General features: G+C 45.7%; 5 protein-coding genes and 1 pseudogene across 8 annotated transcripts; all 6 read left to right on the top strand.

The window, feature by feature from the left end:
- Positions 1-19017: 19017 nt before the first annotated feature.
- On the top strand, positions 19018-29359 carry LOC136461698 (transcription initiation factor TFIID subunit 4b-like; annotated as a pseudogene).
- Positions 29360-31257: 1898 nt separating this feature from the next.
- Positions 31258-33549, top strand: LOC136461699 (probable staphylococcal-like nuclease CAN1). Its single transcript, XM_066460997.1, has 7 exons — positions 31258-31542; positions 31795-31884; positions 31968-32155; positions 32252-32311; positions 32396-32555; positions 33003-33071; positions 33206-33549. Exons 1-7 carry the CDS (start codon positions 31390-31392, stop codon positions 33305-33307), a joined length of 822 nt encoding a protein of 273 aa, XP_066317094.1. The 5' UTR covers positions 31258-31389; the 3' UTR covers positions 33308-33549.
- Positions 33550-34023: 474 nt separating this feature from the next.
- On the top strand, positions 34024-36653 carry LOC136457679 (uncharacterized). Of its 2 annotated transcripts, XM_066457701.1 has the most exons (6): positions 34024-34150; positions 34508-34711; positions 35060-35144; positions 35319-35373; positions 35911-36049; positions 36126-36653. In XM_066457701.1, the coding sequence occupies exons 2-6, from the start codon at positions 34526-34528 to the stop codon at positions 36228-36230; spliced, it is 570 nt and encodes a 189-aa protein (XP_066313798.1). In that variant the 5' UTR covers positions 34024-34150; positions 34508-34525; the 3' UTR covers positions 36231-36653. The 2 variants fall into 2 exon arrangements, with proteins under 2 accessions (XP_066313798.1, XP_066313797.1); XM_066457700.1 differs by lacking the exon at positions 34024-34150 and having other exon boundaries at positions 34180-34711; positions 36126-36648.
- Positions 36654-40420: 3767 nt separating this feature from the next.
- LOC136461697 (transcription initiation factor TFIID subunit 4b-like) lies at positions 40421-49158 on the top strand. The gene is made up of 12 exons (XM_066460996.1): positions 40421-40634; positions 40935-41030; positions 41206-41883; positions 44507-44613; positions 44707-44794; positions 46946-47081; positions 47164-47219; positions 47285-47341; positions 47420-47563; positions 48168-48233; positions 48302-48560; positions 48679-49158. The coding sequence occupies exons 1-12, from the start codon at positions 40557-40559 to the stop codon at positions 48837-48839; spliced, it is 1926 nt and encodes a 641-aa protein (XP_066317093.1). The 5' UTR covers positions 40421-40556; the 3' UTR covers positions 48840-49158.
- Positions 49159-51058: 1900 nt separating this feature from the next.
- LOC136457678 (probable staphylococcal-like nuclease CAN1) lies at positions 51059-53350 on the top strand. The gene is made up of 7 exons (XM_066457699.1): positions 51059-51343; positions 51596-51685; positions 51769-51956; positions 52053-52112; positions 52197-52356; positions 52804-52872; positions 53007-53350. Exons 1-7 carry the CDS (start codon positions 51191-51193, stop codon positions 53106-53108), a joined length of 822 nt encoding a protein of 273 aa, XP_066313796.1. The 5' UTR covers positions 51059-51190; the 3' UTR covers positions 53109-53350.
- A 474-nt stretch (positions 53351-53824) lies between these two features.
- LOC136457677 (uncharacterized) lies at positions 53825-56665 on the top strand. Of its 3 annotated transcripts, none has more exons than XM_066457697.1 (6): positions 53825-53951; positions 54309-54512; positions 54861-54945; positions 55120-55174; positions 55713-55851; positions 55928-56665. In XM_066457697.1, exons 2-6 carry the CDS (start codon positions 54327-54329, stop codon positions 56030-56032), a joined length of 570 nt encoding a protein of 189 aa, XP_066313794.1. In that variant the 5' UTR covers positions 53825-53951; positions 54309-54326; the 3' UTR covers positions 56033-56665. The 3 variants fall into 3 exon arrangements, with proteins under 3 accessions (XP_066313794.1, XP_066313793.1, XP_066313792.1); XM_066457696.1 differs by having other exon boundaries at positions 53919-53951; positions 54290-54512; XM_066457695.1 differs by lacking the exon at positions 53825-53951 and having other exon boundaries at positions 53981-54512; positions 55928-56663.
- The last annotated feature ends 13430 nt before the right edge of the window (positions 56666-70095 follow it).

Here is a 70095-nt window from a genome sequence, read left to right as displayed (position 1 = left end):
TTAGAAGACAAGATTCTTTCTATTATAAATGACTTCGAAAGATATAAAATTACACATCTTACAAGACCCAACGAACTTGGAACTATGACAGGCAAGTAGCAAAAAGGAACCTAGAAACAACTAGGCTCTGGAACGACTACGTGTTCTAAATCGCTACTCGGTAGAACAAACCGCACTCGGCTACATTGTTTTCTTCAAAGGATAGACGTAGTGCACCCAAGGCAGAAATCAGCTGAACGGCAGGACAATATGGAGCAGAGAAGGCCAACAGGCATCTGTTTACCCAAGTCCAATGTGATGCTGGATATGGTGTTGATCTGCACTGGACAATCTCGTGACAAGCGGCGAGGATCAACCCAGAACTGCTAGATGAAGGAATGAAGCCCACATCACAAGACTTCCTCCAACTACTATCATGTACATCCTGGTACATTGCTGCTGTAGGATTAGTCTACCTCTGATCCCTATCACAAGACTTCCTCCAGCTACGACAAGACATACGAGAACTACAAAATGCGCCCGAGGGCTGCTCTACCTCACAAACTACCATATTCATGACTATAGAGACTTTAGAATAAGCAACAAAATGCTCAATGAATCAAAACAGCAATCTAGGAGGGTATTTATAGACTAAAGGAGCGGTGCACATAGATCAGGAGCACCAACAAAACAAGCCTAACAAAGGACACAGTGAAAAGATAGAATTCAATGAAAGAGGACTCAGGCGTGAAGGAACAGTACTCGATAACAAGCATATTCGGGAGAATATACCAACACAGTACAACCTATGAATAAAAGGCATTTACACTCAACCACCACCATATAACTATATCTAACAACAGCAGACTACTAGAGAATACGCTAAGACCCTGCATCCAAGTTTTTCCTGAACAAAACAACCCGGATATATGCTCAAGGGCTGCAATAGGAAAGGTATACAGTTCTTTCGAACAACTCAGATTCAAGACCCTCCAACTTTTTGTTCCAAATAGCAAGAGGCTCGGGGGCTACACTCAGTGAGTGCACTTTTTCCTTCAAAAAAGTGCACATAACTCAGAAGACTTCTTCAAGACAGACGACTTTAAGGCCACAAGATAAGAAGAATCCAGACATAGCTATATCCGAGCTCTTTTCGACAAAAAGAACCCGGACATAGCTAAATCCGAGCTCTTTTCAACAAAGAAACCGGGTATATGCTCGGGAGCCTTTTGACGAAGAATCAGGGAGATTTCAAGAAAAGACCCTCAAGCTCCTTATGCCAAACAGCAAGAGGCTCGGGGGCTACATCCAAATGGGGGTACTTTTTTCTTCAAAAAGGTAAACACCACGCGAAGAACTCATGAAGCGCTGCACGGTTTCGCTCAAGAAAGCACTCGGACGATGCTTGTTCCTGCTCGACAAGACTTGAAGGAACAAGATGAGGCTTCTAGAACTCAACCATGAAGTGCTCGAGGGCTTGTTGGTGCGGGACCCATGGGATACCCTGCAAGGAAGGGAGAAGAACTAGCCTAACTAGGATTCTTCCCCTGTAATCTTAGTAGTAGTATTATTATGTAATCCTACTAGGAACTCTCATTGTAAACCGACTAGGACTCTGGCCTCCTGACTATATAAAGGAGGGCAGGGCTCCTTGGATCAAGAGTTTAGAGAACAATTGTACAACACAACACTTTACGATCAATCCAACGCAAAGGCTAACGCCAACTGGACGTAGGGCTATTACTCGATCTACGATTGAGGGCCCGAACTAGGATAAATTGACTATCTCTTGCGTTAACCGTTGAGTTCCGCATACGCTGAAGCCTGAATGAACTACCTCGGGGACCCCCGTGGCAGGCTATCGGTGGTCAAACATCGACACTCAGTTAGTTGATTTAGTGAGATATATATGTAGATAGATAGAAACATAGATATATTGGTAAATAGATATAGTTAGATATCTTATTAGATATATAGTTATATTTGTAGTTAACTACATATAATCTAGCTATTTAGTGAGTACACTATAAATATATACGTAGTTATTATCTTGATTACTTAGTTTGTAGTTAGAAAGTACTTGTTAGGTACTATCTATCGTCTAATTTGGACTAAAAGACATATGTTTTGTTACATTTTTGAAATAGATGGACAACCTAGTGACCATATATCATGGAGGCATGGTTGAAAGCGATCGCTATAGATATGTTGAGTTTCTTGACATGCAAAACATGCATGTGCTATTCAATGATAGGCCTTCATTTAGTGAGATGGTTGCAAGGGCTCGGGAGGAGCTACATTGCTTTGGAGATGATGACATTGCAATTAATGGTGTACTGCACCTAGGTTGTTGTTGACACAAAATGTGACGTACTGTGCCTCACACACAGCAAGCCGAAAAGCGTGGCTTCAATTGGGTTTCCGGGTGTTTCATGATCCGGAAGCGTGCCAGTCAGTTTGACCTGAAAACTAACAAGGGATAAAACAATTAAATGTCAAACCGGAACATGTCGGGTAATACCGGACAGTTCCACATGTACGGCCCTGAAGCCACTTACAACGACATACGGCTATAGAGAGCTGTCTGCCAACAAATTCATAAACCATTCAGCTAATCGTAAGGTAAATGCACGTAAAGACCTAATTGCCGAATGCATGTGCATGGGAAGACACGTTTGAACAAGTGAAATTAATTATGAGTTAATGCATAACCAAGCTCGGCAATCCAACCGAATAGGGATCCATGAAGAAGGAACGTACAAATAAAAGCGATTAAACTAAACTAAAACCTGCATCTGCCGCACGATACCTAGTTTCGTTAAAGCTTAAACGTGATTAACATGCATGAACCCGCAACATGTGACAATCTAGATTAAGACAATTCGGCCACTATGAGCATGTTATCTATTTTGCAAGGGTAATATAAGAATAGACAATGATCGTTGAAGCACGAGTAAAACCACAAGAGAAAGAAGTCCGAACAATATCAATCTAGATTGGGCAGAAGTGTGTTACAAATATATAAGAGGTTTAAAACATGCAACACTGGATAACTTAATGAATCTATTTAGATTTGCCATATCTAATATAGAGCCGATAACTATCTCGCCTTCACTAAGCATATGAGTAAACGCCTGTCGCACGGTATCTACTCATAAACGAAGCATAAGCAAAGACTTCTTGATTGTCAAGCAAAGATCCGCCGCACGACCATTGAAAACAAACAAGACTGCTTGCACCATGTCTAAATCCACCGCATGATACTAAACATGATAACAAGGTTGTCGGAACTTACAGAGGTCGACGGATCGATGATTCCTCTCGAAGAACTCGACGACACGACAAGAGGACTCGAAAGTTGGCACGGGGCCGGTTGTATTGATTTGGTTGTGAACCCTTCTTACAATGGTCGAGGGTCAACATTTATACCCTAGACAAAATGTGAGTCCTAAAGGACTACGATTTACAAAGGAACTTCTAAACAAACTTGGAAACTTACGATTCCTTACCCTAAACTTATAGATTCCTTTATTAATACAACTCTCATCTTTCCGATCGGTCTTGCCTACCATCTTCTGTTTTCCCGAATGGAGTTACCGCCTTCCAGAATAACCGACCGCACAAGCATTTAGCCGACCGCTTGCGTTGTTTGCCGAACACCCTTCTTCCTGCATGTGGGTCTACCTGTCATCTTCCAGAATCGACCAAAATCCAGTGTTAACACATGCCCCCTCAATTTCGGGATAAAAGTTGTTTTATTCTGAAATTGACCACAAGCTCTTTCATCCTCCTAGGTCATCACCGTTCAAAACCGCAGCCGCTGCCCAAAAATTCAAGCTTTCAGCGCAACCTTGGACCTCCTTCCAATCTTCAATGGCGACCCAGGACGAAATTCCAGAGGTAAACTTCATTTATATTCGGCAACTTTCATCTCATCCTTCCGCTCCTCTTTTGATTTACTCCCCTCTGATTTCAATCATCTTCTAAAGGAGTACAAGAGCCAGATTTTGATCCCTTATGCTGCCAACCCCGACTCCTATTTCCTCGACCCAATGGGAAATCCTGACCCTTCTGAAGTCATTGAGAAGGAAACCCAAAGAATTCCTTTCAAGTCTGGGATTACCTCACCAAACCGATGGCCAAACACATTCAAGAATTGGCCATTTCCTCCAATCACCGGATGGCGTAACTGGTACAGGAGAATGTTGGAGAAGAGCAGCAGCCACTGGGAAAGTCAGGACATCAGTTATTGTTTGGAGTTATCTTTAGCAGAAACACCCAGGAATGATTCCCTTCTGATAGCAGCTTCTCACTTTTGGTCTGACGCCACCAATGCCTTTATCTTTGGTCATGGTATTATGACCATCACTCTAGCCGACGTATTCATGATGACTGGTTTGAATGTGTCATTGCCAGTATATCCTTATAAGTACAAGAGCAAGAGTAATCAAAGAGCCGTCAGTTCTGGATGTGGATGGATCAAACATATCCAGAACTATATGAATGCATCTGGCACCGTTTCTGACAAAGAGTTGAAAGCCTTCATGAATATGTGGCTATGCAGATTCATCTTCTGTGGAAAATCCAATGAACCAACCCTGAATCACATGGTAATGGCTGAAGACTTAGCTGCAGGCACCCAGATCCCATTAGGCAAATATCTTTTAGGATCTGCTTATCATATGATGCATCAGATCACCCTTCAGATGCGCCACGGTGGAGAAATTTCTTGTGTAAATGGTCCCTGGTGGCTAATTCAAATGTGGCTCCAATAAATCATGGAGATATTCAAGCGACGTTCGACTTAACTCAGGCCTGGCCCAGTCCAGTAACGGCCCAGCCGAAAGGGAACAAACCTACTCCGCCGTTCGGGATTCTCGCCCCACAACCCCGTGGAATTCGCCACGATCTTTCGCTTCGGCTTATAAATAGACCTTTCCATTGGCCTTCATCACTATCTTTGCCTCAGCGTTCTCACATCCGTCTCTTCCACTTCCTTCATTCGATTCAATCCAGAAGGAAACCCTAACCTCTACCAAAGCAAATGACGAACAGTGGCAACCGTGGCAAGCGTCCTGCCGACGGAGAGGCTGAAGGAAGCAGAGCGTCGCGCTGCCAGCGTCGTGGGTATGATTCGGTTCTTTGCCCCCTTTGCAATCTCCTCGTTCATCTATTAATTCCGATTTCCCCTTCCTCATTCATCAGGATAAGAGTCATCAGCTCCAGCCAATACCATCTCCTTCCTCCAGTGTCGGCAACTCAACCGGGAACTCCATTATCCGGCTCCTCCGGATCTTCCAGCTCCTCAAGCTCTTACCATTCCAACCCTTGGGGTTCGGCAGAGCCAGCAGATGCACACCATCCATACTCTCACGAGGAGGCGCTCAAGTTTCGCCAGGAGAGGGACGAAGCCCGGGAGGAGCTAGGCGACGTATCCAAGAAGTTCGGCATCGATCAAGCCGAATGGGAGGATCAGCGGAAACAATTCTGCGACGCCATCACCGGTTTGATATCCTCACTTAGTTTCATCATCCTGACTTCCTTTGCTTGCCGACCCATTTCTTCTTTCATGCCCAGCTCTTTCCGTGGAGAATGACCGCTTGAAGATGGCGGCGAACAAGATTGCCGACAAGGTGAATGCTCAGGGGGAGACATCCGAGGCACGCCTTGATGCTGTGGACGGCCGCATTGATCAGGCCGTCATCCAAGGTGTGCACCTCGGCGCTTCCCTCGGGCTGGCGGCAATGACCTCCCAAACCAACGAGGACTACTCCTCCCAGCCAGTTGGCTTCGTTGGAGGACGCCCGGACGAAGTCGACGACATCGATGAGCGTCTGGAGGCCTACGACGATCATGCTGCTGCCCTTGCCGAAATCACAAACCCCCAATCCGTCCTCAACAAGTTATTTGAGGAGTAGTTTGTATTAGGATGAACTTTATAAACAACCTCGTCTTTTGGAATAATATTTACTTCTTTGATTCTTTTCGGTAAAATTCCACTTGCGACTGTCAGAAAAAATGCTGAAAACAACCCAGTTTCAGACAAACATTTTTTGTGCTAGAGGCGATGCAAACTGCATCGGCTATTTTGTGCTAAAGGCGATATGAATGATATCGGCTATTCTCAGTCTTGTATCTGATTTTTAGGCTAAAGGTAATTTTTTCCTTGTCGTTTTTCTGATCTACATTCACGAACCAACCTCAACACTGGGATAGTATTTCTTAATAAATCTTCCATTGATAGCTCTGGTAAACTCTTCCCCAAATAAAGTCTTCAATATGTATGCATTGCTAGGTACACACTCTACTATTCGGAAAGGACCTTCCCAATTTGGAGACCATTTGCCGAATGCTCTATCCTTTGTTCCAACCGGCAATACAGTTTTCCACACCAAATCTCCTTTTGCGAATTGCTTCAGCCTAACCCTTTTGTTATAATACTTGGCAACGCGTAATTTATTTTTCTCAATATTTTCTAATGCCTTAAGACGAATCAAATGTAAATCTTCCAATTCATCCATCATCAGATTCTTATAGTTTTCTTCTGCTAATTCTTTCTGTAAAATAACTCGCCTTGATCCTGACCGCAGTTCCCATGGTAACACAGCATGATGTCCATAAACCAGTTCATAGGGAGACGTTTGAGTGGACCCATGACAAGCCATTCGGTAAGCCCACAATGCTTCATTAAGAACCAAGTGCCATTTCCTTGGTTTTTCATCAATCTTCTTCTGGATAATTTTAATCATAATCTTATTTGATGCTTCTGCCTGATCATTAGCTTGTGCATAATAGGGAGAAGAATTATACAACTTAATCCCCATACTTTTGGCAAAGTCACAGAATTCTGAAGAAGTAAATTGAGTTCCTTGATCAGTTGTCATAGTCTGAGGAATCCCAAATCTGTAAACTATATGTTCCTTAACAAAACTGACCATATTCTCTGACGTTACCTTCTTCAAAGGGATAGCTTCAACCCACTTGGTAAAATAATCCGTGGCCAAGAGTACAAATTTGTGTCCCTTACTAGAAGGAGGATTGATCTGACCAATTAAATCTATACCCCATCCTCTGAACGGCCAAGGCTTGATTATAGGATTCATAGCAGACGCTGGAACCTTTTGAATATTGCCGAATTTCTGACAATTGTGACACCCTTTATAATATTCAAAACAATCTTCCAACATAGTTGGCCAAAAATAACCAGTTCTCCTAATTATCCACTTCATCCGATAAGCTGACTGATGTGCACCACACAATCCTTCGTGAACCTCATACATCACTTTCTTGGCTTCTTCTTGACTTAAGCATTTGAGCAATACTCCATCGATGGACTTGTAATATAACTGATCATCAAGAAACATAAATTTGAGAGCTTTGTACCTGAGTTTTCGGGAAACCTTTTGAGATGGATTTTTCAGATAATTGGTAACTTCGTATCTCCAATCACCATCTACTTGATCAGTATTTAAAACATCTTCTTCTATAGCAAAAATCTCCCGATTCTCTCGATATCCAGAAGCAGCTTGAGCTAACTTATTTGCTTCTTCATTGCACTCTCTAGGGACATGATGCAAGGTTACTACCAGAAAATTCTTCAAAAGTTCTCTACATTCCTCATAATATTCTCTTAACACATTGTTCTTGCATTCATACTGACCATTCAATTGATTAATCACCAACTCAGAATCCCCAAAGATTTCGACAGCAGCAGCCTTTACTTCTATAAGAAACCGAAGCCCTCTAATCAATGCTTCATACTCTGCCTGATTATTAGTAAAATGAAATTCAATAGGAACCACGTATTCAAAAGTCTTTCCTTGTGGGGAAATCAAGAGAATACCAGCACCACCACCTTTGTTACAAGATGATCCATCGAAGAACAAAGCCCAAGGCACAATGCTTACCACTTCAACAGAAAGATCCCGATGTTGGGTAATAAAATCGGTAATAATTTGACCCTTTACCGCCTTTGCCGATTCATATCTTAAATTAAATTCCGACAACGCTAAAATCCATTTGCCAATTCTTCCATTCAAAATCGGCATTGATAACATATGCTTGATTACATCAAAACTAGAAACCACCACGCATTCGGAATTCAACAAATAGTGCCGAGATTTGGTACATGAGTAATATACACATAAGCAAAGTTTTTCTGCAGCCGAATACCTTGTTTCCGGGTCTAACAACTTTCGGCTAAGATAAGCTATGACTCTTTCTTTTCCTTCAAACTCTTGCATAAGGGCCGATCCTATCGTTAGGCTATCGGCCGCCACATACAACTTAAAAGGCTTGTCAAGTTGTGGAGGTACCAGCACAGGTGGTGCTTTCATATATTGTTTGATCTCATCAAAAGCCTTTTGTTGTATGTCACCCCATACAAATTTTTGATCTTTCTTGAGCTTCAATAAAGGGGAAAAGGGTAAAACTCTTTCTGAAAGATTGGATATGAATCTTCTTACAAAGTTGATTTTGCCTAACAATGATTGCAATTCTGTGAGATTAGTTGGCGGCACAACTTTGTCTATTGCTTCCATGCTCTTCTTACCAACTTCAATTCCTCCTTTATGAACTAAAAATCCCAAAAACTCACCAGCCGAAACTCCAAAGGCACATTTGTTTGGATTCATCTTCAAGCCATGCTTTCTTGTGCACTCCAGAGTCTTTCTTAAATCGGCTAAATGTCTTTTATGATTTCTAGACTTGACTACTACATCATCGATGTAGATTTCTACAATCTTGCCGATCAGCTCGTGAAAAATATAATTCATAGCTCTTTGATAAGTTGCACCGGCATTCTTTAACCCAAACGTCATGACTATCCACTCGAACAAACCAATATGACCAGGACATCTGAAAGCTGTTTTCGAAATATCTTCTATTGCCATAAAAATTTGGTTATAGCCAGCATTACCATCCATAAAACTAATGACCTCATAACCTGCTGCTGCATCTACCAGCAAATCGGCAACTGGCATTGGGTAACCATCCATGGGAGTTGCCTTATTAAGATTTCTGAAATCTATACAAACTCTCATTTTTCCATTTTTCTTGTATACCGGTACTATATTTGAAATCCACTCTGCATACTTGCATGGCCGAATGAAGTTTGCTTCTATTAATCTTTCAACTTCCTTCTTTACATCGGCTAATACCTCCTCTTTGTATATCTTCCGTGGAGGTTGTTTGTAAGGACGAAATCCAGGTTTAATGGGTAATCGATGCTCAACAATGGAACGATCCAATCCAGGCATTTCCGTATAATCCCAAGCAAAACAATCTTTAAACTCTTTCAACAGGTTTATCAACTTTGATTTATATTCTGGGTCTAACTCTGCACTAATATACATCGGTCTTGGCTTAGAATCATCACCAACATCAATTTCTTCCAATTTATCAGCCGACATAAAACCACGTCCCAACTTTCCTTTGTTGCCATCGACAGGATTTCCCATTAAAAATTACTATGAGAGCCGACTGCTTGGATCGGCTGTTGGTCCTCGCTGAAAACATTCACAGGACCTTCTTTCCACACTTTTCCGGAGAAACAATCAACGCCTTCATATTCCCAATAGGTAGACTCTGTAGCAGCAACACTTACCGAATCATCAGCATGTACAATTTCAACATCATCTCCAATCCATTGAATGAGAATTTGATGCATGGTTGAAAGAATGCAGCAATTAGCATGGATCCAATCTCTGCCCAAGAGTAGACTATATGCCCCCTTGCCATCAATGACAAAAAAGGTAGTAATCAGAGTTTTCGATCCAATGGTCAACTCGACATGGATAGCACCTCGGGTATCGGAAGGATTGCCAGCAAAGTCTCTGAGCACCATGTCAGTTTTCAACAATTCTTCATTAGTCATCCCAAGTTTCCTGAAGGTAGTATAAGGCATGATATTGATAGCAGCCCCTCCATCGACAAACATCTTAGTTAAAGGCTTGCCATTGACATATCCCTTTAAATAGAGTGGTCTCAAGTGACAATTCTTGATTGGTTTATCAAAAACAGCCTGCTGTGTTAATACAAGCTGAGCCATCAAATCCTGACATTCACTTTCATCAAAATCGGAGTACACCTCTTCTTGGACATCTTGGCTTTCGGGAGCTATAAACTCTGATGGGAGGAAGAAAGCCATGCAAGCATTAGCCAAAGGACCACATCCATCAGGCTTCTTTTTAGGACGCCATATTTGCTTTGTTTCGGCAACTTTCAATTCCAGCTCCCTATTCCTCAACCGTTGCACTCTTCTTTTCTGACTTTTCCTCAGGCCTGGAGGACACCACTGTCCTTTTTGCCATACGTATTTATAGAAGTCAGCTTCCTCATCATGCACTCTATTATGAATCCAACCCGAACCTGCAACTCTTTTCCTTTGCTGATTCTCAAAGCCACCTATCTTTAAGCGCCGATCATCTTCAGGAACCTTTGTTCCAAGTCTTTCATAGACGGGACAGCGGTTGACTCGAGATTGCCTATACTCGGAGTACTGAACACTACATTCCGGACAATTATTTCTTGCAGGCAACCTCAAACCTTCATTCCAACAATGCCTAAAGAACGAACAACCCCAATGAGACTGCTCCTGTTCTGTCATGTATTTTTCTTGCTCCCTTCGGTATACTTCTTCCTCATACCTCCGGCGTTCTCCCATAAACCATTGCTTCTTACAGTATTCCTTCTCTTGTTCCCTCTGCCACTTGTTTAGCAAAATACGTGATGTAATTCTGGGTTCAGAAGTTTGACCTTTTTCGGTTCGACTATTCTGAAACCGAATTCGTTGCTGTAGCTCTTTACTGGTGACTTGCCGATCCGGGTCAACAGCACCACTCTCCTTTGCTCTATCAGAAGTCAACACCTTCACCTTGCCTTTACCCTTGAGATCATTGGCAGAGACCATATTCACAGAGAAAGAAATCATATTTTGTGGAAAAGGCTGATCATCAATTTTCATCTTACCATCAAACCTCAAATGTCCCTCTTGGATAGCTTTCTGGATTCGTATTCTGAATACTCGGCAATCATTAATAGAATGAGAATTAGTGTTATGGAAACCACAATACTTTTTGTCTTTCACTCCTTCAGGACGTAGCATAGGATGTCCTTCTGGCAGCTTGATGCGCCCTTCCTTTATCAACAATGCAAAAAGTCTATCTGCCTTAGTAACATCAAAATCATAGGTCCCCTTTTGTTGCTTCAACCAGCGTTGACTAACTTGAGTGGGTTCCTTTGCCCAATTTAACTCAGCTGCAGCTATCTCATCTTCATCAATATACTCAGTCGCTTCATCCAGAAAACCTTGATACACCTCATTAGTGGCATTGTTCTTCTGAAAGCGATTATCTCTCCTAAATCCTTGGGCTTGGTTACTCATAGCTGCTAAACGCTGTGCAAGTTGGCCAAGATCATCAAACTCCAAACCGAACAACTTCTCCCTGATATTCGGCAACATTCCTGCTATAGCTATTCCAGGTAGTTGATCATCTGGTAAATTTAAAGAATAACACATATTCTTGGTCTCCCTAAATCTACGAAGATATTCCAATGGTGTCTCATTTGTTCTCATCCTCAGACTCATGAGATCAACTAACTTCTTCTCATTAGTACCCGTATAGAAATATGAATGAAACTTCTGTTCTAGTTCTGCCCACGTACCAATGGAATGAGCTGGTAGAGACGTGAACCATGTGAAAGCTGGTCCTATAAGAGACAAAGGAAAATATCGAATTCTCTAAGCTTCATCTGAAGCAGCTTCTCCAAGCTGCATTAAGTATCGACTGACATGCTCTATGGTACTAGTATCATCTTGACCAGAAAACTTAGTTAAATCTGTCGGAGGCTTCACCCTTGGAGGTAACGCCACTCTGTTGTACCATTCTGGATAAGGAGACTTGTATAAATAGGATTGATTCTTTGGCTTCAAGCCGAACTGATTTTGCATCATATCGGCCATCCTGTGCATCAAAACATCAATGCCTGGATCCTGATTTCCTTGTACTTGCACTCCAGAAGGCAATCCTGAAACACTTCTATACCCTGGATTTGGCATAGCATTGATAGCACTGTAATCAGTAAATTCTTGATACCCATCACCATACATATTCTTTTGCAATCTGTTTGATATTGGAGAAACTCTATAAGCCGAAGGTGGCACTTCCCCTGTGGTACCAAATGTCACCTGGCCATAGGTGGGATGTGATTGCTTTTCAGTATGAGTCAATCCACCTATATTTGAAGGCGACGCTACTTCTTTTCCAACAGGCCTCTCTTGATGCTTTGGAACATTGAAAAGCGTCGGCCCATTGAGTGGTCCAACATTTTCTTCGAAGTATTTATCAACCATTGGACCAAAAGTACTGATCATGATTGCCCGAAAGGTATTCAGAAAAGTTGTGTGATGGTTTGTCATGGTTTCTCCCATGGCTTTATAGATCAGGGCTGCCATCTTCTGAGCATCTTCCTCTTCAGTGTAATCAGTTTGATGCGGAAGAAGAACCCTTGGCATTGACTGCTTTTGAAACACTTTATTGCTCTTGTTTTTGGAAAAAGACATCAAACACTTCCGTTGGTATTGCTCACATGCTTGTAGCACTAAATCCTTGTAATTATCTGGCAATTCTGCCATGCTTACGTCCAGAACATGATCATTGTTGATCTCAGATGCCATCTTGAACTAGCAAACTGTCCCACCGGGCGTGCCAAAAAGTGTGTTGACACAAAATATGATGTACTGTGCCTCACACACAGCAAGCCGAAAAGCGTGGCTTCAATTGGGTTCCTGGGTGTTTCGTGATCCGGAAGCGTGCCAGTCAGTTTGACCTGAAAACTAACAAGGGATAAAACAATTAAATGTCAAACCGGAACATGTCGGGTAATACCGGACAGTTCCACATGTACGGCCCTGAAGCCACTTACAACGACATACGGCTATAGAGAGCTGTCTGCCAACAAATTCATAAACCATTCAGCTAATCGTAAGGTAAATGCACGTAAAGACCTAATTGCCGAATGCATGTGCATGGGAAGACACGTTTGAACAAGTGAAATTAATTATGAGTTAATGCATAACCAAGCTCGGCAATCCAACCGAATTGGGATCCATGAAGAAGGAACGTACAAATAAAAGCGATTAAACTAAACTAAAACCTGCATCTGTCGCACGATACCTAGTTTCGTTAAAGCTTAAACATGATTAACATGCATGAACCCGCAACATGTGACAATCTAGATTAAGACAATTCGGCCACTATGAGCATGTTATCTATTTTGCAAGGGTAATATAAGAATAGACAATGATCGTTGAAGCACGAGTAAAACCACAAGAGAAAGAAGTCCGAACAATATCAATCTAGATTGGGTAGAAGTGTGTTACAAATATATAAGAGGTTTAAAACATGCAACACTGGATAACTTAATGAATCTATTTAGATTTGCCATATCTAATATAGAGCCGATAACTATCTCGCCTTCACTAAGCATATGAGTAAACGCCTGCCGCACGGTATCTACTCATAAACGAAGCATAAGCAAAGACTTCTTGATTGTCAAGCAAAGATCCGCCGCACGACCATTGAAAACAAACAAGACTGCTTGCACCATGTCTAAATCCACCGCATGATACTAAACATGATAACAAGGTTGTCGGAACTTACAGAGGTCGACGGATCGATGATTCCTCTCGAAGAACTCAACGACACGACAAGAGGACTCGAAAGTTAGCACGGGGCCGGTTGTATTGATTTGGTTGTGAACCCTTCTTACAATGGTCGAGGGTCAACATTTATACCCTAGACAAAATGTGAGTCCTAAAGGACTACGATTTACAAAGGAACTTCTAAACAAACTTGGAAACTTACGATTCCTTACCCTAAACTTATAGATTCCTTTATTAATACAACTCTCATCTTTCCGATCGGTCTTGCCTGCCATCTTCTGTTTTCCCGAATGGAGTTACCGCCTTCCAGAATAACCGACCGTACAAGCATTTAGCCGACCGCTTGCGTTGTTTGCCGAACACCCTTCTTCCCGCATGTGGGTCTACCTGTCATCTTCCAGAATCGACCAAAATCCAGTGTTAACAGTTGTCCTCCGAACATCTTTAGGCGAATGATCTTAATTGGTTGTGCGGATCAGTGGGAGAACTATGTGAGATCGGCTATGAAGAGCCAGCTGCAATGTTTGGATATGGTTATGCGTCGGGTGTTAGTTGATCCAATCCCTCATGGGTTTACCCCAGCAATGGATCATCCGGCACACATCGACCCTCCCGTTCCGGAACCTTACCTGCATGTGCAGATTGCGCCTACGGTTCCTGATGCTAAATCTGCCCCCAATGCGGTATTTGGAGATGGTTGTCATACTCATGTTTTTGTGACAGATCCTCCTTATGAGATCCCTTTGACATAGAATCATCCGAGTAAGTGTCTTAATCGCATGGTTTTTGGGAGCTTATCCCGTTCCTTACATCTATTTCTTTCATTCTTTCCTTATTTCTATAATGACGTTGCAGGAGACATTCCTAAGAATATGGATGTGCCCCATGTTGCTGCATAAGTGCACTTTAGAGATGGATTTTGTGGCTCCAATAGTGTTAAAATTATGAATGATTCGGAGCCATATGAGATGGCTAGGGCTCTTGATTCTGATGATGATCGTCCTGTTGGAGAGCTGACGGAGAGTGATGTTGAGATGATGAGGCGTATTTTTCCTGACCGTCGTGATCCTAGAGTTCATGAGTTTAGTGATCTTGCTCATTCTGATCTGGCGTTTGCAGAAGGACGTGATGATGAGCTCCTAGAAGCTCCTAAGGCGGGTCCTAACATGGTAATTGAGGAGGGGAGGGTGTTCAATGACCTCCCTGCTTTGAAGAGGTGGTTGCAGGCTTTTGCAGTGATATGAAAGAGGCCTTATAGGGTATTGCATTCTATAAGGAAAATGGACCCTTGGCCCATTTACTTTGGATTTTGGTGTTTGATGACCAAAACAACCAAATTAGACTAATGAATTTGCAAGTGTTTGTTTTGTAGTCTAATAGGGTGCAAGACGTGACTTGGACGAAGGCAACATGATGATCCAATGATCAACACCTTAAGAAAGACCTTAGGAGCACAAGAAAAGACCCAAGATATCAAGCAAAGTCCAAGCATGAAGATAGGAACCAAGCCATACGCAAGATCATGAAGAAACGAGCTTGTAGAGGTGACCGAATGCTAGAAGCGCGACTGGATGCTGGACCGGTGGCTTGGTAGACAGGCGACCGGACACGAGGACCGGAAGCTAGCGGCAACCGACCGGACGCAGAAACGTAGCGTCCGATCGAGTACAGAGAGGTTCTAGGCGCGCGAAACTGTGACCGGACGTGTCCGGTGGTAGGCGACCGGACGCTGGCAGCGTCCGATCGGTAGTTCACGGCTGCAACGATCGGTATGACCGGACGTGTCTGGTCAGGACGATTTAGCGTCCGGTCAGTAGTAGATAAATACAACCCCCAACCGGCCATTTGAGGTGTGTGGAGTTGAGAAAACATACCAAGGGTGTTGATATACCATTTTAGTGATCTCCACTTGTATAGTACTTAGTGTTTTATTAGGTGATTAGCATAAGTGCTTTGCGAAGTGCTTAGGTTGATTAGACCACTGCTTATGCGCTTGCACTAGGTGTTTGCCTAGTGTTTAGTGAGGTTTATACACCTCTTGCCACCCCGTGCTTGCGAGCATAAGTGTTGTACATCGGAGGGGATTGAAGTCTTGCGAGATCACACCAACCGCGTTTGTGGTGTGACCGCCACCGTGTACTAGAGGGAACAAGGCCCACGGCATTTCGGCCGAAAGCTTGATAGTGAAGACGGCGATGAGCATCCGGGAGAGGCTTGCCGAAAGGCACGTCGGAGACCCACTTGCACGTGGGGAAGGCTCGAGGCTATCCACGGAGTTACCTGACCGGGAGCTTGGCCCTTGCGAGGGATTCCTTGCGAGGGGCTGCAACGAGGACTAGAGGAAAGCTTGCACGCTTCTCGATACCTCGGTAAAAATACCGAAGTCGTCGATGGGAGTTTGCATATCTCTACCTTGCTCTTTAAGCTTCCGCATTTACATTGATCATATTATTATCATTTGTGGTAGAGATAGCAACACACTAGCAAAACCATAGTTGCACATCTAGATAGATTATCTTTTGCTAGAGGTTGAAAAAGAGGCCATAGTTTAGTGTTAGATTTTTTAAGTTGCCTAATTCACCCCCCTCTTAGGCGTCACGGTCCCTTCACATTCATATATGGAGCGCCATTACACAGTTGTGTGTGACAAGGAACGCTGCCCATGGAGGGTTTGTGTAAGGAAGCAACAGGTGACCAAAAATGGAAGATCACAAAAGTTGTTGGGCCACACAATTGTGCTGACCATGAGCTGACACTGAGGCATCAGCAGTTGACATCTACCCTCATTGCCAAGTGGTTGATGGGAATTTTGCAGGGAGAACCCAACATGAAGGTGAGAACAATTATTAGGACCATTGAGGCGTTGTATGGAGGATATATGATAACTTATGGTAAAGCGTGGAGGGCTAAGCAGCGAGCGTGGAAGATGATATATGGGGACTGGGAGGATGGGTATGAGCAGCTGCCAGTTCTTTTCAATGCAATCAAAGTGGTGAATCCAGGCATGCATTATGAGTACATCACAAAACCTAATGCATGAAAGGATGGGAAGCAAATATTTTTCCGTGCCTTCTGATGCTTCCCTCAGTGTGTTGAGGCCTTTAGGCACTGTCGTCCCGTCTTCTCCATTGATGGTACGTTCTTGATTGGTAAATACTAGAGTACACTTCTTATAGCCATATCCTATGACACGAACAATAAGTTGATTCCTTTGGCATTTGCTTTGGTTGAGAAGGAGAACAATGACAGTTGGGGATGGTTCTTGATGCTAGTCCGGATATACGTGGTTGGGCCTAGCAGGAAGGTTGGTATCATATCTGATAGGCATCAGGGCATACTTAATGCCGTGCGAGGGCAGTTAGAGGGGTATGCACCTTTGCACCATTGTTGGTGTACTCGACACCTTGCCGAGAATCTACTATGGAAGGACGGTGTCAAGAAAAACTTTGATCTATTCTAGGAGGCTGCTCGATAGCTTGAGGACAAGTACTTTAGAGAAAAGTTGGAGCAGGTCAGAACCACATCAAATGCAGAAGGTAGACAATGGCTCATAGGTTTGATGAGGGATTTGGAGAAATGGACGAGAGCTCATGATGTCGATGGCTGGAGGTATGAGTTTCAGTGCAACAACATGGCAGAGTCATTCAATAAGTTGCTATTGGGGATACGTGGTATGCCCGTGAATGCAATTATTCAATTCACCTTCTATAAGCTTGTTGTCTAGTTCAATGATAGACACGCCCATGCATTGCAGTTGAGGAGTGATGGAGAGATATGGGCTTCGAAACCAAAGGCACACCTAGAGAAGGCAAGAGAAAGGGCTGGCATACATGAGATTGCATGCTTTGCACTGACTTCATGCTTGTTTGGACATACAAACTCCAACGTATTCTTAGGGTTTATCACAGCTCGATCTCCGCAATCGCACAGAGCAGGTTCCTCGAGTCGTCTAACTACGGCTAGGTGCTTCTCCTTAGCCGTTATTGTCGGAGGGTTAGGGGGGTGGAACCCTCCGCTTGAAGTGCTCACGTGGATGTCTCCCTCTAAACCAATCGTCGAAAAAAGGTACCTAGGATCAAACTTGTCTGCACCATCGATTTACTGAAAGAAAAAGCACCTCTTATGGTCCTACACAACGAGATTCCAACAAAATATTAGTTCCATACTTAAACAAATAAAGAAAAAGGATAGTACAAACAATTTCTTACATTAAACCGACTACATGTGTAGAAGTAACGCGTGGCTATGTCTGGATGTTTCGATTGAAAAACATGGGCTAGAAAACCACAGTCACAGTTAGGGATAGGAAGGTCAGAAGGGACGGGGGCATCTTTGCTAGACGCGTCGGGGTATAATTCTCGAGGACGACTCCGTTTTCGCCAAAACTCCTCCCGAAACATTTCTTGCATCTAACAAAATGGATGTAATTTAATAAACATAAATAAAAACATCACAAAAAATATCAATGAGAACCATAACTACAATACAACCAATTTCGTTCTAAGAACCAAAAGCAGTTAACATTATACCCTAAACCTAGGGTTTCTCATTTCATTCACAATAATGAACCCATAACATAACTACATGTGGCTTGGTTTGCTAGCTTTTTCCACGCCTTGGAATCAACCTACGGTTGTATAATACATATATCGAGGGATACAATGAAACCCTAAGTGATGACGATTCTTAGGTTCAAAAATCCGACTAATATGTACCGAATCGATTCGAAAAAAACAAGGAGGTGAGCGAGTATACCTTGCTCTCGAAGATCTAGGGATCAAATCAAGGTTTTCAAGGTCCAATATGTCGATTCGTGAGGTAGGATGAAGTGGGGAGAGAAAAACCCGAGAGGGAGGAGAAATAAGAGAAAGAACGCTCGGGGAAGAAGGGTGGGCTGGATTAAATGCAGGTGGCTCGGCGCTAGTCACTCTGACGCCGAGCCCCCTGGCAGGCCATTTTCCCGTGCCCAGGAGCTCGGCGCCGAGCCAAGGCTCCATTTCCGGAATTCTTTCCGTCAAGGGTCTATTTGCGAGAAACTTTCGAAAAAATGGTCAAATAGTAAAAAATTCGGGTTGGTCGAGCGTGCGGCGGGCGAGCCCAACCGAGCAGTGTGCGAGTCGTTTAGGGCCACAGCCCACAGCGAATTTGTGACTTGTGAGCGAGTTTGTCGTGACCATCCCAAGCTTTCAGACCGTTCTCTCTAGGCGGGCCTAAAGGGTAGTCTAGGTAGGCCTAAGACTACCCTGAAATTTGGCCCAAATTCTTTTTAGTACTCATCATTTTCAATACTTATAGCCCATAAAAAATCTAGCCCAACAAAGAACGGAATGAAGGCCACTGGCCACATTTAGCTCTTCTCCTCCCGGCTGCTGCCCATCCCCACGCGAGCGACCGACCGGCCGACCCCGAGCCCCCGAGGCCGCGACGCAACACGCAAGACGCCGCCTCCGACTTCGAGCGCGAGCGCTGCCGCCCCGAGCGCGGAGGCCGAGCCGCTGGAGAGGCACCCAGCCGGCCGCCGGACTCTGCCCCGCGCCCCCGCCTGGGCCTGGCGCTGATCACCGAGCCGGGCTGCGCGCGTGGCCGCGTGGCCGAGGTGCCGACTGCCGAGCAGCCGAGCAAGCTGCACGCCGCCGGGGCTGCGCGCGTGGACTGCGTGGCCGAGGTGTCGACTGCCGATCATCCGAGCAAGCTGCACGCCGCCGGCCGCCGGCTGCGCCAAGCTGCAGAGCAGCGCGCCAGCGCCCCTGGACCGGTGAGTGTGCTTCTGAAGTTCTGAGCTCTCCCAAATCTCATACCGCCGACGTGGCGACACCCTACGCAAGCTAACCAGGCCTTCATCAGCCCTCTTCTCCAGGCCTTCGTCGCGTCCTTCGCCGGCGACGAGCACCCATCAGGTATGCTCACCCTTCATTGCTGTGCGACATAGGGGACCGAACCCTAACTTAAGCTATTTGGCTATCTGTATTCGGATCTGATCTAATTACAAGTGTATACATGCTTTACTGGGTTCGCCCTTGAACCGTTGCTCACCTTAGATTGGGCCAGGCCCCGGCAAGTTGCCCTTGACAACTTAGACGATGCCAGCAGTCTAGCTGGTAAGGAGAGCTCACACGACTTGCTTAGCTAGTTGAGTTGGACACAATTATCTAGTCTGGGCTGACTGTTGATGATTAGGTGATGACTACGCTGTGTTGTCCCGGAATCATAGCCTCATACAGAATAATAATGATTAGGATGACACATAGCAGAACAATTCATGGCAAGTATACGTCTAACGAGTCATTTGTACAATGCATATGGAACGAATGATCCTTGTCTTTCATTTTGTTGCTGGGATCCCTTTCCTCTTTCTTATAGATGTGCCTGTTGAATGTTGATAATGATGTCTTGCTAAATTATTTTTTAGTAAACAAGAGAACAAGAGGGGCTGGGGCCCCTTCTGGAAATAATCAATAGAACGAACAGTGGCAACCAAGTATAAAGTCTTGCTAAATTTTGCATCCCCCCCCCCCCGCGGGTATCTCTCGATCCCAAATTTGTATTTCATTGCAGCTTCCTGTTCATAAAAATCCTGCTACTCATAGCTTTTCAACAATGTGATGTCACCACTTGTTTTTGGTGATAATAAATAATCTCCGTGACCAGGTACTTTGCGCCAGGAAAGCAGTGCTATGTCAAAAGCTCCAGATGATCAGTTGCAAGCAACAGAGCAGGAAGGAAGTGTCCATTCAAGTCAACAAGCAGGGCAACAACATGTGAATACAGCAGATCAGTTCTCCAAAACAGAAATAACTGAAGGTTCAAAAAATGAACAACCTGTCCAAGTAGAGCAACAGAATTCCCACCTACAACAAGCACGTCCAGAAATTCAACTACAACAGGCTGAAACCAATAGCTTCCAGTTAGCTGAAAAAGAAACAGGGTGTTTTGGTCAACAGAGTTTTGCAGGCACCAAGGTGGATGTTACCCAGCCTTCAGTAGTTCAGCAGAATGTAAAGCAAACTGTTGGTCAACAAGCATCATCTGATGCCCAGGATACAAGGAAAGGACCATCGATACCATTTAATATGTTAATTCCAATCCTACAGGCACATCTTGACAGAGACAAAGATATGCAGCTTCAAGCTGTATGGGCAAAACTTAGGGTGCGTTTGTATCCCTCTGTTATCGTGCTCCAAACATAATAGACACTTTTGCTTCATCATTACCAATGAAAAGTGCATGACAAATAAACTAATTCAAGGCCTGCATTTCCTTAACTACATATGTCACCAAAACAAAGTGAGTGCATGACAATTTAGGAAAGACCTTGTTTCTACTAGTTTGTTCGTATTGAAGAAAGTAGATAACAAAAACAACAAAGGCTCAAAGAACACACTTAGCACCAGTGTTTGCACCAGCGTTGCTGAATGAACTAACTCAGTTATATCGTCCTTTGTTTGTAGCGTAATGAAGTCCACAAAGATGATTTCTTAAGAGTTATCAGGAATATTGTTGGGGATCAAATGCTCAAGCAGGCAGCTCATAAAGTTTTTGTACAGGTGAATGAATTGCATTAACTTCATTGCTTCCGTTTCTTTCCTTGACAAAAAACTACTTCGTCACACTTTTGTTTTGATGGGTACTCGTCACACTTGATGGGCCCACTCTTAAATCGAATGTTTAGTGAATGATTCAATTTCATATGTTTATTCTTTTGTTTGAACAATTTTTGCAGATGCAAGCACAGGCGCAAAGAAATAGCCAGGCAAATCCAAGTCAGCAGTCTTTATTCTCTCAAGTTTCTTCACAGCCGATGCCTTCCAGTGGTTCAGCACAGTTACATGATCAGAAACTTCGGCCACCTGGACCACCCAACCAAGGTCACAAAAACCAGGTGTCATCTTCACCTCAGGCTTTTGCACCACCATCAGGCACTCAAGCGCAGAATAGTGTACACTATCTTGCTCATGATAACCCGAACCAAAACCCTGACGCAAAGGGTACAAATGCTGTACCAAATCAACCACCTAGAATGAACACAGCAGTTCCATTGCAAGCAAAGAACAAACAACATCAACCAACACAGTTGCAGCAGGCCTCACAGCAAATATATGGAGCAAGTAATCCCGGTGCCCAGGCTTACCCTCGGTCAATCACTGGTTCTCTTAGATCACCGAGTCCTGTTCCAGAATCACAGCCATCCATGCATGCTCCTGGAATGGCTCCTGCAAAAATCGTCCCTCCTCCTACTCATCCAATGATGCAGCACAATGCAGTTGCATGGCAAATGCATCAAAACAAGGAATTGAAAACTAATGCTCCCCCTCCAAATGCTAATGTGAAGCAAAATTCTGAATCTGTTGGCAAAGCACGCGTAGCTGGCACAGCAAGTTCTTCTGCTAAAGGAAAGCAGGTGAATCCACCTAATATATCATTTGATCTGTCTCTGAAATGACACATGTTAATACATATAAATGTCACATGTGGTTCAGTTGATTCAAGTATCTTTGAATAATGTGAGACATCAATTACTTTTCATTTATGCAGTTTGTATTATTTATATACTCTATTTTTTTCTCTCGCTAGCATTTTATTTTCATTTAATTTCATATTAAACAGAATAGACAGAGTTAAAATGCATTTTTGCAGAGACTAGATTTTTTGTTGTTTGAATAGAAGATTGGCCATTGACTCACGTAGGATGCTCAGCACTTTGATGGCATTAGCATCTTTGGCACAATCAAGTTTTTGGAGCATTTAAATTTGGAAAATATGACCAATTGTAGTATCAGTTAGGTTTTGTTCTTATTCTGAATTTCAGAGAATGTTTTGTTCTTAAAGTCCCATCAAAGTACATGACCCTCATCAAGGACATGTACAACAATGTTGTGACTAGTGTTCGAACAAACGATGGTAACACAGATTACTTCCCGATTAAAATTGGACTTCATCAAGGGTTAGCCTTAAGCCCGTATCTCTTTGCCTTGGTAATGGATGAGGTTACCAGGAACATTGTTCGTTGATGATGTAGTGTTAGTGGACGAAAGTCAGGCGGGAGTAAATAGAAAACTAGAGTTATGCCGGCAGACCCTTGAGTCTAAAGGTTTTAGATTGAGCAGAACTAAAACCGAATACATAGATGCGACTTTGGCGGAAGTTGTACAGGAGGAGGGAGATGTGAGTTTGGAAGGTCAAGTAGTGCCTAAGAAGGATACCTTTCGGATATCTGGGATCGATGCTACAGAGGGATAGAGATATTGATGCGGACGTTAGCCATAGAATTAGAGCAGGGTGGATCAAGTGGCGACAAGCTTCTAGTATTCTCTGTGACAAGAGGGTACCACAAAAGCTAAAAAGCAAGTTCTATAGAACGGCGATTAGACCGGCTATGTTGTATGGAGCAGAATGTTGGCCTACAAAGATTCGACATGTTCAACAACTGAGTGTTGCAGAAATGCGTATGTTGCGATGGATTTGCGGTCACACAAGAATGAACCGAGTTCGGAACGATGATATACGTGATCGCCTAGAGGTAGCACCAATTGAAGAAAAGCTTGTCCAACATCGGTTGAGGTGTTTTGGCCATGTCCAAAGGAAACCTCCAGAGGCACCAGTGCATTATGGAGTCCTAAGCCAAGCTAATAATATGAGGAGAGGTAGAGGAAGACTGAAATTGACATGGGGGGGAGGCAATAAAAAGATATTTGAAAGCTTGGGATATACCTAGAGATCTATGTTTGAATATGAGTACTTGGAAAGCAGCTATTGAAGTGCCTGAACCGTGACTTGGGGCTCTTGGTGGGTTTCAACTCTAGCCTACCCCTAACTTGCTTGGGGCTGAAAGGCTATGTTGTTGTTGTTGTTGTTGTTATCAGAGAATTATTAACCACAAAGCACTTCTTTTTCAGTCATTTACCAACATTTATTCACCATATAATTTGACAATGTTGACTGGTTGGGCATATAGAAGATTGGTCATGACTCACCTAGGATGCTTAGCACTTTGATTGCATTAGCATCTTTGGTATAATCAAGTTTTGGAACAATATGACCAATTGCAGTGTCAGTTAGGTTTTGTTCTTATTCTGAATTTCAGAGAATTGTTAATCACAATCCACCTCTTTTCAGTCTTTTACCAACATTTAAGCACCATATAATTTGACAATGTTGAGTGGTTGGGCATATATTGCACAGGGTCTGGTTGTTGCATGCAGGGTAGTTCAGGATTGTAATGTGGAATGTTGGGTTCTGAGGGTAGCCTCTTCGTGTTTGGTGAGCTGTCAGATAATAGGGGTGCCCAGAGGATGCTTTACTGTAGAAGGCACATAACAAGATGTGATCAGCGATTTATGAATCATGTTTAACCATGTGTGTTGTGATGGGTGAGCTGAGATGCAGGGAAAGTGGTGCTGATTAGGCAGAACTGGTTTGTTGGGAGGGTGGTGGCATTGAGAATGTAGTAGGAGTGGAGAGAATTTTAGGTCACTCAGATTTGTAATTAGTACATGATGTGGTTTTAATGGATTTAGGGAAGAAGCTTCTAGACAGTAAAATGTGCATGTTGCCTTCTAAACAGATTACAGATCTAATGTCAATTTGTGTTGGCCAAATTTCAGGATAACCTAGTAATTAGTACGATAACCTAGTAACTAGTAAGCCAAAACCACAGTTCTGAGGGCATTTACTTTTGCATTAGTTACAAATGAGATGCTTAATCCTTCATATTAGCAAATGAGCTTATGGAGAGTCGCTTTGCATATAGTTAATATATATAATATTCAAACCTTAAGTTCTGTTGTCAGATAAACTCTCAATTATGAGTTCCATTTGCGTTGTTACAGTCTTCACCCAGACAAGGTGAAGTCCAAATGCATTTTTATTTTCTGAATGACAAACCTTACATAATTTAGAAATGAAATAGTAGTAGGATTCTTTCCCTGTCTGACTACCTTTGTTTCCTTTTTTATATACATATATTTTTGCATTTCTTTCATGCTTAATTTAGACTATGCAATTATTTTAGGCCTGTGCGCATGCCATTCAGACTCATACATTACCTCGTCTTTCTGTCTTGCCAGGGAACTCCTAACTCTACACCCAATGCTAGTGGAGGTGCAAAGAGTAGCAAGAAATCGGGTGGGCAGAAGAAATCATTGGAAGCAGCAGGCTCTACGCAACCTTCAAGGTTTTTAATTAAGTGAAGTCTAAATGTACTAAACTGCTATGGAATATTTACATTTTTTGGATAGCCCTAAGCATATTTCTCTTTTGTCATCAGCAAAAAGCAGAAGACATCTGGAGCCTTCCAGGAACAAAGCATCGATCAACTTAATGATGTCACAGCCGTTAGTGGTGTTAATATCAGGGTATGTACATCTCTGGTTGATGTTTTGCCAATTTTCATGTAGAAATAACCCTCCTGATGGACATTGGCCTCTATTGTAAATTCATGGCTGCACTGGTCACATCTGCTATATAACTGTGCAGCTGATGTGATATCAGATATAGTTGCTAAAATTTGATTTCAAAATTCTATACCAAGCTGATAAGCAATACAACATCTCTAGTGTCTACGATAGGGATGGATTGAATTTTAAATTTTGCATCAGGGTACTTCTACATTTTATAGCATCAGTGCACATGTTCTGCTGAATTTTCTGTTGCTTATGCTATGTCGGTTGGACCACAAGGATGTTCCAAAAGAATGTTTAAAATTCTGGCATACACCGTTTATGCTTAAAATTTCACAATTCCTGCCATTGTTATCAAGGCGTCGCTTAAGCGCCAAGGCGCTGCACGCACAACGCCACAGCAGACGACTCGCCTTAGATTCCACACCAGTGAGCCAGAGAGCGGGCGCGCTGGAGACTCCACACCAGTGAGCGGGAGGGGAGCCAGAAGCTGCAGGTCGCCCGCACCGACGCGTTCTCCCATTCCGACGGGAGAAGTTGCCAACCGCCCGCCATCGAGCCGTGCAGCCGCAGCAAGGAGCGGCCGCCTGCGGGCCGGGGCCGTCTTCCCCCAATCAGCGCTGGCCTGCAGCATCCCGCCTCTGTTCCTCTTCCTCCATCGGTGTGCAGCGTCCAAAGCAGGAAGGTGAGGGAAGCAAGGGGCGGAGACGGAACGAGAGAGAGGGAAGGAGGGAGGGAGGTGGAAGTCAGACCAGAGTGTTGCAGCGGCGGAGTGGCTCAGGAGAGAGATGAAGAGTTGAAGACACGCTAGGGCAACAAGGGTGAGGGGCACATGGGCTGCTTGGTGCACGTGGGCTGGGCCAGACCACTTCTTACTCCCTACTATCTTTTTCTTTTTTCCTTTCCTTTTTCTTTATCATCTATATACTGCTCTGAGCTGCTGTTTTAAATTTTTCTTTAGTTGGTAAGGCGTCGCCTTGCCCTCGCTTAAGCGTAAGGCGGTAGTTGGTCGCCACGCTTCGCTTTACCGCCTTCTACGTAACACGGATACGTGAGGTTGGCCACGTATCCCGTATCGGATACGTATCCGATACGGATACGCAGTGGATACGCGGCGGATACGTATCCGTGAAGTATCGGCAAAAAAATAAATAAAACAAAACTCCGATACGTGGACTGATACGTATCCAAGCCGTTTGGGCGTTTGGTGATACGGCCGCCCACCCACCACTGACTTGCGATATGCTATGGCCTATCCCACACGCACTGGGTGGGATGCTCGCCGGCCACGCGCTGCGCCACACCCCGCACCGCACCAACGCCGGCGAGGTCCGTGCTGCATTCGCGCCGGGCGTGCTGCCCGCCGGCCACGCGCTGCGCCGCACCCCGCGCTGGGCGAGCTCCGCGCCGACGAGATCCGCGTGCTGCATTCGCGCCGGGCGGGCTGCCCGCTGGCCACGCGCGTGGGGTGGAGTGGGGCGCAGCCATGGTCGCTCTGCGTCGAGAGGGACCTTGGTCACCGGCGCGGGAGGAGGAAGGCATGGCACTGGTGGAGGAGCTGCGAGGAGCAGGCCAGCAGGAGCGCAGTCACGCAGACAGCTGAGTGAAGGGGCACCGTGTGGGGAAGAATGTTGGGGAGAGAAACAAGACTAAAAAATCTAATCTTGGGCCCAGCTAAGCACATCCAGTGAAGACGTGCTGGACGTTTACATGCCAAAAATACCCCTCCAACCGCCAGCATAGGTAGAAGTAGCAACTAGAAGCTGTGAAATGATTGGAGTAGTCTCCAGAGAGCATCCATACATACCGATCGGCTGCAAATAATTTTAATGTCCTTTATTATTTTTTATAAAAAATAATAAAACGTATCCACGTATCGGGTTTTCTCAAAAAATGGCGTATCCGCGTATCCGTATCCCTCCGATACCGATACACGTATCCGTATCCGTGCTGCATAGACCGCCTTAATAACCATGATTCATGCATCATCTCCTGCACTCTATAGCATCTGGCCTGTCAGCCCAGTGTATCATGTGTCTATAGGAGTCAGACTTGTGTGCTTTTTTGGTCCACTGTTTGCATTTTGCTGATACGTTCTTACTTGACAGGAAGAGGAAGAACAATTACTGTCTGCCCCTATGGAAGAGAGCCTTGCCTCACAAGAAGCACGAAGAATTGCACAGGAAGAAGAAGAAAATCTTTTCCTAAGGAAGGGTCCACTCCTGAAGAAACTAGCAGAAATCGGTTAGTTTCTTTGAACTTGTTGCCAAAACTACAAATCCTACAACTTTAGTGGCAACAATAACAGAACATGTGTTTTTGACAGCTCGGAAATGCGATCTGAAGAATATTAGTGGTGATGTGGAACACTGTTTATCAATGGTGAGTTATCCTTATGATTTTCATTGAGAGTCCTGCAGTATCCATAACTTATAACTTTGCCATAGTGTGTGGAGGAGCGTTTGCGAAGACTCATAAGTACTCTCATACGAGTCTCAAAACAGGTTTGCTCTTTTCTTCAGACCAGCCAATGATGTCATAGTTCACTACTTTGTGATTCTAACCATTCTTATTTTTGTTAGAGAATCGATACTGAAAAGACCGGGCATCGACTAGTTATTACTTCAGATGTTGGTCGTCAAATTTTACAGATGAACCAGAAAGCTAAGGAAGAATGGGATAAAAAACAAGCAGAAGAAGCTGACAAGAACAAGAAACAAACTGAGGTGTTTCATAATCTCCATTTGATTCGAGTATTGCAATTTTGCTATAAATTTGAATATATAGTAGTTTTTTAGTTTATATACTTGCTTTGTGTAATTATGAACTGCTGGAATTTAAACTGTTACACAGAGAAGCATGCACATTCATTTATCAATGCCATTTGTATTTCAAGTTTTCCCATATCATGGTGCAAGCGGTAGTCTTACCGCCTGTGACCGGAAGGTCCCGGGTTCGAGTCGCGGTCTCCTCGCATTGCACAAGCGAGGGTAAGGCTTGCCACTGACACCCTTCCCTAGACCCCGCACAGAGCGGGAGCTCTCTGCACTGGGTATGCCCTTAAGGATTAATGTTTCTAGTGTCTCTAGATTTGGTTTCAGCTTTGCTATCTTTTTTTATGATATGTACTTAACAAGATTGTTGAGCTCTAGCCTAACCCTACTTGTGTAGGACTAAAAGGCTTCGCGATGGTTGTTGTTAACAAGATTGATTGAAAATAAATCTGCACTGACTACACTACTCTCCATTGCGTATTTCTTGTGATCATGCCATCATGGTGAACTTATGTTGCAGTTGGCCAATTTGATTAACTAAGTCCTTCCTTGTAGGCTGATGGCAGTGGTGCTACAGAATTGGAAAAAGAAAAAGAGGAAAGTCGCCCAAAGAACGTCAAGGTAACTTTTCTGCATTGATTTCTGAGTGTGATGTATCTCCATTTCCTGACATCCTTAACCTCTCACAGCCCAACAAGGAAGAAGATGATAAAATGAGAACGAATGCTGCGAATGTTGCTGCTCGGCAAGCAGTTGGAGGAAGCTGATATGCTCTCAAAGTGGCAGTTGATGGCTGAGCAAGCCAGGCAGAAGCGAGAAGGCCTTGATGTGTCTGCTGCTTCACAGCCAGGCAGAGGACCAGGTTCCAGGCCATTATCCAAATTTGGAAAAGGTCCTGGCGAACACCAGGAAGGTTCAAAGAGGAGCCATTCGGTGGCATTCGGAACTGGTAAAGCAGCAACAATATCACTAGCATGACCTCATCAAATTTTTTTGGTGTATTAAATCCACATCTCATATTTGCATAATGTTTTAACTAACGATATGTATGGTAATGTTCATTTCAGGAGGCATGAATAGACCAGGCAGGACACCCTATGCTGGTCCACAACGAATGATCTCCGTGAAGGATGTCATCTGTGCCCTTGAGAGGGAGCCTCAGATGACAAAATCACGGCTCATCTACCGGCTGCACGAGCGGTTGCCTGTAGATTCTACCGTAGATTAGACCATAATAGTCATATACTAAGGGCCCGTTCGTTTGCAGTTATTCCTGTCCGGAATGATTCTCGGTGAAGTCCGGTGTATACAAATGAAATAAGCGATCCTAGCCGGAATGGTTCCCGGACGTGAATCCCCGGGAACCGAACAGGCCCTAAGTGTGGTGCTGGTGCATGCCCAATTGCCCTTGCATGATATTTGACAGCAAAGAAGCATACCCGCCACTCCTTCCATTTGGTGTGGTTTGGAGTGGCACTGTATATTGGTGAAAAATCTGTATCACAAAGGCGGCGAATTGCCAGCAAAAAAAAGTCTCTCTGTACAAATTGCAGTGTAAGGGGGTTGTTTTTGGCATTTGTCTATTCTGCAACCACGGTTTGTTGGCTGGCTGGTTGCCATGCGCGTCTTTGTGCTCTGTCTGCGTGCCCTCTCAAAGTCTTTTGTAAGCACGGATTCTGACAGTGGACATGCGATTACGCGCGGTCAGTTATTTAGAGATAATGTTCTTGCTTGCAATTGCATCTAGACGTGGTAATGGGTGCATATGTATCCACCTAAATTCATGTGTAGAGTAGACTAAGCTAATTTTTTTTTTTGGAACAAGTTAAATTTAGTTTAAGATCTATCTCAATGCACTTTAGTACACATAAATTAAGAAAAATACGAGTACATTCAAACGAGCCTTTAGATGTGATAATAGATTAGGATCCAAATCTCTATAGAGAAACCCAATTAAAATTCAACGGAAGAAATCCTTAGTCGAATCCTGCCTCAATGCAAAATGACTGATTGTCAATACAATTGCTCATGTTGGCCCTATTACTATAATTACAAAACTATTACTATAGCTACATGTCTAAACCAATTCAATATGATACAATAATAATAACAAAACTGTCATTATCGCTACATGTTGGCCCTATGTCAAAAGTTGAGTTCTAGAGTTAAAAACCACGCATCTATATTTAAAAAAAAATAGCAAAATTGGCTAAAATGTATTAGAGATGACTCGTTATGATGCGACTAGATGTACATGTAGGCTCCACGTCAAAAGTTGAACCCTGGAATTAAAAAACTTCATATTCACACCTTAAAATTTAGCGAAGCTGATTAGATTTATTGGAGATGACTTGATATGATTGCTTCCTACTTTGTGCAAATTGATGTGACTACGTATATATGTGTTCATCACGTCAAAAGTCGGACCTTAGAATTACACATTTACACCTTAATGTATCAAAATTGATTGAAATTTGTCAAAGATGACTCAATGTAACCATTAGCTACTCTGTAGCTCTGAGCAGATTGGTGTGACTAAATCTCATTGTCAGCTACGAGTAGCTTCTCTGGTCTTCAAACCTTATATGGCGAGAGTGTTTTTTTTTTTGTCTTTTCAGTACAATTTTCAAGTTCAGAGGACAATGGACAACCCAAAGAAAAAGCGGATTGATTTGGTATTTGATGTACTATTTATATTCTTGTAAAGGGCATTTTGTGTCGTCGTAGTATACTGTATCGTACGGATATGTTTGGCTAATAATAATTAAAAAAAGAGAGGCTTTTATCAGTGTGCCATTATAAAAGTTGGTAATTACCCACAAGCCATTAAAAAAGTTGAGTTTTCACATGTGCCACTGCTCTGAACTATTTGCCCTCCACACCACTCCCGTCAAATTTGACTCTAACGGTGTCAAACTGTGGGTGTGAAAAGTCAAAAATCCCCTCATGTCTAAATATGCAATTAATTTTTTTAGCATCTTAACGATCTCAAATAAAAAACTTAAAACTAGAAAGTTGTAGATCTCGTCGAGATCTATAATATTTATATAAAAACTATCTTCATTTGATTCCATACAAAAAAAAATGTGACTTTTCTAAGACATATTAATCATATCAAATCATATTTTTTTTTTACAAAAATAATGAATATAATTTTTATACAAAAATTATAGATATTGTCGAGATCTACAACCTTCTAGTTTTGAGTTTTTTCATTTGAGGTCATTAAGATACTCAAAAAAACTAATTACATATTCAGACTTTAGGGTATTTTCGACTTTTCACACTCACGGTTCGACACCGTTACAGCCAAATCTGACGGAAGTGGCGTAAAGGGTTCATAGCAGTGGCACATGTGAGAACTCAATTTCTTTAATGATTTATGAATAATTACTAACTTTTATAAGCCTTAAAAAAAACATGTAGTGCCGGCTGGCCGGCAGCCTATTCGAGTCCGACCCGGGCCCGAAGATTGGCGAACCCGGCCGCCGAGCTCCTGCCGCACGGCGTTAGCTCTGCCTGGCCTGGCCGCTTGAGCGCGCCGCGCGGTTGCCAGGTGCCGCGAAAGTCCGGCGTCATGAGCGCTCCCGGGTGTCGCCAAGAGAGGAGGGGGTCGTTCCACGGCCGTGCCGGCGTCTCCGAGAAGCGCACGCCGCCGTCGCTGGTGCTTGTCTGCTGCATCGGCGCCATTGCCCTCCTTGCGGGCGCTAGCCGCACCCTAGCCTCAAAGGTATTGGTTCAGGGATTCCTTTCTCTCTTTCGTCTCCTCGTAGAGGATCCCCACCACTTGTGTTTGTGTCCTGGACTGCTCTTAGTTCATTTGGTGAAGAGTGAAACAAGATTCCTTCATAAATCTGTTCTGCAAGGTTGCTAGCACAGTAGATCCATCATCTGTAGAAATGCTGTCAATATTTTGTGTTTCCGTTAGTTGCTTTAATTGGTGCTCGCCTTATATTGGTTATTACTGGTATTGCCATTGCAGGAGCTCTGTCTTGGCTCTTTTTGGTGCATTCGCTTGACACCTATTGGCCGCAACCTTCAAGGGGTTAAGTATGAGTTGCGCACTCTTCCTGTAAGATGTTTCCCTCCCTTTGTATATCCATTGACATATTGGTAAAAGCGAAGTGCTGACAAATGCACACGCTAGTTTTTTAGGTGGATGCTAAGGCTGTAACTGACGGCGACACGATTACTGTGTATGTTAACATGGCTCACCATCCAGAGTCTAGCAATGTGCCCCAGGAAGTGCGTGAAGCGGGCATTGAGCGAAGCAAGGCTCTGGAGGCAAATAATTACCAAAAAGCTGGTGATTTACTGAAGATCATACTTGATGCAGGATATAGGTCCTTGAAAAATAGAGAACAATTCACAACAACCAAGTAGCCATCCTTCTCTTATGTGAGTTCTGATACTTTTGAGTTTTTTATTCCTGGGTGTAGACAGGTTCGTGGCATCGGTGGGGAACAAATTCTTGCAAAGAAGTACAGGATAAGGCTAAGGTTTGCCCACACTTGTTCTTTATCAATGATCACAGGCTTCTTTCTATTTGGAGTGTAGTTGTGATATAATAAAATGCAGTGCAGGGGGGTTGATGCACCAGAGAGCTTAATGCCATATGGCAAAGAGGCCAAAGAGGAGCTGGTGAGGCTGGTGCAGGGGAAAAGCTTGAAGATTTCCATATATGACACTGACTGGTACGGTCGCTTAGTTGGAGATGTTGACTGTGATGGGGTTTTCGTGCAGGTAAGAAACTACACTGACGTGCTTTTAGAGTTTCTTCTAGAAAGTAGTAGTGGCAACTCTTCTTGAAATCTAGCAGTGGTAACCTATCAAATCAGTGGATGATCTGTTGCTCCCTATGCTCTTTGAATTTTCTTGAAGGCACCTACTCTTGTAATTTTATAATGCATAGCTTAAACACTGCACCTGCATTGTCCCGGTTCTCTTATATATACTAAAGGAAATGAAACATACTGTTTGACAATGAGTGCTGTTTGATTGTGAAAGGTGTGGGATTTCTCCTTAGGAAAAAGTGTAGACATATGCGCTGGAACCAATCAATAGTAAAGATGGTAAATTATGCAAGAAAATGTTGCATCGCCTCAGCTGAAGATCACTTGTTCTGGCTTTAATGCTCAGCAAAACTGAGGACATTGAAATGAATTATTGTTATTATTTATTTTGCATTAGGAACACATGCTGAGGAAAGGACTTGCATGGCACTATAGTACTTATGATCATCGGATGGAGCTCAGCAAGGTAACTAGTACTCTCTTGTACCACTCTACTCAATATGGCAGAATGGACTGCTCCATTCCACTTGACTGACAAGAGCATGCTTTGGTCATTTTATTTCCAAAAATTCGAGGTTCCTGATAGATGTAAATTTTCAGTGGGAGAATCAGGCAAAGACAAGGCGAACAGGCTTGTGGGCATCGTCGAACCCTGAGAAACCATGGGAATGGAGAAAGAAAAAGCGCACTGGGACAGTATGAAGCAGTAATGGATTTTTATTTCATGCTGCGACCAGGTGTTTGTTGATTTACCGTTCAGAACTGTTGCCCAGAGGACCAAAAGTCCAAAAACACTGGTTCCATTGTTGTAGAGTGTGCTATTTGTGTACTTGCAAGTTGTAACATCGTTGTAAAGTAGAGCATACTCCGTAGTTAATTGATTGATGTAATCTCTAAATGGAAATGGTTGTACTAGGACTTGATTGATTGAGTCTTTTTGGCAAATAAAATTGATTGTTGTAATGAATCTCATGTTTTTAAATAGTTTGTGTTGAATGAACTGAAGACCTGTAGCCCTGCATCAAATTCGTAAGTTTAGAAGAACTGCAAAAATAATATAGAACTAGGCAAATAGATGAGAAGGCAACTAAGGCCCCGTTCGGCTTACCCCATATTCGGTTTGTTCGGCTTGTTTTTTCAGCCGGAACAGTATTTTTGTCTCACAACAATTCAGCCAGAACAGTGTTTTTCAGCCAGTTTCAGCTAAGATTCAGACCAGCGAACGGGACCTAAAGTTTAAACATTTGTCCTCTCTATCTTATACTACAGTAGTTTTCAAAACAGTCTAAAGATGTGGAAAAAAAAACTTCAATGCTGTAAATTTCAGTCTGCGAGGGTGTTGTGGCAAATAGCATACACATGGAATGGCTCTGGGTCTAAAGCTAATCGACGGTCCAGACGAATAGAAAGTACAAGCCTTGGAGACATCGCGTCCGTCAGTTACTTCTCTTCCTCCAAACCACCTATGTCGCCACCGGTTTGCCCTTGCTCTGTCCCTGTGCCGCCATTGCGAGTCCGCATCCTCCTAGGGGATTTCACTCCCAGGTACGCGTACTCCATGCGCACGCATTCCTATTCCGATTCCTGTACATTTCGTGGACTGGGAGGCTATTTGGTTGGACCGATTTGGAAAAGCTGAACTGGTACATAGCGGATGTCGTTTTTTCTCACCAGTTTGCTGACGGTAACGTTAGAAGCGAATCTGTATGGAGGATAGGATTTCTCGCCTTACTACTTCGTCAACAGCACAGCTAGCGATTCTTTTTTTTTCTTAGACGACGTTGTCTTCTTATAGGGAGATGAGGAGGGCATACAAAATTCATAAGAAGTGTCTTTTGATAGATTCACCCATTATCGTCCTTTTAGAAACTGACCATGTGAAGGCTGATGTGAGCTGTACAGGAAGCTTAGAGTCTTCTGATGGGCTCATACATGGGGCAGCAAGAACATGGGATATCTGATGGCTTGTACACTTACAAGCATCACCACGAGGGAGGAGCTGATATCCATGTCATCTTTGTCAAGAAGAGCAAAGTCAGGGTTCTGCTGTCATACATCGGCACAATGTTTCTTCTTGTGACTGTTTGCTGCGCCCTGTTGTCGAAGGTATTTTTCTTGAAACAGCACTCAAAACTGACTGTCGGTTTTCACTTTCAGTTTCGTCTTTTCCAGAGCTGGGCATGTTAATTACAAAAGGCGCAATTCAATTGAAACAATTCAGTTGTGCGGATATGCTGATTGCCATATAGCATCCTTTTCATGAGCTACTTATACTAGTAATATAGATTCAAGTTTGAACTAGTGAAGCGATATGTTAGGTTTCTGAAGAATAGCCTAGTGATGCTTTATTTGTTTTGCTTCCCTTTTGGTTTGTAAAAACCTAAGATATGTTGAGTACAGCCAGATTGATCATAAGCGCTATTTTAACTGGATGGTGTTGCTTAAATGTTGCAGGATAGTTTATGTCTTGGTTCCCTTTGGAGCATTTCATTTGCCAGTATAATTGCAAAATGCTTGCGATGTGACCCTGTGAAGAAAGGTGGGTGCTAAGGTTATTTTTCTCTGTGCTCTGAGTGCTTTGTAGTTAAATTTTCAGTGTTGCAGAGAGAAAAACAAAGATCCACATTTCTTGGTATCCATGTTGAAAATGAGTACAGGAAAGTGAGACTGTGTGCTCCTTATTAGATATCTAGTTTGATTTTTAATTGTGCAGAGTCATTGGTGATCATGCCGACTTTTGGGGTTCAATTAGAGCAACACTTTTGGAGGTATGGGAGAACCAGTCTGGAATTTCTATTCATGCTTTCAGTATTTACTGCTCTTCAAATATTATTCCCAGAGAACAGACAATTATAAACAGATAGGAGGAAGCAAAGGCTTCACAAGGCTAAAGGAAATAAGTGTTTTCTTTGTCATTTTTAATATTTTAACACAAAGTGAAACAGATACATGCTTCTTGTCAGTACTTGTCTTTGACAGGAACACTGGATTGAGCCATCTTTTCTAGAGGTGTGAATTGCAGGCAATCCCTAAGGGTCTCCATGGAGCCTCTTTAGTTTAATTTATAGTACAAGTTTTCCAAAAATATTCACGCTTTGGAAAACTAGTACTAATAATTGAACTGAAGAGGGATGGTGGAGAGTGGAGACCCTTAGGGGCACCCATTTGCACCCCTCTTTTCATTTTGCTTTAGCTGGAAATAATTAGAGGAGACTTCCAGCATTTCTGTTTTTAGATGGCTTATGAGCTACAGAACATGTAGGCTTGATCCTTTCATTTTCTTAACATCAAGTTCTGTTTCACAGTGGAAGAGTTCATCGCAAATTTGTGCCCATTGGCAAGATTCTAAAACCAGTGCTGAATGAGCATGTGACCCCTGTCTCTTGCTACTGGAGCTTGGCCTTGCTTCTACGTGAAGAATATGAGCTCATGCTTGTTTTCAAGGTAAATGCTGCCTGCTTTTAGTATGTCCTTAAGTGTACCGTAAGGCATCAACGGTCTGAAAGAGCTTGTTTTGCAGAACTTGAATCCACCAGTCAAGATGTTGGTTCCTATCTGGAAAGCATTATGTGCATTCGTAGACTCCAATACTCTGAGCGATTCTGCATTGCCTCAATCCACATGAACATGCTAAACAAGTTGGTGGCGGTGTGCAGCCCTGATGATACATGGAGCATATGATTCGCTGAAGACTTTGCTGACTGACAACAGAATGTTTAGTTTCGATACAAATGAATGATGACAGGTACAGAATGTTACTGACACCGGGGATTTTACTTTGGCCTCAGGAATCCAGTGATACAGTTGTAACTTGGCCATTGTGTAACTATGTTCTGTCCTCTGAACATTCAGAGGGCAGGTCCTACTCATGGGTAGATTGTAAGATCATTGGCTAGCACTCCTGGGGACATCAATAAACTTGGTCGTCTGCATTGCAAGCATCAGATCCGCTCTGCTAATTATCTTTTTCCTTGACCAAGATGTGAAATTAAATTAGGAGGTCATTAACCTCACGCAGATGCGGACAAACCACACGACCGCATGTGCACTGCAAGTGTGCAATAACATAACAGACAATTTCTCCTTCTGGTATCTGGTGACAGCTACTTGAGCGCAACACTTCTAAGATAATCTACTGCTACTTTGTGTGAACACGTAAGAGAAGGCGGCGTCGAAAGGCCCCCTGCTGTGATACTGTAGCCGCTGCAGGTGTAGGTGCAGGCACCGCACGGCTCACCTGCAGCACTGTAGCCATATGCAGAGACCGGCGCAGAGTCAGCCCTGCTGTGTTATCTAGTTACTGTTGCAGTATGTGCGCTGTACTATAACTAGATGAATAGAGTTGTATAAATAGACTACCATGACAACTCAGTAAAGAGAGTTCAGATTTGCCATCTCCCAGACAGGGCTTCGGCCAACACTGGTGTCTTGTACTGTGTGTGTATACTCTGTTCTCCCTTATTCTTCAAGCTCTAGCCATAGTGCGTGGGGACGGACAACGCTTGTTCGTGGTCGGAACGGCTAGTGGGTGCTCGGCAACACTAGAGGGTGCTCGGCAAGACTGGTGAGTGGTTCACTCACCTGAGCCGGTGATCCTGTGGGCCAACAAGTGGTATTGGAGCCGTACAAGCGCCGTCGCCAGACTAACCGCCGGCGATGACGAGCGGTTCGGAGATGGACGACAGCAGTGGGACTGCTGTGACTGTCCAGCCACGACCGGAGGTCGTTGTTTGCACGGTGCGGGAGGTTAGCGGCACCAATTGGCCGACGCTGACTCGCACCAACTATGAAGAGTGGTCGGTGACCATGAAGGTCAAGCTCAGAGCCCGACGACTCTGGAATGCTGTTGACGAGGGCACCGACAATGAAGAAGATGACATGTCAACGTTGGAGGCTATCCTCGCTGCTGTAACGGCGGAGTACAGGGAACCGTTGGGGGCGAAGAGCTCGGCTAAGGAGGCGTGGGAGGCTATTGCGGTGATGCGCGTCGATTTCGACCGCGCAAAGAAGGCGACGGCTCAGCTTTTAAAGCAGGAGTAACGCCAACCTCAAGTTCAAGAATGGTGAAACGGTGGAGGACTTCTCCCTCCGCCTGCAGACGCTCATCAGCAAGCTAAAGAGCCACGGCGTCACCATCGACGAAGAAGAGGCGGTCTCCAAGTACCTCCACTCCGTGCCGGCAAAATACATCCAGATCGCTCTCTCCATAGAGACGATGCTGGACTTGTCCACCTTCACCATTGAGGATGTGATAGGCCGTCTGCGGGCGGTGGACGAGCGCCAGGAGTAGACGACAGCAACGAAGGACAACGGGAAACTCCTGCTGACGGAAGAGGAGTGGGCTGCTCGGAGAAACTCTGAGAAGGCAGCCTCCTCCAGCCGCGGTGGCGATGGCAACCGCCACGGTAAGGCTTCTTCGGAGAAGAAGAAGCAGGTCGACCCCAACGCCTATCGGCGCTGTGGGAAGATGGGTCATTGGGCACGGGAGTGCTCAAATCACAAACAGAGAAGAAAGCTAAGGCTCATCTGGCACAAGCTGATGATGAGGATGAGGCCACTATCCTGATGGCGACTGTTCTATGTACTACACGACATCGAGGCCGAGGAGAGGGAAGAGGCGACGACGGTGAAAGGCCCTGAAGACCGTCAACCTTGATGAACCACGCGTCTAAGTCTACCTCGGACGTTGGGGGCGTCGACCAGCAGCGGCGGTGGTATCTGGACTCTGGTGCCAGTAACCACATGATGGGCTCCAAGGCATCCTTCTCCGAGCTCGACAACGATGTTACCGGTACGGTGAAAGTTTGGTGACGGCTCAAGGGTGGCAATCCAAGAGCGCGCACCATCATCTTCTGGTGTTAGAACAGGGAGCACCGCACGCTAATGGATGTATATTACATCCCTCAGCTGCGTTCTAGCATCATCAGCATTGATCAGCTGGATGAGCGCGATAGCGAGGTACTGATCAAGGATGGAGTCCTTAGTGATCAGGGACCGGAAGCAAGTGACTTCTCACGAAGGTAAAGAGGTCCTTGAACCAGTTGTACCTGCTCGACCTGAAGGTGGAGGAGAGTAGTCGGTGTGCGTGGCGGCAAGGCACTCGAGGAACCGTTAGATGTGGCATGCCTGATTCAGACACCTCAGCTTGATGCGCTTGGTCGGCTAGAGAAAAGATGGTCTAAAGGGCTACCCCACATCAAGCACAGAGGCGAGCTGTGTGATAGCTGTCTGGCCAAGAAGCAGCGGAGGCTACATTCCCAAAGGCGGCCAAGTATCACGCGAAGGACGCTCTCGAGCCTCGTCCACGATGACTCTGCGGGAATCACGCCTGCTACAAACGGTGGTCGACGATACTTTCTCCTGCTCGTGATGATTGCAGTCGTTATATGTGGCTGGCAACTCCTGACGAGCAAGGACGAAGCGGCGACCAACAATCAAGAAGTTCAAGATGCGCGCGGAAGACAAGAGCGACAAGAAGCTCACGGTTGAGGACTGATCGCAGCGGCGAATTCACTTCGGTGGAGTTCGCTGGCGTACTGCGCGGATCAGGGTGTGGGACGACACCACACCGCGCCGTACTCGCACAACAGAATAGCATGGTGGAGAGGCGGAACCAGACGGTGGTCGGTATGGCCCGATCCATGATGAAGGCCAAAGGCATGTCGACAAGGTTCTGGGGTGAGGCGGTGACCACGGCGGTGTTCATCCTCAACCGCTCTCCGACCAAGGCCCTGGCGGGCAAGATCCGTTCGAAGCTTGGTATGGGCGCAAGTCGAGCGTGTCCTTCCTCCGGACATTCGGCTGCATCGGCCACGCTAGGAAGACGAAGCCGAACCTCACCAAGCTGGAGGACAGGAGCACACCCATGGTGTTTCTAGGCTACGCGGAGGATACCAAGGTACTGGCTCTATGACCCACGCGGAGACAAGGTGCTTGTCTCGCGCCGTCGTGGTGAGAAGGCGGCTTGGGACTGAGCAGTCTGAGCATGGGGGAAACTGGCAGCTTCACCAACACCTTCGTCGTCGAGCATCTGGTCATCCACGGTGGTGGAGATGCTAGGGAAGAGGTGTTGAGCACTCCGGGAGGGGTGCTAAGCACTCTAGTGGTAGAGCCAAGCACTCCTGGAGCAGTGCCGAGCACTTCGGGAGGGATGTCGAGCACTCCGAGGAGTGCCGAGCACTTCTAGAGGGATGCTGAGCATGCCAGGAGTGGTACCAGAGGTTCTAGTGGTGGTGACCACTATAGGACAGATATTGAGCACTCCCGTGGTGGAGCCAAGACATCTTGTAGTGGTGTCGACTACTCCAGGACTGAGGCTGAGCACTCCTACAGTATGGCCGAACATTGTAGGAGTAATGACGAGTTGTCCAGAATAGTGCCGAACACTGACCAAGGTGCCGAGCACTCAAGGTGTTATGAGCACTCCGGTGGACACAGGGAACTCCATCGACGCCGATCGAGTTTGCCTCACCTCCAAGTGACACCACTGAGTTCGTGGACGCCTACCATGAAGGTGAGGAGGTGCGGTTCCATAGGCTAATGACATCGTCGGCGACACAGGGCCCTCAGGCCTGATGGTAGGCTGCTCAATGACGCAGAGCTGCTACTCGTCAATGCTGAGCAAGCAGGGCAACAACATGTGAATACAGCAGATCAGTTCTCCAAAACAGAAATAACTGAAGGTTCAAAAAATGAACAACCTGTCCAAGTAGAGCAACAGAATTCCCACCTACAACAAGCACGTCCAGAAATTCAACTACAACAGGCTGAAACCAATAGCTTCCAGTTAGCTGAAAAAGAAACAGGGTGTTTTGGTCAACAGAGTTTTGCAGGCACCAAGGTGGATGTTACCCAGCCTTCAGTAGTTCAGCAGAATGTAAAGCAAACTGTTGGTCAACAAGCATCATCTGATGCCCAGGATACAAGGAAAGGACCATCGATACCATTTAATATGTTAATTCCAATCCTACAGGCACATCTTGACAGAGACAAAGATATGCAGCTTCAAGCTGTATGGGCAAAACTTAGGGTGCGTTTGTATCCCTCTGTTATCGTGCTCCAAACATAATAGACACTTTTGCTTCATCATTACCAATGAAAAGTGCATGACAAATAAACTAATTCAAGGCCTGCATTTCCTTAACTACATATGTCACCAAAACAAAGTGAGTGCATGACAATTTAGGAAAGACCTTGTTTCTACTAGTTTGTTCGTATTGAAGAAAGTAGATAACAAAAACAACAAAGGCTCAAAGAACACACTTAGCACCAGTGTTTGCACCAGCGTTGCTGAATGAACTAACTCAGTTATATCGTCCTTTGTTTGTAGCGTAATGAAGTCCACAAAGATGATTTCTTAAGAGTTATCAGGAATATTGTTGGGGATCAAATGCTCAAGCAGGCAGCTCATAAAGTTTTTGTACAGGTGAATGAATTGCATTAACTTCATTGCTTCCGTTTCTTTCCTTGACAAAAAACTACTCGTCACACTTTTGTTTTGATGGGTACTCGTCACACTTGATGGGCCCACTCTTAAATCGAATGTTTAGTGAATGATTCAATTTCATATGTTTATTCTTTTGTTTGAACAATTTTTGCAGATGCAAGCACAGGCGCAAAGAAATAGCCAGGCAAATCCAAGTCAGCAGTCTTTATTCTCTCAAGTTTCTTCACAGCCGATGCCTTCCAGTGGTTCAGCACAGTTACATGATCAGAAACTTCGGCCACCTGGACCACCCAACCAAGGTCACAAAAACCAGGTGTCATCTTCACCTCAGGCTTTTGCACCACCATCAGGCACTCAAGCGCAGAATAGTGTACACTATCTTGCTCATGATAACCCGAACCAAAACCCTGACGCAAAGGGTACAAATGCTGTACCAAATCAACCACCTAGAATGAACACAGCAGTTCCATTGCAAGCAAAGAACAAACAACATCAACCAACACAGTTGCAGCAGGCCTCACAGCAAATATATGGAGCAAGTAATCCCGGTGCCCAGGCTTACCCTCGGTCAATCACTGGTTCTCTTAGATCACCGAGTCCTGTTCCAGAATCACAGCCATCCATGCATGCTCCTGGAATGGCTCCTGCAAAAATCGTCCCTCCTCCTACTCATCCAATGATGCAGCACAATGCAGTTGCATGGCAAATGCATCAAAACAAGGAATTGAAAACTAATGCTCCCCCTCCAAATGCTAATGTGAAGCAAAATTCTGAATCTGTTGGCAAAGCACGCGTAGCTGGCACAGCAAGTTCTTCTGCTAAAGGAAAGCAGGTGAATCCACCTAATATATCATTTGATCTGTCTCTGAAATGACACATGTTAATACATATAAATGTCACATGTGGTTCAGTTGATTCAAGTATCTTTGAATAATGTGAGACATCAATTACTTTTCATTTATGCAGTTTGTATTATTTATATACTCTATTTTTTTCTCTCGCTAGCATTTTATTTTCATTTAATTTCATATTAAACAGAATAGACAGTTAAAATGCATTTTTCAGAGACAGATTTTTTGTTGTTTGAATAGAAGATTGGCCATTGACTCACGTAGGATGCTCAGCACTTTGATGGCATTAGCATCTTTGGCACAATCAAGTTTTTGGAGCATTTAAATTTGGAAAATATGACCAATTGTAGTATCAGTTAGGTTTTGTTCTTATTCTGAATTTCAGAGAATGTTTTGTTCTTAAAGTCCCATCAAAGTACATGACCCTCATCAAGGACATGTACAACAATGTTTGACTAGTGTTCGAACAAACGATGGCAACACAGATTACTTCCCGATTAAAATTGGACTTCATCAAGGGTCAGCCTTAAGCCCGTATCTCTTTGCCTTGGTAATGGATGAGGTTACCAGGAACATTGTTCGCTGATGATGTAGTGTTAGTGGACGAAAGTCAGGCGGGAGTAAATAGAAAACTAGAGTTATGCCGGCAGACCCTTGAGTCTAAAGGTTTTAGATTGAGCAGAACTAAAACCGAATACATGAGATGCGACTTTGGCGAAGTTGTACAGGAGGAGGGAGATGTGAGTTTGGAAGGTCAAGTAGTGCCTAAGAAGGATACCTTTCGATATCTGGGATCGATGCTACAGAGGGATAGAGATATTGATGCGGACGTTAGCCATAGAATTATAGCAGGGTGGATCAAGTGGCGACAAGCTTCTGGCATTCTCTGTGACAAGAGGGTACCACAAAAGCTAAAAAGCAAGTTCTATAGAACGGCGATTAGACCGGCTATGTTGTATGGAGCAGAATGTTGGCCTACAAAGATTCGACATGTTCAACAACTGAGTGTTGCAGAAATGCGTATGTTGCGATGGATTTGCGGTCACACAAGAATGAACCGAGTTCGGAACGATGATATACGTGATCGCCTAGAGGTAGCACCAATTGAAGAAAAGCTTGTCCAACATCGATTGAGGTGGTTTGACCATGTCCAAAGGAAACCTCCAGAGGCACCAGTGCATTGTGGAGTCCTAAGCCAAGCTAATAATATGAGGAGAGGTAGAGGAAGACTGAAATTGACATGGGGGAGGCAATAAAAAGATATTTGAAAGCTTGAGATATACCTAGAGATCTATGTTTGAATAGGGGTACTTGGAAAGCAGCTATTGAAGTGCCTGAACTGTGACTTGGGGCTCTTGGTGGGTTTCAACTCTAGCCTACCCCAACTTGCTTGGGACTGAAAGGCTATGTTGTTGCAAAGCACTTCTTTTTCAGTCATTTACCAACATTTATTCACCATATAATTTGACAATGTTGACTGGTTGGGCATGTAGAAGATTGGTCATGACTCACCTAGGATGCTTAGCACTTTGATTGCATTAGCATCTTTGGTATAATCAAGTTTTGGAACAATATGACCAATTGCAGTGTCAGTTAGGTTTTGTTCTTATTCTGAATTTCAGAGAATTGTTAATCACAATCCACCTCTTTTCAGTCTTTTACCAACATTTAAGCACCATATAATTTGACAATGTTGAGTGGTTGGGCATATATTGCACAGGGTCTGGTTGTTGCATGCAGGGTAGTTCAGGATTGTAATGTGGAATGTTGGGTTCTGAGGGTAGCCTCTTCGTGTTTGGTGAGCTGTCAGATAATAGGGGTGCCCAGAGGATGATTTACTGTAGAAGGCACATAACAAGATGTGATCAGCGATTTATGAATCATGTTTAACCATGTGTGTTGTGATGGGTGAGCTGAGATGCAGGGAAAGTGGTGCTGATTAGGCAGAACTGGTTTGTTGGGAGGGTGGTGGCATTGAGAATGTAGTAGGAGTGGAGAGAATTTTAGGTCACTCAGATTTGTAATTAGTACATGATGTGGTTTTAATGGATTTAGGGAAGAAGCTTCTAGACAGTAAAATGTGCATGTTGCCTTCTAAACAGATTACAGATCTAATGTCAATTTGTGTTGGCCAAATTTCAGGATAACCTAGTAATTAGTACGATAACCTAGTAACTAGTAAGCCAAAACCACAGTTCTGAGGGCATTTACTTTTGCATTAGTTACAAATGAGATGCTTAATCCTTCATATTAGCAAATGAGCTTATGGAGAGTCGCTTTGCATATAGTTAATATATATAATATTCAAACCTTAAGTTCTGTTGTCAGATAAATTCTCAATTATGAGTTCCATTTGCGTTGTTACAGTCTTCACCCAGACAAGGTGAAGTCCAAATGCATTTTTATTTTCTGAATGACAAACCTTACATAATTTAGAAATGAAATAGTAGTAGGATTCTTTCCCTGTCTGACTACCTTTGTTTCCTTTTTTATATACATATATTTTTGCATTTCTTTCATGCTTAATTTAGACTATGCAATTATTTTAGGCCTGTGCGCATGCCTTTCAGACTCATACATTACCTCGTCTTTCTGTCTTGCCAGGGAACTCCTAACTCTACACCCAATGCTAGTGGAGGTGCAAAGAGTAGCAAGAAATCGGGTGGGCAGAAGAAATCATTGGAAGCAGCAGGCTCTACGCAACCTTCAAGGTTTTTAATTAAGTGAAGTCTAAATGTACTAAACTGCTATGGAATATTTACATTTTTTGGATAGCCCTAAGCATATTTCTCTTTTGTCATCAGCAAAAAGCAGAAGACATCTGGAGCCTTCCAGGAACAAAGCATCGATCAACTTAATGATGTCACAGCCGTTAGTGGTGTTAATATCAGGGTATGTACATCTCTGGTTGATGTTTTGCCAATTTTCATGTAGAAATAACCCTCCTGATGGACATTGGCCTCTATTGTAAATTCATGGCTGCACTGGTCACATCTGCTATAACTGTGCAGCTGATGTGATATCAGATATAGTTGCTAAAATTTGATTTCAAAATTCTATACCAAGCTGATAAGCAATACAACATCTCTAGTGTCTACGATAGGGATGGATTGAATTTTAAATTTTGCATGAGGGTACTTCTACATTTTATAGCATCAGTGCACATGTTCTGCTGAATTTTCTGTTGCTTATGCTATGTCGGTTGGACCACAAGGATGTTCCAAAAGAATGTTTAAAATTCTGGCTTACACCGTTTATGCTTAAAATTTCACAATTCCTGCCATTGTTATCAAGGCGTCGCTTAAGCGCCAAGGCGCTGCATGCACGACGCCACAGCAGACGACTCGCCTTAGATTCCACACCAGTGAGCCAGAGAGCGGGCGCGCGGGAGACTCCACACCAGTGAGCGGGAGGGGAGCCAGAAGCTGCAGGTCGCCCGCACCGACGCGTTCTCCCATTCCGACGGGAGAAGTTGCCAACCGCCCGCCATCGAGCCGTGCAGCCGCAGCAAGGAGCGGCCGCCTGCGGGCCGGGGCCGTCTTCCCCCAATCAGCGCTGGCCTGCAGCATCCCGCCTCTGTTCCTCTTCCTCCATCGGTGTGCAGCGTCCAAAGCAGGAAGGTGAGGGAAGCAAGGGGCGGAGACGGAACGAGAGAGAGGGAAGGAGGGAGGGAGGTGGAAGTCAGACCAGAGTGTTGCAGCGGCGGAGTGGCTCAGGAGAGAGATGAAGAGTTGAAGACACGCTAGGGCAACAAGGGTGAGGGGCACATGGGCTGCTTGGTGCACGTGGGCTGGGCCAGACCACTTCTTACTCCCTACTATCTTTTTCTTTTTTCCTTTCCTTTTTCTTTATCATCTATATACTGCTCTGAGCTGCTGTTTTAAATTTTTCTTTAGTTGGTAAGGCGTCGCCTTGCCCTCGCTTAAGCGTAAGGCGGTAGTTGGTCGCCACGCTTCGCTTTACCGCCTTCTACGTAACACGGATACGTGAGGTTGGCCACGTATCCCGTATCGGATACGTATCCGATACGGATACGCAGTGGATACGCGGCGGATACGTATCCGTGAAGTATCGGCAAAAAAATAAATAAAACAAAACTCCGATACGTGGACTGATACGTATCCAAGCCGTTTGGGCGTTTGGTGATACGGCCGCCCACCCACCACTGACTTGCGATATGCTATGGCCTATCCCACACGCACTGGGTGGGATGCTCGCCGGCCACGCGCTGCGCCACACCCCGCACCGCACCAACGCCGGCGAGGTCCGTGCTGCATTCGCGCCGGGCGTGCTGCCCGCCGGCCACGCGCTGCGCCGCACCCCGCGCTGGGCGAGCTCCGCGCCGACGAGATCCGCGTGCTGCATTCGCGCCGGGCGGGCTGCCCGCTGGCCACGCGCGTGGGGTGGAGTGGGGCGCAGCCATGGTCGCTCTGCGTCGAGAGGGACCTTGGTCACCGGCGCGGGAGGAGGAAGGCATGGCACTGGTGGAGGAGCTGCGAGGAGCAGGCCAGCAGGAGCGCAGTCACGCAGACAGCTGAGTGAAGGGGCACCGTGTGGGGAAGAATGTTGGGGAGAGAAACAAGACTAAAAAATCTAATCTTGGGCCCAGCTAAGCACATCCAGTGAAGACGTGCTGGACGTTTACATGCCAAAAATACCCCTCCAACCGCCAGCATAGGTAGAAGTAGCAACTAGAAGCTGTGAAATGATTGGAGTAGTCTCCAGAGAGCATCCATACATACCGATCGGCTGCAAATAATTTTAATGTCCTTTATTATTTTTTATAAAAAATAATAAAACGTATCCACGTATCGGGTTTTCTCAAAAAATGGCGTATCCGCGTATCCGTATCCCTCCGATACCGATACACGTATCCGTATCCGTGCTGCATAGACCGCCTTAATAACCATGATTCATGCATCATCTCCTGCACTCTATAGCATCTGGCCTGTCAGCCCAGTGTATCATGTGTCTATAGGAGTCAGACTTGTGTGCTTTTTTGGTCCACTGTTTGCATTTTGCTGATACGTTCTTACTTGACAGGAAGAGGAAGAACAATTACTGTCTGCCCCTATGGAAGAGAGCCTTGCCTCACAAGAAGCACGAAGAATTGCACAGGAAGAAGAAGAAAATCTTTTCCTAAGGAAGGGTCCACTCCTGAAGAAACTAGCAGAAATCGGTTAGTTTCTTTGAACTTGTTGCCAAAACTACAAATCCTACAACTTTAGTGGCAACAATAACAGAACATGTGTTTTTGACAGCTCGGAAATGCGATCTGAAGAATATTAGTGGCGATGTGGAACACTGTTTATCAATGGTGAGTTATCCTTATGATTTTCATTGAGAGTCCTGCAGTATCCATAACTTATAACTTTGCCATAGTGTGTGGAGGAGCGTTTGCGAAGACTCATAAGTACTCTCATACGAGTCTCAAAACAGGTTTGCTCTTTTCTTCAGACCAGCCAATGATATCATAGTTCACTACTTTGTGATTCTAACCATTCTTATTTTTGTTAGAGAATCGATACTGAAAAGACCGGGCATCGACTAGTTATTACTTCAGATGTTGGTCGTCAAATTTTACAGATGAACCAGAAAGCTAAGGAAGAATGGGATAAAAAACAAGCAGAAGAAGCTGACAAGAACAAGAAACAAACTGAGGTGTTTCATAATCTCCATTTGATTCGAGTATTGCAATTTTGCTATAAATTTGAATATATAGTAGTTCTTTAGTTTATATACTTGCTTTGTGTAATTATGAACTGCTGGAATTTAAACTGTTACACAGAGAAGCATGCACATTCATTTATCAATGCCATTTGTATTTCAAGTTTTCCCATATCATGGTGCAAGCGGTAGTCTTACCGCCTGTGACCGGAAGGTCCCGGGTTCGAGTCGCGGTCTCCTCGCATTGCACAAGCGAGGGTAAGGCTTGCCACTGACACCCTTCCCTAGACCCCGCACAAAGCGGGAGCTCTCTGCACTGGGTACGCCCTTAAGGATTAATGTTTCTAGTGTCTCTAGATTTGGTTTCAGCTTTGCTATCTTTTTTTTATGATATGTACTTAACAAGATTGTTGAGCTCTAGCCTAACCCTACTTGTGTAGGACTAAAAGGCTTCGCGATGGTTGTTGTTAACAAGATTGATTGAAAATAAATCTGCACTGACTACACTACTCTCCATTGCGTATTTCTTGTGATCATGCCATCATGGTGAACTTATGTTGCAGTTGGCCAATTTGATTAACTAAGTCCTTCCTTGTAGGCTGATGGCAGTGGTGCTACAGAATTGGAAAAAGAAAAAGAGGAAAGTCGCCCAAAGAACGTCAAGGTAACTTTTCTGCATTGATTTCTGAGTGTGATGTATCTCCATTTCCTGACATCCTTAACCTCTCACAGCCCAACAAGGAAGAAGATGATAAAATGAGAACGAATGCTGCGAATGTTGCTGCTCGGCAAGCAGTTGGAGGAAGCGATATGCTCTCAAAGTGGCAGTTGATGGCTGAGCAAGCCAGGCAGAAGCGAGAAGGCCTTGATGTGTCTGCTGCTTCACAGCCAGGCAGAGGACCAGGTTCCAGGCCATTATCCAAATTTGGAAAAGGTCCTGGCGAACACCAGGAAGGTTCAAAGAGGAGCCATTCGGTGGCATTCGGAACTGGTAAAGCAGCAACAATATCACTAGCATGACCTCATCAAATTTTTTTGGTGTATTAAATCCACATCTCATATTTGCATAATGTTTTAACTAACGATATGTATGGTAATGTTCATTTCAGGAGGCATGAATAGACCAGGCAGGACACCCTATGCTGGTCCACAACGAATGATCTCCGTGAAGGATGTCATCTGTGCCCTTGAGAGGGAGCCTCAGATGACAAAATCACGGCTCATCTACCGGCTGCACGAGCGGTTGCCTGTAGATTCTACCGTAGATTAGACCATAATAGTCATATACTAAGGGCCCGTTCGTTTGCAGTTATTCCTGTCCGGAATGATTCTCGGTGAAGTCCGGTGTATACAAATGAAATAAGCGATCCTAGCCGGAATGGTTCCCGGACGTGAATCCCCGGGAACCGAACAGGCCCTAAGTGTGGTGCTGGTGCATGCCCAATTGCCCTTGCATGATATTTGACAGCAAAGAAGCATACCCGCCACTCCTTCCATTTGGTGTGGTTTGGAGTGGCACTGTATATTGGTGAAAAATCTGTATCACAAAGGCGGCGAATTGCCAGCAAAAAAAAGTCTCTCTGTACAAATTGCAGTGTAAGGGGGTTGTTTTTGGCATTTGTCTATTCTGCAACCACGGTTTGTTGGCTGGCTGGTTGCCATGCGCGTCTTTGTGCTCTGTCTGCGTGCCCTCTCAAAGTCTTTTGTAAGCACGGATTCTGACAGTGGACATGCGATTACGCGCGGTCAGTTATTTAGAGATAATGTTCTTGCTTGCAATTGCATCTAGACGTGGTAATGGGTGCATATGTATCCACCTAAATTCATGTGTAGAGTAGACTAAGCTAATTTTTTTTTTTGGAACAAGTTAAATTTAGTTTAAGATCTATCTCAATGCACTTTAGTACACATAAATTAAGAAAAATACGAGTACATTCAAACGAGCCTTTAGATGTGATAATAGATTAGGATCCAAATCTCTATAGAGAAACCCAATTAAAATTCAACGGAAGAAATCCTTAGTCGAATCCTGCCTCAATGCAAAATGACTGATTGTCAATACAATTGCTCATGTTGGCCCTATTACTATAATTACAAAACTATTACTATAGCTACATGTCTAAACCAATTCAATATGATACAATAATAATAACAAAACTGTCATTATCGCTACATGTTGGCCCTATGTCAAAAGTTGAGTTCTAGAGTTAAAAACCACGCATCTATATTTTAAAAAAAAATAGCAAAATTGGCTAAAATGTATTAGAGATGACTCGTTATGATGCGACTAGATGTACATGTAGGCTCCACGTCAAAAGTTGAACCCTGGAATTAAAAAACTTCATATTCACACCTTAAAATTTAGCGAAGCTGATTAGATTTATTGGAGATGACTTGATATGATTGCTTCCTACTTTGTGCAAATTGATGTGACTACGTATATATGTGTTCATCACGTCAAAAGTCGGACCTTAGAATTACACATTTACACCTTAATGTATCAAAATTGATTGAAATTTGTCAAAGATGACTCAATGTAACCATTAGCTACTCTGTAGCTCTGAGCAGATTGGTGTGACTAAATCTCATTGTCAGCTACGAGTAGCTTCTCTGGTCTTCAAACCTTATATGGCGAGAGTGTTTTTTTTTTTGTCTTTTCAGTACAATTTTCAAGTTCAGAGGACAATGGACAACCCAAAGAAAAAGCGGATTGATTTGGTATTTGATGTACTATTTATATTCTTGTAAAGGGCATTTTGTGTCGTCGTAGTATACTGTATCGTACGGATATGTTTGGCTAATAATAATTAAAAAAAGAGAGGCTTTTATCAGTGTGCCATTATAAAAGTTGGTAATTACCCACAAGCCATTAAAAAAGTTGAGTTTTCACATGTGCCACTGCTCTGAACTATTTGCCCTCCACACCACTCCCGTCAAATTTGACTCTAACGGTGTCAAACTGTGGGTGTGAAAAGTCAAAAATCCCCTCATGTCTAAATATGCAATTAATTTTTTTAGCATCTTAACGATCTCAAATAAAAAACTTAAAACTAGAAAGTTGTAGATCTCGTCGAGATCTATAATATTTATATAAAAACTATCTTCATTTGATTCCATACAAAAAAAAATGTGACTTTTCTAAGACATATTAATCATATCAAATCATATTTTTTTTTTACAAAAATAATGAATATAATTTTTATACAAAAATTATAGATATTGTCGAGATCTACAACCTTCTAGTTTTGAGTTTTTTCATTTGAGGTCATTAAGATACTCAAAAAAAACTAATTACATATTCAGACTTTAGGGTATTTTCGACTTTTCACACTCACGGTTCGACACCGTTACAGCCAAATCTGACGGAAGTGGCGTAAAGGGTTCATAGCAGTGGCACATGTGAGAACTCAATTTCTTTAATGATTTATGAATAATTACTAACTTTTATAAGCCTTAAAAAAAACATGTAGTGCCGGCTGGCCGGCAGCCTATTCGAGTCCGACCCGGGCCCGAAGATTGGCGAACCCGGCCGCCGAGCTCCTGCCGCACGGCGTTAGCTCTGCCTGGCCTGGCCGCTTGAGCGCGCCGCGCGGTTGCCAGGTGCCGCGAAAGTCCGGCGTCATGAGCGCTCCCGGGTGTCGCCAAGAGAGGAGGGGGTCGTTCCACGGCCGTGCCGGCGTCTCCGAGAAGCGCACGCCGCCGTCGCTGGTGCTTGTCTGCTGCATCGGCGCCATTGCCCTCCTTGCGGGCGCTAGCCGCACCCTAGCCTCAAAGGTATTGGTTCAGGGATTCCTTTCTCTCTTTCGTCTCCTCGTAGAGGATCCCCACCACTTGTGTTTGTGTCCTGGACTGCTCTTAGTTCATTTGGTGAAGAGTGAAACAAGATTCCTTCATAAATCTGTTCTGCAAGGTTGCTAGCACAGTAGATCCATCATCTGTAGAAATGCTGTCAATATTTTGTGTTTCCGTTAGTTGCTTTAATTGGTGCTCGCCTTATATTGGTTATTACTGGTATTGCCATTGCAGGAGCTCTGTCTTGGCTCTTTTTGGTGCATTCGCTTGACACCTATTGGCCGCAACCTTCAAGGGGTTAAGTATGAGTTGCGCACTCTTCCTGTAAGATGTTTCCCTCCCTTTGTATATCCATTGACATATTGGTAAAAGCGAAGTGCTGACAAATGCACACGCTAGTTTTTTAGGTGGATGCTAAGGCTGTAACTGACGGCGACACGATTACTGTGTATGTTAACATGGCTCACCATCCAGAGTCTAGCAATGTGCCCCAGGAAGTGCGTGAAGCGGGCATTGAGCGAAGCAAGGCTCTGGAGGCAAATAATTACCAAAAAGCTGGTGATTTACTGAAGATCATACTTGATGCAGGATATAGGTCCTTGAAAAATAGAGAACAATTCACAACAACCAAGTAGCCATCCTTCTCTTATGTGAGTTCTGATACTTTTGAGTTTTTTATTCCTGGGTGTAGACAGGTTCGTGGCATCGGTGGGGAACAAATTCTTGCAAAGAAGTACAGGATAAGGCTAAGGTTTGCCCACACTTGTTCTTTATCAATGATCACAGGCTTCTTTCTATTTGGAGTGTAGTTGTGATATAATAAAATGCAGTGCAGGGGGGTTGATGCACCAGAGAGCTTAATGCCATATGGCAAAGAGGCCAAAGAGGAGCTGGTGAGGCTGGTGCAGGGGAAAAGCTTGAAGATTTCCATATATGACACTGACTGGTACGGTCGCTTAGTTGGAGATGTTGACTGTGATGGGGTTTTCGTGCAGGTAAGAAACTACACTGACGTGCTTTTAGAGTTTCTTCTAGAAAGTAGTAGTGGCAACTCTTCTTGAAATCTAGCAGTGGTAACCTATCAAATCAGTGGATGATCTGTTGCTCCCTATGCTCTTTGAATTTTCTTGAAGGCACCTACTCTTGTAATTTTATAATGCATAGCTTAAACACTGCACCTGCATTGTCCCGGTTCTCTTATATATACTAAAGGAAATGAAACATACTGTTTGACAATGAGTGCTGTTTGATTGTGAAAGGTGTGGGATTTCTCCTTAGGAAAAAGTGTAGACATATGCGCTGGAACCAATCAATAGTAAAGATGGTAAATTATGCAAGAAAATGTTGCATCGCCTCAGCTGAAGATCACTTGTTCTGGCTTTAATGCTCAGCAAAACTGAGGACATTGAAATGAATTATTGTTATTATTTATTTTGCATTAGGAACACATGCTGAGGAAAGGACTTGCATGGCACTATAGTACTTATGATCATCGGATGGAGCTCAGCAAGGTAACTAGTACTCTCTTGTACCACTCTACTCAATATGGCAGAATGGACTGCTCCATTCCACTTGACTGACAAGAGCATGCTTTGGTCATTTTATTTCCAAAAATTCGAGGTTCCTGATAGATGTAAATTTTCAGTGGGAGAATCAGGCAAAGACAAGGCGAACAGGCTTGTGGGCATCGTCGAACCCTGAGAAACCATGGGAATGGAGAAAGAAAAAGCGCACTGGGACAGTATGAAGCAGTAATGGATTTTTATTTCATGCTGCGACCAGGTGTTTGTTGATTTACCGTTCAGAACTGTTGCCCAGAGGACCAAAAGTCCAAAAACACTGGTTCCATTGTTGTAGAGTGTGCTATTTGTGTACTTGCAAGTTGTAACATCGTTGTAAAGTAGAGCATACTCCGTAGTTAATTGATTGATGTAATCTCTAAATGGAAATGGTTGTACTAGGACTTGATTGATTGAGTCTTTTTGGCAAATAAAATTGATTGTTGTAATGAATCTCATGTTTTTAAATAGTTTGTGTTGAATGAACTGAAGACCTGTAGCCCTGCATCAAATTCGTAAGTTTAGAAGAACTGCAAAAATAATATAGAACTAGGCAAATAGATGAGAAGGCAACTAAGGCCCCGTTCGGCTTACCCCATATTCGGTTTGTTCGGCTTGTTTTTTCAGCCGGAACAGTATTTTTGTCTCACAACAATTCAGCCAGAACAGTGTTTTTCAGCCAGTTTCAGCTAAGATTCAGACCAGCGAACGGGACCTAAAGTTTAAACATTTGTCCTCTCTATCTTATACTACAGTAGTTTTCAAAACAGTCTAAAGATGTGGAAAAAAAAACTTCAATGCTGTAAATTTCAGTCTGCGAGGGTGTTGTGGCAAATAGCATACACATGGAATGGCTCTGGGTCTAAAGCTAATCGACGGTCCAGACGAATAGAAAGTACAAGCCTTGGAGACATCGCGTCCGTCAGTTACTTCTCTTCCTCCAAACCACCTATGTCGCCACCGGTTTGCCCTTGCTCTGTCCCTGTGCCGCCATTGCGAGTCCGCATCCTCCTAGGGGATTTCACTCCCAGGTACGCGTACTCCATGCGCACGCATTCCTATTCCGATTCCTGTACATTTCGTGGACTGGGAGGCTATTTGGTTGGACCGATTTGGAAAAGCTGAACTGGTACATAGCGGATGTCGTTTTTTCTCACCAGTTTGCTGACGGTAACGTTAGAAGCGAATCTGTATGGAGGATAGGATTTCTCGCCTTACTACTTCGTCAACAGCACAGCTAGCGATTCTTTTTTTTTCTTAGACGACGTTGTCTTCTTATAGGGAGATGAGGAGGGCATACAAAATTCATAAGAAGTGTCTTTTGATAGATTCACCCATTATCGTCCTTTTAGAAACTGACCATGTGAAGGCTGATGTGAGCTGTACAGGAAGCTTAGAGTCTTCTGATGGGCTCATACATGGGGCAGCAAGAACATGGGATATCTGATGGCTTGTACACTTACAAGCATCACCACGAGGGAGGAGCTGATATCCATGTCATCTTTGTCAAGAAGAGCAAAGTCAGGGTTCTGCTGTCATACATCGGCACAATGTTTCTTCTTGTGACTGTTTGCTGCGCCCTGTTGTCGAAGGTATTTTTCTTGAAACAGCACTCAAAACTGACTGTCGGTTTTCACTTTCAGTTTCGTCTTTTCCAGAGCTGGGCATGTTAATTACAAAAGGCGCAATTCAATTGAAACAATTCAGTTGTGCGGATATGCTGATTGCCATATAGCATCCTTTTCATGAGCTACTTATACTAGTAATATAGATTCAAGTTTGAACTAGTGAAGCGATATGTTAGGTTTCTGAAGAATAGCCTAGTGATGCTTTATTTGTTTTGCTTCCCTTTTGGTTTGTAAAAACCTAAGATATGTTGAGTACAGCCAGATTGATCATAAGCGCTATTTTAACTGGATGGTGTTGCTTAAATGTTGCAGGATAGTTTATGTCTTGGTTCCCTTTGGAGCATTTCATTTGCCAGTATAATTGCAAAATGCTTGCGATGTGACCCTGTGAAGAAAGGTGGGTGCTAAGGTTATTTTTCTCTGTGCTCTGAGTGCTTTGTAGTTAAATTTTCAGTGTTGCAGAGAGAAAAACAAAGATCCACATTTCTTGGTATCCATGTTGAAAATGAGTACAGGAAAGTGAGACTGTGTGCTCCTTATTAGATATCTAGTTTGATTTTTAATTGTGCAGAGTCATTGGTGATCATGCCGACTTTTGGGGTTCAATTAGAGCAACACTTTTGGAGGTATGGGAGAACCAGTCTGGAATTTCTATTCATGCTTTCAGTATTTACTGCTCTTCAAATATTATTCCCAGAGAACAGACAATTATAAACAGATAGGAGGAAGCAAAGGCTTCACAAGGCTAAAGGAAATAAGTGTTTTCTTTGTCATTTTTAATATTTTAACACAAAGTGAAACAGATACATGCTTCTTGTCAGTACTTGTCTTTGACAGGAACACTGGATTGAGCCATCTTTTCTAGAGGTGTGAATTGCAGGCAATCCCTAAGGGTCTCCATGGAGCCTCTTTAGTTTAATTTATAGTACAAGTTTTCCAAAAATATTCACGCTTTGGAAAACTAGTACTAATAATTGAACTGAAGAGGGATGGTGGAGAGTGGAGACCCTTAGGGGCACCCATTTGCACCCCTCTTTTCATTTTGCTTTAGCTGGAAATAATTAGAGGAGACTTCCAGCATTTCTGTTTTTAGATGGCTTATGAGCTACAGAACATGTAGGCTTGATCCTTTCATTTTCTTAACATCAAAGTTCTGTTTCACAGTGGAAGAGTTCATCGCAAATTTGTGCCCATTGGCAAGATTCTAAAACCAGTGCTGAATGAGCATGTGACCCCTGTCTCTTGCTACTGGAGCTTGGCCTTGCTTCTACGTGAAGAATATGAGCTCATGCTTGTTTTCAAGGTAAATGCTGCCTGCTTTTAGTATGTCCTTAAGTGTACCGTAAGGCATCAACGGTCTGAAAGAGCTTGTTTTGCAGAACTTGAATCCACCAGTCAAGATGTTGGTTCCTATCTGGAAAGCATTATGTGCATTCGTAGACTCCAATACTCTGAGCGATTCTGCATTGCCTCAATCCACATGAACATGCTAAACAAGTTGGTGGCGGTGTGCAGCCCTGATGATACATGGAGCATATGATTCGCTGAAGACTTTGCTGACTGACAACAGAATGTTTAGTTTCGATACAAATGAATGATGACAGGTACAGAATGTTACTGACACCGGGGATTTTACTTTGGCCTCAGGAATCCAGTGATACAGTTGTAACTTGGCCATTGTGTAACTATGTTCTGTCCTCTGAACATTCAGAGGGCAGGTCCTACTCATGGGTAGATTGTAAGATCATTGGCTAGCACTCCTGGGGACATCAATAAACTTGGTCGTCTGCATTGCAAGCATCAGATCCGCTCTGCTAATTATCTTTTTCCTTGACCAAGATGTGAAATTAAATTAGGAGGTCATTAACCTCACGCAGATGCGGACAAACCACACGACCGCATGTGCACTGCAAGTGTGCAATAACATAACAGACAATTTCTCCTTCTGGTATCTGGTGACAGCTACTTGAGCGCAACACTTCTAAGATAATCTACTGCTACTTTGTGTGAACACAGTAAGAGAAGGCGGCGTCGAAAGGCCCCCTGCTGTGATACTGTAGCCGCTGCAGGTGTAGGTGCAGGCACCGCACGGCTCACCTGCAGCACTGTAGCCATATGCAGAGACCGGCGCAGAGTCAGCCCTGCTGTGTTATCTAGTTACTGTTGCAGTATGTGCGCTGTACTATAACTAGATGAATAGAGTTGTATAAATAGACTACCATGACAACTCAGTAAAGAGAGTTCAGATTTGCCATCTCCCAGACAGGGCTTCGGCCAACACTGGTGTCTTGTACTGTGTGTGTATACTCTGTTCTCCCTTATTCTTCAAGCTCTAGCCATAGTGCGTGGGGACGGACAACGCTTGTTCGTGGTCGGAACGGCTAGTGGGTGCTCGGCAACACTAGAGGGTGCTCGGCAAGACTGGTGAGTGGTTCACTCACCTGAGCCGGTGATCCTGTGGGCCAACAAGTGGTATTGGAGCCGTACAAGCGCCGTCGCCAGACTAACCGCCGGCGATGACGAGCGGTTCGGAGATGGACGACAGCAGTGGGACTGCTGTGACTGTCCAGCCACGACCGGAGGTCGTTGTTTGCACGGTGCGGGAGGTTAGCGGCACCAATTGGCCGACGCTGACTCGCACCAACTATGAAGAGTGGTCGGTGACCATGAAGGTCAAGCTCAGAGCCCGACGACTCTGGAATGCTGTTGACGAGGGCACCGACAATGAAGAAGATGACATGTCAACGTTGGAGGCTATCCTCGCTGCTGTACCGGCGGAGTACAGGGAACCGTTGGGGGCGAAGAGCTCGGCTAAGGAGGCGTGGGAGGCTATTGCGGTGATGCGCGTCGATTTCGACCGCGCAAAGAAGGCGACGGCTCAGCTTTTAAAGCAGGAGTACGCCAACCTCAAGTTCAAGAATGGTGAAACGGTGGAGGACTTCTCCCTCCGCCTGCAGACGCTCATCAGCAAGCTAAAGAGCCACGGCGTCACCATCGACGAAGAAGAGGCGGTCTCCAAGTACCTCCACTCCGTGCCGGCAAAATACATCCAGATCGCTCTCTCCATAGAGACGATGCTGGACTTGTCCACCTTCACCATTGAGGATGTGATAGGCCGTCTGCGGGCGGTGGACGAGCGCCAGGAGTAGACGACAGCAACGAAGGACAACGGGAAACTCCTGCTGACGGAAGAGGAGTGGGCTGCTCGGAGAAACTCTGAGAAGGCAGCCTCCTCCAGCCGCGGTGGCGATGGCAACCGCCACGGTAAGGCTTCTTCGGAGAAGAAGAAGCAGGTCGACCCCAACGCCTATCGGCGCTGTGGGAAGATGGGTCATTGGGCACGGGAGTGCTCAAATCACAAACAGGAGAAGAAAGCTAAGGCTCATCTGGCACAAGCTGATGATGAGGATGAGGCCACTATCCTGATGGCGATGTTCTATGTACTACACGACATCGAGGCCGAGGAGAGGGAAGAGGCGACGACGGTGAAAGGCCCTGAAGACCGTCAACCTTGATGAACCACGCGTCTAAGTCTACCTCGGACGTGTGGGCGTCGACCAGCAGCGGCGGTGGTATCTGGACTCTGGTGCCAGTAACCACATGATGGGCTCCAAGGCATCCTTCTCCGAGCTCGACAACGATGTTACCGGTACGGTGAAGTTTGGTGACGGCTCAAGGGTGGCAATCCAAGAGCGCGGCACCATCATCTTCTGGTGTTAGAACAGGGAGCACCGCACGCTAATGGATGTATATTACATCCCTCAGCTGCGTTCTAGCATCATCAGCATTGATCAGCTGGATGAGCGCGATAGCGAGGTACTGATCAAGGATGGAGTCCTTAGGATCAGGGACCGGAAGCAGTGACTTCTCACGAAGGTAAAGAGGTCCTTGAACCAGTTGTACCTGCTCGACCTGAAGGTGGAGTAGTCGGTGTGCGTGGCGGCAAGGCACTCCGAGGAACCGTAGATGTGGCATGCCTGATTCAGACACCTCAGCTTTGATGCGCTTGGTCGGCTAGAAAAGATGGTCTAAGGGCTACCCCACATCAAGCACAGAGGCGAGCTGTGTGATAGCTGTCTGGCCAAGAAGCAGCGGAGGCTACCATTCCCAAAGGCGGCCAAGTATCACGCGAAGGACGCTCTCGAGCTCGTCCACGATGACCTCTGCGGGGCAATCACGCCTGCTACAAACGGTGGTCGACGATACTTTCTCCTGCTCGTGGATGATTGCAGTCGTTATATGTGGCTGCAACTCCTGACGAGCAAGGACGAAGCGGCGACAACAATCAAGAAGTTCAAGATGCGCGCGGAGACCAAGAGCGACAAGAAGCTCCACGCGTTGAGGACTGATCGCAGCGGCGAATTCACTTCGGTGGAGTTCGCTGCGTACTGCGCGGATCAGGGTGTGGGACGACACCACACCGCACCGTACTCGCCACAACAGAATAGAGTGGTGGAGAGGCGGAACCAGACGGTGGTCGGTATGGCCCGATCCATGATGAAGGCCAAAGGCATGTCGGCAAGGTTCTGGGGTGAGGCGGTGACCACGGCGGTGTTCATCCTCAACCGCTCTCCGACCAAGGCCCTGGCGGGCAAGATGCCGTTCGAAGCTTGGTATGGGCGCAAGTCGAGCGTGTCCTTCCTCCGGACATTCGGCTGCATCGGCCATGCCAGGAAGACGAAGCCGAACCTCACCAAGCTGGAGGACAGGAGCACACCCATGGTGTTTCTAGGCTACGCGGAGGATACCAAGGCGTACTGGCTCTATGACCCACGCGGAGACAAGGTGCTTGTCTCGCGCGACGTCGTGTTCGGTGAGAAGGCGGCTTGGGACTGGAGCAGTCTGAGCATGGGGGAAACTGGCAGCTTCACCAACACCTTCGTCATCGAGCATCTGGTCATCTACGGTGGTGGAGATGCTAGGGAAGAGGTGTTGAGCACTCTGGGAGGGGTGCTAAGCACTCTAGTGGTAGAGCCAAGCACTCCTGGAGCAGTGCCGAGCACTTCGGGAGGGATGTCGAGCACTCCAAGAGGAGTGCCGAGCACTTCTAGAGGGATGTTGAGCATGCCAGGAGTGGTACCGAGAGGTTCTACAGTGGTGGTGACCACTATAGGACAGATATTGAGCACTCCCGTGGTGGAGCCAAGACATCTTGTAGTGGTGTCGACTACTCCAGGACTGAGGCTGAGCACTCCTACAGTATGGCCGAACATTGTAGGAGTAATGACGAGTTGTCCAGAAGTAGTGCCGAACACTATGACCAAGGTGCCGAGCACTCAAGGTGTTATGCCGAGCACTCCGGTGGACACAGGGAACTCCATCGACGCCGATCGAGTTTGCCTCACCTCCAAGTGACACCACTGAGTTCGTGGACGCCTACCATGAAGGTGAGGAGGTGCGGTTCCATAGGCTAAATGACATCGTCGGCGACACAGGGCCCTCAGGCCTGATGGGTAGGCTGCTCAATGACGCAGAGCTGCTACTCGTCAATGCTGAGGAACCACCCATGTTCGTGCTAGTCGAGCGCGATAGAAATTGGCGACGAGCGATGCTGGAGGAGATGAAGGTGATCGAGGAAAACGAGACTTGGTAGCTCGTCGATCCACCTCCAGGATGTCGTCCGATCATCCTAAAGTGGGTGTACAAGGTCAAACAGGACGAGCTCGGCGCCATTGTCAAGTACAAGGCACGCCTCGTCGCCCGAGGCTTTGTTCAACGCGAGGGCATAGACTTCGAGGAGGTCTTTGTGCTAGTAGCGCGTATGGAGTCGGTCCGTTTGCTACTAGCATTGGCAGCAACAAAAGGACTAGTGCGTCCATCACTTGGACGTTAAATCGGCCTTCCTCAACAGTGAACTGACGGAGACGGTCTTCGTCAGGCAACCTCTAGGTTTCACCGTTAAGGGAGAGGAACACAGGGTGCTCCGACTGCGCAAGGCGCTCTATGGGCTGCGGTAGGCCCCACGAGCATAGAACGCCAAGCTTGACGTCACGCTGGGCGAGCTTGGGTTTCAGAGGTGCGCAACCGAGCACGCGCTCTACACGCGGCGATGGGGGAAGGAGGAGCTCGTCGTCGACGTGTATGTGGACGACTTGATCGTCACTAGCGCGCGCACGGAGGATATCGACAGCTTCAAGCGTGAGATGGTGGCTCGTTTTTGAATGAGCAATCTCGGCGCACTCTCCTACTACTTCGGCATCGAGGTAAGATAGTGGAAGGAGGAATTCATGCTCGGTCAGAGCGCGTATGCCTCTAAGCTATTGGAGAGGAGCGGCATGGCTGAGTACAAACCATGCGTGACTCCGATGGAGGAGCGGCTGAAGCTGACGAAGGCCAGCACCGCGGCGAAGGTGGATGCAACACTCTACTGGAGCATCGTCGGCGGTCTGCGCTACCTAGTCCACACGAGGCCAGACATTACGTTTGCCGTGGGCTACGTCAGTCGCTTCATGGAGGATCCCAGAGAGGATCACTGGGCTACGATGAAGCGGCTACTGCGCTACGTCAAGGGGACGGTGGATCAAGGGATCATCTTTCCCAAGACCAGCGGGAGTAGGCTGCAGCTCACTGTGTTCAGCAATACAGACATGGCGGGGGACATCGATGGACGACGAAGCACCTCTAGCGTGCTTGTCTTTCTCGGATCAGCTCCAATTTCATGGTTGTCGCTGAAATAGAAGGTGGTGACGCTATCTACATGTGAGGCAGAGTACGTAGCAGCGGCCACATCGGCGTGCTAAGTTGTGTGGCTGCGCCGGCTGCTAGGCGTGCGGGCCGGTATAGAAGCTCACCCACCAGCACTGATGGTGGACAACCAGCCTACCATCGCTCTCGCAAAGAATCCGATTCTACACGACCGGAGCAAATACATTGACGTGAAGTTCCACTTCCTCAGGGACTGTGTCGATGGAGGGCAGATCGTCATCGAGTTCGTTGAAATTAGTCGGCAACTCGCGGACGTCCTCACCAAGCCGTTCGGACGTCTTCGACTCATCGAGCTGAAGGAGATGATCGGCATGGAGAGGGTACAAGGATTAGCAGTAGGATTAGGAAGAGATTGTTAGATAATCTACTGCTACCTTGTGTGAACACAGTAAGAGGAGGCGGCATCGAAAGGCTCCCTGCTGTGATACTGTAGCCGCTGCAGGTGCAGGCGCCGCACGGCTCACCTGTAGCACTGTAGTCACATACAGAGGCCGGCGCAGAGTCAGTCCTGCTGTGTTATCTAGTTACTATTGCAGCATGTGCGTTGTACTAGGACTAGATGAATAGAGTTGTATAAATAGACTACCACGACAACTCAGTAAAGATAGTTCAGATTTGCCATCTCCTAGACAGGGCTTCGATCAACGCTGGTGTCTTGTACTGTGTGTGTATGCTCTGTTCTCCCTTCTTCTTCAAGCTCTAGCCATAGTGCGTGAGGACGGACAATGCTTGTTTGTGGTCGGCACGGCTAGTGGATGCTCGGCAACACTAGATGGTGCTCGACAAGACTGGTGAGTAATTCACTCATCTGAGTCGGTGATCCTATGGGCCAACAACGCTGAAATCTCAGACAATTTTTTTGGGTACTGTTCTGCCCATTAGCATCAGTTTATCAGGCATTCAGGCCAATAAATGCAGTGGATCTGAAGATCTATAAAGATGGGGATCTGTACTCGCCGGTGTTCCAAAAAAAACCCATCCCTGATCATGCCAGCTGTGCCATCATCATTTCATCATTAAGAGCGTGTTTAGTTCCCACTCTAAAATTCAAAAAGTGCTACAGTACACATCACATCGAATCTTGCGATATATGCATGGAGCATTAAATGTAGACGACAAAAAAAACTAATTGCACAGTTTGGTTGGAAATTGCGAGATGAACGTTTTAAGCCTAATTAGTCCACGATTGAACACTATTTGCCAAATAAAAACGAAAGTGCTACAATAGCCCCAATTTCCAAATTTGGGCAACTAAACACGCTCTAGCATTCCAATTCAGCTCAGCTGCCTGAATGAGCCAACGGCCTGTTTGTTTGGCTGTGGCTTGTCGTAAATAATCATAAATTTTTAGTCGGAACAGTATTTTTCTCTTATACAAACTAGCCAGCAGTACTTTTTCGCGAACCAGCAACGAAACGAACGAGCCAACAGGCAGCAAATTGCTAGATTGAAATCTCTAGCACTTGTCTCCATCCGCTGATCTGAGTTAAACAATAAACAGCTACAAATAATGAATAATTTTCCCCGTTTGGAGCGCAGCCATTTTCGCCGAACCTTTCACGAGCTAGACTGCTTTGTTTCGACGAAATTCTCTAAGAATTCCTATGAAAATCCATGCGGCTACAAACATGCCCTGAACGGTCTCTGCTCAATAAAATGCCAATTGCTACTACTGCTATGGCTATCAGCGAGCAGCGATCTGTCGGGGCACCGACACCGAGAGAGAATCCGATCGACACACAGCTCCGTGTCACTGTCGAAGTGGGCTCGAGGTGGGAGGCATGGGTGACAATGAGTGTGACAGCAAGGACAAGCGAGGAATAACGCGAGAACAAAACGGCAATGATGTGGTCGTGTCTGCACTGCATTGTTGCTCCTAGTCAAAAGAAATTTTGATGATAAGAATCAGATCAGGCCTTATTTCCGTGCCGCTAGTTTGGGTCAATCTCCCATTTTCTCCTCACTGTTCTTAGTGCTCCTAGTGATTTTTCAGGTCTGGATTATCGGCACTATGCTATGCTTCAATCTTTTTATTTTTTTGAGGAATTATGCTTCAATCTTCATGCGTAAAATGTCTGTATAGCGACCTGTGAGTAGAAGTTACTAGATACTCCGAAGGTTTGCAACAAATGTAAGTAGAAGTTACTGAGTAATTCATTTGTATTTGTCAGTGACATGTTCTGAAGATTCTGTCCTTGATCACTCGCTGTCTCCTCCATTTTCTACTTTCGCCCATTAATGTCTCTCTTCAGAGTAGTAAGGTCTAGTCAGCAGGCTGGGAGAAGTTCCACGTCAACAAAATCTGAGCTGGAAGAGTGAGAACAGATGAGAGAGAACTGAGCGGGCGGTAGACTTGCCGCCCGGCTGAAGGGCACTTCCCGAGACAAAATCGCCTGATCCCAGCCGACGCGGGCGACAGAGACGCTGTTTTGTTTTCTTGCCAACCATCATGGTAGAAATAACTAGCATTGCAAGGGGCAACAAAGATATAGCCATAAGAGATAATGGTGTGCACATACAAACCTAAAAGCAAAACTAAAAGCCAGCTTATTATACAAATGTTTTCATACGCTGCCTTGAGATGACATGGCATAGTATACAGCCAGCTGCTCGCCGACTTATTAACCATGCTTTCAGCTCGGTGGATGATCCAGCCCAGGAAAAATGCGCTTCACTTCAACGACCCCTTTCCAATGGCGTCACTGGATCTCAGTGCTCGCCCGTGCCGTCTCCATGTCCGTCCTCGTTGCGATCTGATCCCATGGCAATGACAGGCGAGCGAGCGCGGTGGGAGCTGAGTGGCGCCGGGCGTCGTCAACGCCTGGCTGCAGCGTCGTCCTCTCCTCAAAATGCGGCGGCAATAAAAAAAAAACGGACAGTGGGTGCAGCGTCGGCGACCGTGGAACGTAGAACTCGCAACAGTTGGCAGCTGTGTTTTACTGTGCCGGCACGATGCTGCGTAGAATCTTAAACAAAGATTTATTAAAAGCTTCCAAGCTGCTTCAACTGTTGTAGTAGCTAGCTCATCATGTCTGAGCTCTGAAGTCTCAACAGCTCTGCACCTCCAGAAACGATCTTCGGTGCAGTGCAGGAGACGTTCTTTGATTTCAGTTATTAGGGTTCATTCTTCACGCTTTCGTCCTCGATCGACAATACCATACGTGCACGCGAGATAAGCAGCGTGTTCGGCTGGTGCTGATACGATTGTGGATTATTATTGCTGGTTGATTTAGTATGAGAAAAAATTACTATTCTGACTAAAAATTTACGATCGTTTACGACGAAACGAACAGACCGAAGAGAGCGATAACTCGATAAGGGATTGATTTGCAAGCTTCCACCTTTCGGCGAAGGCAACATCAGAGACGGACGGGCATGCACTGCAATGGGCCTCCTTTTCAGTAGGCTGTGTCGCCCAGCGGCCCAGGTCAACCGGCAACAGCAACGTAGGCGGCTAGTACCGACCGATCACGTTCAGCGGTGCAGTGCAGTGAAGTGCAGGCATCGACGGGCACCTGTCGTCGATTCACCTAACGTCGCCGTAGATTTTCGTGAGTTTCATACAGGACTGGATTCGGAGGAGCTGGTTGACGATCGCATGGAGTCATAGGCGCGGGCCTGATTGGTTGCTTTGGTGAGGGTACATGGAGAGCCAATATAGGATGGTGAGATACATGTTTAAATCGTGTACTCAGTTATGTTTGGTTGTTTTTGTTGTTGGTCCAGTATGAGATGAGATCTTATTTTGTTGCATGTATAGATAAGAGTTTTGAGTGTATGACACATGGGTCCCTGCGCCATGCCTGAATCAAGCCATCCTGTATGAAGAGGAAAGTGGAAATTGAGAAGATTAAGTCGTACGGGATGAAGGAGAGCAGATGAATAAAAGGATACATGCGAAAGGTACGAAAAAAACGACCAAACATACCGCATAAATAAGGTCAGACATCAAGACAATACGGAAAATGTCCCATTCAACCTACCAATCACGCCCCATGAGTCGCTGCTGTCGCGCTTTGAAAAAACTGCCTGCTGGATCCGGAGAAGCAGCCTGAAAACAACAGGTACTGTCACTGCACTCGAGCTCAGGGGGACCGGAATTCAGAGGAGGCTTTGGATGGCCGTCTGCATCGGCATGACGGCTGACGGGCGTGGGTGTTGGGGTGTGGTTGTGCTGCCGCAACTGCACACGTCACTGCCTGTCTGTGTAATCGTAGACTGCTAACTGAACTGAAGCGTGCATCGTCAATAACGTGTTCGTCTTCTTGTTATTAGACGAACGAATGAATTAACTAACGGTTTACTTGATTAAATTCGTGGCATGCGTAGGTTTGTTAGATGAATGAAACGTCCCAATGCAAATTCACTGAACTCGCACTATATATATAATAATATCGCGGCCGCTTATTATTCAGATAGCTCCAGTTTTGAAGGCATTGCAATTGTATCGATCAACAATAACAGCTATAGTTTTAATGGCGTTATAGTAGAGAGTGGACTTGTGAGTAGCTTGCAGCTGGTTAATGGAAAGTTCGTTTTGGGTTAATTAAGCTAGTAACTCCAGCAAGGAATTAAATAGGGGGGCATATATACGTTTTTTTTGTCAAGGTGAGCTGGTGTGTGGGTGGGGGTGGGTGGGTGGGTGGGGCATTGATAAAGCCATGTTTGGATCCAGTAGCTAAAGTTTAGCTGCTAGGTATCCAAACAATGGCACCTACAATTAAGCTAAACTTGAGCTGAAGGTCAAAATATACACAATCTCGTTAGTGGTTCCAACCCAACTAAAACATGGTTAAAGACGAAATTGCTCCTCTCTTTTTTATGTCTATCTCAGGCTCAACAAAAGTAAGGGCAACATGGTAAATAAACACCAGTTAGCTAAAGGATCCAAATAGCCCTAGCTAAACTCTAGCTGGCTCAATTTTAGCTGGCCAAATTAGATGGCTAAAGTTTAATTAGCTAGGGTGGATTCAAATAGAACCTAAGTTTCTATGGAGCTGTGTTATTAGCATTTCAACGTAAATGCCAAACTACATCATTCGTAAGTTGCATTGCGTGTTGCGACAAAATTCAGGCTGTTTCCCCCCTCCCTCGTTTTGAGAGGGACGTGTCGGTGTTTCATACAAGCACCAGCAAGTAAATTTATAGTGATGCGCGTTAGGCCCGGATGGTGCGCTAAATGACACAAGATTTATACTGGTTTGGACTGAATGTCCCTACGTCCAGTCTGTTGTTGCTCATGTTATTAGCACCGAAAATGGTTCGTAGTAAGGGGTACAAACGGTCGAGAGAGGGACTGGTCTCAAGTCTCTGATGAAAGGATCGAAAGGATGCCAAGAGCTTGGTAGCAGCTTGACTGTGTGTGATGTGTGTTGTGTTGTCAAAAGTCCATCCCCTTGTTGGAGGAAGCACATCCCCTTTTATAGATGAAGGGGACGGCTTTACAAGTGAGAGGACAAGGGTGCGTACGCTACCCAGCCTTGTTCTTCACGTCTACCAAGCCTTGTTGTCCATTTCGGCGGGTGCGAGAGAATGGTAAGCGCCTATAATACCGTCGATGCCACTGTAGAATGTCAGGATGGCTACAGAGTACTGCTCCGCGCAGGGTATGGACTCTGGTATAATGGTTTTGACTTATGAACCTTGCCCAACCTTGCTCCGCACGCCTTCTGGTTCCTATGAGTCCCCGTCAAAGGGCTGCGGGGTCGGGGTCCGAAGTAGCGCTGTGGGTAAGGCCTTCTGATCGGAGAGGGCGTCTAGAGGCCGAAGCGAGTGCTCCGATCTGGTGGACCCGAGGGGCCGTGAAGTGGGCGCCGCTCCCTTGGGACCATAACGTGGTGACAGCACATCCGTCATTTGTGGAGGACGCGAGTCCTTTCCTAGACCGTAGTGGTTGTCGTATGTCTACGTCGGGTTCCATGCCCAAGGGCTAAAGGCAGCGCCTACAACTCTGTAGGGCGGAGAGCACGCGCCCACAACACTATTCAGGCTCTGCTATGCCTGGAAGGGTCTAAAGCACCCATTCCGTCGTTTCTTGGCAGTACTTTTCCTACCGAGGCGTAGGGTATGGTCCTCGAAGCCACGGTTGACCCGAACGTCTTGTCCTACCCTGTACCTATCATCATGAGGGAGAGGGGAGAGGTTGTCAGGTGAGACAAAACCAGTCTTTGGACATCGGGTGAGGCAAGGTCCGTCCTCGAACGTCGGGCGAGGCAGAGTCTTGCCTTTATCCCTCGCGCAAGACCGAGCCTAGCCCTTGGGGATCGGGTGAGGCGGAGTCTATCCCTAAGCCCTTGGGCGAGGCGGAGCTGGCCCTTATCCCTCGGGTGAGACCGAGCCCAGCCCTCGGGGGTCGGGCGAGGCGGAGTCTATCCCTAAGCCCTCGGGCGAGGCGGAGCTGGCCCATGGGAGTTGGGTGAGGCGGAGTCTAGCTCTTAGCCCTCGGGCGAGGTGGAGCTGGCCCAAGGGCATCGGGCGAGGCAGAACCAAACTCCTGTCATTCGGGCAAGAAATGCAGCGGCACCCTTGTCCGTCCGACAGTTTTTAATGTTCGATGGTTATTGATTCCACCTCCTGAGGTACCCTGGTATTAGGTCCCCAACAGTAGCCCCTGAGCCCCCGGGTGATTCGGACAGAATCGCTCGGGGGGTGTTTTTGATTTCATCGGAGTTAATTTGCCAGAGGGTGAGCACGAGCGCACCCGATGGGTGTAGCCCCCGAGCCCCCGGGTGATTCAAGTAGAGTCACCTAGGGGGTAGTATCGGACCCTTCGTGGGTAAGGCTGAAAGACTTGGTTTTTCGTCGATGGGACATTTTTAAGGGAATTGTGGTATTCTGCTCACGGGAATTTTACTCAATGCCGGCCTGGCTGGGACCTGACTGCGGATCGAGGCCATGGTGACGCTTGCGTCCTTGAGTCCTGGTAGTTTATGGGCCTATCCCTCGTTGGGATGGGCCTTTAGCTTCGGGACCCTAGGTGGGCCAAAGGGAAAAGCTCTGCGACCCGTGTCCCCTCGATGGAGAGAGAGTCTTGGTCCGCCGAGGGAAGGCGAACCGTCCGGCGTGATTTTTCGAGAAGGGATAGGGATCATGTGCGCGTATCCCACGAGGTGACGCGGCGGTGCGCATGGCAGGCTCGAAGATCGAGGCGGACGGTTGCCCTTCTTGCATCCATCGCCCCTATAAAACCATAGGGTTCGCCCCCAGGGTTCCACATTTTGCCTCCTCGCCTTCACGTCCTCAGCCTCCGCCGTCAATCACCTGCGCCTCTTGCACCAGTACTGCCTCCGCCATCAAACTCGCTGCTGCCTTCTTCCCCGTGCTGCTCCTACCGTTGTAATGGACCCGGGGTATAAATCCAACATCTCTTGTCAGCGCTTAGAGGGCCTCGTTCGCCGAGGCCTCCTTTGCCCGTTGACCGCCGCCGAGGAGTGGCAGCTGCCTAGTGAAGAGGGGGAATCGGATCCACCCGAAGGGTACATCGTTTCTTTCACCCACTTCCACAAGCGAGGATTCGCCATGCCCGCCCATCAGTTCCTTCGGGGACTGATGGACTACTACCAGGTGGAGCTTCAACACCTTACCCCCAATGGGATTCAACACATTGCGGCGTTCATCGCCCTATGCGAGGGGTTCTTGGGGATTGATCCCTACTTTGACCTATGGCGGTACCTCTTTGCCGTCAATCTCATAAAGAGGCGGGTCAGGAAGTAAGATCTGCACACGCCGGTGGGGTGCGCCAGCATCCACCTCCGCAGAACCTGGGCGGGGGCGTATCGTTGATGCATCTGGCCACCTCTAACAAGGGGTGGCATTCGCAATGGTTCTATGTCAAGAACGACGCCATCGCTCCCTTGCCGACCTTCACTGGGCGCTACATCTTGGATGCCCCAGAGTCATGGGGGTGGGGCGTTCAGGCCAAGGACAAGAAGCATCTCAACGGCCTTCTCGCTGCCCTCCGAACTCTGAAGGAGAGGGGTGTGAAGGGGTCGGGGATTATTGGTGCCTACCACACGAGGAGGGTTACGCCGCTGATGGCGCGCGCGCTTCCCCTGTATCAGATGGTGCCTGAAGCGTCATTCGAAGGGGCGACGCTCGCTGACGAAGCGCTCCCGTCTTTCGAGGTGGCACAACGTATTAAGGAGGCGATGGAGCCCACGAAGGACTCCGTTGGCACCATCCTTGACTTTGTGTACCTGGTGCCGGGGCATCCCCCAATGCAGTCAGAGCCGAGGTTTGTTGACTTTGTAAGCTTTCTTTTCCCTTGCTCCTCTTTTCGCTTGAAATTCCTGATCCTCTGATGCTAACCGTGGGATAGCAGGATCAGCCGGGGGGACTGTTCTTCAAGAACAACCTGGTTCCACTGCTGAAGGACCCAGCCTGGGTGGCAGCAAATTGCGCCCTGGCCGGTTGGGACAAGAAGACGAGGGAGCTCGCGAAGAAGAAGGTGATACGGAAGCAGCAAACTCGTGATCGAGGAGAGGAGACTAGTACTGATGACGACGATGATGATGACGACGATGATGATGAGACGATAGCTGATGTGGATTGGGGTGACCAGGTGAACGAGGACTCGTTGTCCCTATAGGGACCCCTTCTATTCCACACGGAGGGAAGTGAGTCCGCTGGGTACCCGGTGACCTGGTGAACGAGGACTCGCTGTCCCTACAGGGACCCCTTCCGTGCCCCCAACGACCCAAGTGACGGCGCCAGATGTGGGCCGAGCGGAGTTGGATGCTGCCGCGGTGGCGTTCGACGGAGCAGCGCAGTTTGCGCCGCCGGGGGCCCCGCCGGAGGTGGCCGCGACCGCAACCGCGACAAGCCCGGTAGGGTCGGATACTGC

The sequence above is a fragment of the Miscanthus floridulus genome, chromosome 6 (assembly GCF_019320115.1).
Source record: "Miscanthus floridulus cultivar M001 chromosome 6, ASM1932011v1, whole genome shotgun sequence".
Lineage (NCBI taxonomy): Eukaryota > Viridiplantae > Streptophyta > Magnoliopsida > Poales > Poaceae > Miscanthus > Miscanthus floridulus.
This window is presented reverse-complemented; position numbering and strand designations above follow the sequence as displayed.

Coding starts and splice junctions, on each gene's coding strand:
- LOC136461697 (XM_066460996.1), top strand. CDS start 40,557: ATGTTAATTCCAATCCTACAGGCACATCTTGACAGAGACAAAGATATG. Junction 41,031..41,205: donor CTCATAAAGTTTTTGTACAG/GTGAATGAATTG, acceptor CAATTTTTGCAG/ATGCAAGCACAGGCGCAAAG. Junction 48,234..48,301: donor GTCGCCCAAAGAACGTCAAG/GTAACTTTTCTG, acceptor AACCTCTCACAG/CCCAACAAGGAAGAAGATGA.
- LOC136461699 (XM_066460997.1), top strand. CDS start 31,390: ATGAGCGCTCCCGGGTGTCGCCAAGAGAGGAGGGGGTCGTTCCACGGC. Junction 32,312..32,395: donor AAGTACAGGATAAGGCTAAG/GTTTGCCCACAC, acceptor AATGCAGTGCAG/GGGGGTTGATGCACCAGAGA. Junction 32,556..33,002: donor GTGATGGGGTTTTCGTGCAG/GTAAGAAACTAC, acceptor ATTTTGCATTAG/GAACACATGCTGAGGAAAGG.
- LOC136457677 (XM_066457697.1), top strand. CDS start 54,327: ATGGGCTCATACATGGGGCAGCAAGAACATGGGATATCTGATGGCTTG. Junction 54,513..54,860: donor GCTGCGCCCTGTTGTCGAAG/GTATTTTTCTTG, acceptor TAAATGTTGCAG/GATAGTTTATGTCTTGGTTC. Junction 55,175..55,712: donor TTAGAGCAACACTTTTGGAG/GTATGGGAGAAC, acceptor TCTGTTTCACAG/TGGAAGAGTTCATCGCAAAT.
- LOC136457678 (XM_066457699.1), top strand. CDS start 51,191: ATGAGCGCTCCCGGGTGTCGCCAAGAGAGGAGGGGGTCGTTCCACGGC. Junction 52,113..52,196: donor AAGTACAGGATAAGGCTAAG/GTTTGCCCACAC, acceptor AATGCAGTGCAG/GGGGGTTGATGCACCAGAGA. Junction 52,357..52,803: donor GTGATGGGGTTTTCGTGCAG/GTAAGAAACTAC, acceptor ATTTTGCATTAG/GAACACATGCTGAGGAAAGG.
- LOC136457679 (XM_066457701.1), top strand. CDS start 34,526: ATGGGCTCATACATGGGGCAGCAAGAACATGGGATATCTGATGGCTTG. Junction 34,712..35,059: donor GCTGCGCCCTGTTGTCGAAG/GTATTTTTCTTG, acceptor TAAATGTTGCAG/GATAGTTTATGTCTTGGTTC. Junction 36,050..36,125: donor AGCTCATGCTTGTTTTCAAG/GTAAATGCTGCC, acceptor CTTGTTTTGCAG/AACTTGAATCCACCAGTCAA.